This window comes from Neomonachus schauinslandi, chromosome 1 (assembly GCF_002201575.2).
Source record: "Neomonachus schauinslandi chromosome 1, ASM220157v2, whole genome shotgun sequence".
Lineage (NCBI taxonomy): Eukaryota > Metazoa > Chordata > Mammalia > Carnivora > Phocidae > Neomonachus > Neomonachus schauinslandi.
In genome coordinates, this window is record NC_058403.1 from 4,012,575 (window position 1) to 4,082,728 (window position 70,154).

The 70,154-nt window shown below is 54.1% G+C and overlaps 1 protein-coding gene across 2 annotated transcripts; it reads left to right on the top strand.

Moving 5' to 3' along the window:
• Window positions 1–4,629: 4,629 nt before the first annotated feature.
• Window positions 4,630–30,566, top strand: RIPK4 (receptor interacting serine/threonine kinase 4). 2 transcript variants are annotated; one of them, XM_021679265.2, is made up of 8 exons: window positions 4,630–4,836; window positions 14,527–14,818; window positions 19,780–19,928; window positions 21,468–21,517; window positions 23,775–23,933; window positions 24,621–24,724; window positions 26,001–26,262; window positions 28,066–30,566. In XM_021679265.2, the coding sequence occupies exons 1-8, from the start codon at window positions 4,655–4,657 to the stop codon at window positions 29,223–29,225; spliced, it is 2,358 nt and encodes a 785-aa protein (XP_021534940.1). In that variant the 5' UTR covers window positions 4,630–4,654; the 3' UTR covers window positions 29,226–30,566. The 2 variants fall into 2 exon arrangements, with proteins under 2 accessions (XP_021534940.1, XP_044775297.1); XM_044919362.1 differs by having other exon boundaries at window positions 26,004–26,262.
• Window positions 30,567–70,154: the final 39,588 nt, after the last annotated feature.

Below are 70,154 nucleotides of genomic sequence, written 5' to 3' on the forward strand. Positions count from 1 at the left end.
CAAGGTATGGAAGCAGCCCAAGTGTCCATCAGTAGACGAATGGATAAAGAACTGGTATATATGCACAATGAAATATTACTCAGCCGTAAAAAAGAATGAGATCTTGCCCATTTGTGACATGACAGACCTAGAGAGTATTAAGTCAGACACAGAAAGACAAATATCATATGATTTCACTTATATGTGGGATCTAAAAAAAAAACAACAAATGAACAAACAAGCAAACCGAAAGCAGAAAAAGGCCCCTAAACACAGAGAACAAACTGGTGGTTGTAGGGGTGGGGGAGGCATGGGGGGGGATGGACACAAATGGGGTGGAGGGAGTGGGAGGCAGGCTTCCAGGTACGGAGTGAGTGAGTCAGAGCGTGAAAGGCACCGCACAGGGAACAGAGCTAATGGGACTGAAATGGCGGGGTAAGGTGACAGACGGTGGTGGCACTTGTTCCGAGCGCAGCATGACATATAGAGATGCTGAATCACTGTGTTGTACACCTGAAACCAATATAACGTGTGTGTCACTATACTTTCAATGAAAAGAAAGGAAAATACTTGCTGGATAGGAGCTAGGAGTTAGAAGTCAGTCCCTCGCCCCTTCTCTCCCCCCAAACCCCGGGTGGCTGTGGAAATCCGGGCGGCAGAATCTTGCTCCGGGTGCCCTTCAGCACTTAGGAAGGCAGACTCGCAGCGGTGAACAAGTTATGCTCTTCAGCAAATAACATTCAAATCATGCAGGGAAATTCTCAGAAACAGCCGAGCAAGTTGCGGCAGGAGGAGAGCAAAGCCACCTTCCTGGGGCGGAGCCTGCACGGCGGGAGGGGGCTGGACCTGGGGGAGCCTCCCCGAGGGTGGGGGGAGGGGAGGGCAGGGGGCGGGCGAGGGCTGGGGGAGGGGAAAGGGGAGGACCCGGCGCGGCGCGGAGGAGGTGCCCAGGGCTCCGCTGCCCCTCCCCCGTGGGCGGTCCCGCAGGGGACCCTGGCGGCGCTGGGTCAGCCTGGGCCCTGGGCTCGGTGGCCCCACGCTCGCTCCGGGACTAAGGGAGCCGGTGGCCCAGGAGGGCCGTGTCAGGGCGGCGCGCCGCTCCGGGGACCTCGAGGAGGACCAGCTCACCGGGCAGACGCACACGGCCGAAGTGACACACACCCCGCACTGTTTATCCAGCACCCGGCCCCCTGGAACCCCGCGGCCATCCTGAGGCAGGGACCCCTCTCCCCGGGCTCCAGGGCCGGCCAAGTCACCCTGCCGCAGGAGGGACCCGCGCCTGCCGGCTCCCCGGCCGCCGGCTCGGTCGGTTCCCCGCGGCGGGACGCAGGGGCGGCGCGCAGAGAAAGGGACATCCCCGCCGAGCCGGGCACACCGGGGCCCCTGGGCTGGGGAGGCAGGGGGGCGTCGGTCGAGCTGCGCTGGCCAGGCGCCCGAGGAGGAGGACGCGGACTTGGCCCTTCTTCCGAGAAGGGGGACAGAGTCCCCGGGGGCTTGCCCTTCCCTCCGCGGTGCCCTGCCCTCCTCACCCGAGCTCCCGGACAGGTCGACTGTCACTTCGCTGAGCGTCTTGCCCTCGGGGCTCACCTCTCCCGCTTGCGTCCGCCTCGAGCCCCTGGGGGGTGCCCACCTGCTGCGCTGAGTTCCTCGCGCGCGGGGTCCACCCCGGGGCCGTGCACAGACGTGACCGCTAATCCTCACGATGGCCGCTTCCCGAGGCTGGGATGCAAAACTTGCGCTAGTATTTTTCTTTAAGTCAGTCCACTTTTATTTTTACCTAAAATATATTAAACGTGAAACTTCATGCCTTGATGAAAGGTTTTCATTGACATAAATTATTGACACTGTAGTGGGTTCAGTCATTTCAGAGAATATGAGTGCTTATAAAATTATGGATGAGGTTTCTCTGTTTATTAAGAAAATTGCTGCAGCTCATTAAGATGGAAAATTCAATACATTTTGCCTTATTTAATATTCTGACAACTTACTGTATTTTTTTTTTTTATTTGAGACAGAGAGAATGAGAGACAGAGAGCACGAGAGGGAGGAGGGTCAGAGGGAGAAGCAGACTCCCCGCTGAGCAGGGAGCCCGATGCGGGACTGGATCCCAGGACTCCAGGATCATGACCTGAGCCGAAGGCAGTCGCTTAACTGACTGAGCCACCCAGGCGCCCCACAACTTACTGTATTTTAAAGCTAACATTAAAGGTTTTAAATTTCAATTTATATATGCTTAATCTCATACATAAAATGACACGCAGTATTAATTTTTTTAAAGCTTACAAGTGATAAAACATCTACAGGTAAAAAATGACCATCTTTCTGTTTTGTGTCCTTTCAGTGATTTAAAGCGTTTCAACTAATTGATTTGCTGTGTTCATCTTAAATCTTTTCACCTGTCACTTGTACTTGCTATGTATTTATGTTAAATATTTGCACAAGAAAAACCCTGTAAATATTTTATACATACCTCAATATAATATCAAGTTTTTTTGTTTTTTGTTTTCTGTCAAAAAGGGTAGGATATCTTCTACATCTTAACTGTCTTTGGAGTTTCTTGGATGGCCCCAGAGTAGCCACAAAGGCTTATCACCTCACAGTATAAAATAAACAACAGGGAAAAAAATCACTGAATTATTGAAACTGTGAGTTACTTTTATACTTAGAAATGCCAGCCTTACCTACCTAGGGCCAGTGACCATTAACACAAACAACAGTTACTCTCCTGTAATCCCACAGGGTCTAGAGCCTGGGCTCTGTTCACAATTCCTGCAAGGGACTTTGTTTTCCTTTTACAGATTAAAAAACTGAACTTCAGAGTGGGTTGAGTGGACTGCGTGAGGAACACAGCCAAGTCTAAGGAAGAGCCGTGCCAGTCTATCCAACCCTGGCCTTGATCTTTGCCCCAATGCGCTTGCTGTTGGGGACTATCGTGGTGGCTGTGGGCTCTGCTTGTGGGCTCAGGAACCCAGTGCTGAGCCTGCAGCAGACACTCCATAAATATTTGTTGAGTGAAGCACCAGATGATTAAATAAATGAAATTGCTGTATTTTATTACTAGACCAGTGTGAGCTGTTAGTCACTTATGCTGCTGGGCCTCATACAGTAGGATTCTGGAGCATAGGAAGTCTGGAGAAAGGTGTCTCTATCTGAGTCCCGGAAACAGCGTCCGAAAGTGACTCATTTTCTAGTCGATTGATTGTTTTTCACCAGCAAAACCACTGTGTTTACTTTCAAGTTATCTTTGTATCTTTAAAATCCCAATTATTAAAATGTTCATGTAAATGTTACATTTGCTACAATCAATAACCATTTGTCACTCCAGTCTCCAGGAGATCAATTCTGAGTTCAAGATTATGTGGAGAAGGACCAGTCCGCCTGGTCTTCCTAAGAGGCCGACGGGGAGGGGTGGTTGGGGGGTGGGGTCTGGAAGTGAGCACTGGCCAAAGAGAAGCCCTGTGGGGGAGGGGACAGTAGGCCGTTTCCAAAGCAGCACTAGGGCTCCATTACTGGGGATAATATAAAATTATCATATGCCCAGTGGAAGGTAAAGCCTATAGAAGCTAGGTCTGAGGCTTCCACATGCCAGCTAGGATCAGCATCTCCTTCCTTGGGTAACACAAAAATACAGTTAGTGTCGTTAAAATGCTCCCTCCTTGATCCTCTCCCCCCATCCTACCTCCATTGTTAATCTCATTAGACCCAGAAGAAACCTTCCCTCAATGTACAGTCCCGCAGGAGTGAGTGGTTTTTAGGCGTGGAAGTTTGCAATCACACTTCTTGACCTCTGACTCAGATATCTTTCCAAGATCCAAGCTCATTCAAGGCTGGGAATCTTTTTCGCCCAAAGGTGGAAAACCATCTTTTCTCCCCAATTCGTTCTACGTGTACCAAAGATACTGTTGTTTAGAAAAGGATGGAGGTACCCTGCTGTCTTTAAACTGCACTTTAGATTTGATGTTGGGGTGATTAAAAAAAAAAAAGTTACTTCCAAAGTGTAGAAACGTGAGACACTAATTTCCAGGGAATTATGCTTAGTGAAAAAAAAAGCCAATTCCAAAAGATCCCACACGATGTCATTCCTGTGTGCAAACATAACCTATTTTGAAATAACACAATTTTAGAAATAGAGGTTAAGACTCGTGATGGCCAGGGTTTGGGGGTTCAGTTCTAAAAAGGGGCGCAGGAGGGGTCATTTCCTGATGGTTTATTCTAGATCTTGACAAGCAGCGGTAGGTACACGAACTTACACAGGTGATAACATTGTACAGAACTTAATGCACGCTAACGAGGACAAGTAAAATCGGGGAAATCTGAGTAAGATCCGTGCTTTGTATGAAAGTCAATCTCCTGGTTGCTGGATACTTTTTTCCTTTTTTGGCAAAGTTCTGCCAAGTGATAGCACCGGACAACTTAGCAGAGTCGCTTATTTCCTACAACCGCGCAGAAAATCAGATCGACTCTGCTCTAACACACGCACCCACCCTCAGGCCAGCCGCCGCGCGCGCCCGGCGGAGAACGCAGTGACCCTCCACGTCCCGCGGCGGGTCTGCGGGGCCCCGGCGCCCGGCGGGAGGCGGGGCCGGCGGGCGGCGGAAGTGACGTCAGCGGGCGGGGCGCACACCTGGGCACCTGGGCGGCCGCGGCGGCGCGGGGTGGCGGCGAGACGCGCGCGATGGAGGGCGAGAGCGGGAGCCCGTGGGCCCTGGGTCTGCTGCGCACCTTCGACGCGGGCGAGTTCGCGGGCTGGGAGAAGGTCGGCTCGGGCGGCTTCGGGCAGGTGTACAAGGTGCGCCATGTCCACTGGAAGACGTGGCTCGCCATCAAGTGCTCGCCCAGCCTGCACGTCGACGACAGGTCAGCCGCCCGGGCGGGGGCGCTGGGGCGGGCGACGCGGCCGGGATCCGGGTGCCTGGGATTCCGGGGGTTCTCGTCTCCACCTGGGTCGTCTCCGGAGCACTCGGAGGGACAACCAAGCGCCCGGCGAGGCTGTGAGCTCCCGGCGGTGTCCGCGCCGCTTGCCGGGCCCGAGGGACGCGGAGGCCAGGGTGGCGAGCTACCCACCGGTCTCATTGAGCACTCCGGGTCCCCGACTGCGGCTCCTGCAGGGGACTTCGAGGGGCCGCGTTTGGTGGAAACGTTGTGAGGCGCCCAGCGGTGTTACCTGGCTTCGCGTGAAGCCTCGGATTTTCTGGGCTTTGGACCCGCGCCCCTCGGAGGCGGGTCCCGCCCGCCGGGGACCCGCCTGGGCGCTGCGGTCTGCGCCCGGCTTAGAAAAATTGCCGTGTGGGGATCTGGGCTTTGTGAGTTAGTTAGACTCCGCTCGACTTACTTAGTAATTTACGTTGGAGCACAAATTGGTGTAAGACGGTAATTATTTCGGTCGGAAGTATTGGTCTGGCTTGGCCAGGCTTCCTCGGCGCTACGGGGCTCGGGCTTGGCCTTGGGGTCTGGCAGGCGGCCCAGCGGGTCGTGTTCCGCCCAGCGCCTCCTCGCCACACACTCTAGTTTTAGCTGACTTTATTTCGACACGCAGCCTCTGGGGAGGGGTCTTTACATTGACCTGCTTTGTGGTCGAGCCAGAGCGCCCTCCCTCCTGCACCCCAACCCCCACCCCCAGCTCCAGTCCAAAAGCCAACACAGAACCTGCCTGTCCCGGCCTAACAGGGGTGCTCAAGTTAATGACGATTGGAAAGGACGCAAAGCCACCCCTTAAACTCAGTCGCTGGATTGTGATCTACACATCATTTTCGGGGTGGGAGTGGGAGAGGGGGGTGTCGAGAAGCAGCTCTTTTTTTTTTTGATTCCACCTTTTACATTTGCGTTTTAGGAGTTTATAGGTAAGCTTCGGCTGAGCACATTTAAATGATCATTTGGTGAAAGTTTGCATTCTACCTGGAAGTTGTGTTGTATTCTGTGTGGAGATCTCCCTTACAGAGTCAGTCCCGGACACACAGACTAAAGAAAGCAACTCCCTTTAAACCAAACACGGCCCCTGCTGTCTCAAACACCTGGTTTTTAATCCTTGGCTGACGGAGTGTTGGCGCCTCCAAACCGGTGGGATGGTGGCAGTGCCCTTCTCAGGGGCGGGCTGAGTCCCCAGGCCTAGGATGGGAGGATTGCTGTGCTTCTGCTGCGGCCGCATGCAGTAGAAAATCGGCCCCGTGTGCTTGCCGCCTCGTATTTTCATCCCGGCCTGAGAGATGACACAGTACAGCTCTTGGAGGCTCCTTGCTGTAAGCCTCAAACCCCGCGTTTTGTGGAAACCTCCGTAGAGTGGTGACAGGTGTCATAAAAATAGCACCAACAAAGGTGAAGTGCTGTGCGCCCCGCCCCCCCCCCCCCCCCCCCCCTGCAGATCCTGGGAACTTCTCTGGCCGGGAGGGGCGCTGTGGTTATTTTGACAAAATCCAAACCGCTTTGAATACCAGCTAGTGGTTAGATCCCGAAAGGCAAGACCCTGGCCCTAGCGGCCTTTTTGGGCTCTTGGGGACATGTGTCGGATGGAATCTTCTGGTCAAAGTGAGCTTTATTCATCAACGTTTTTCACGCCCCTTCTTGTGTTGGAAGAGCAAACAAAGTAGGCAAGCTCGTCCCCGGGCTGTCGCATCAGCCTGCATCCACAGACTCTGTGATTTCCAGCCACCAGGCCCTTGTTTCTTGGGTGGCCCAGATGGAGGTAGGGTTTCTCCACTCGGAGGCAGATCACTGAGGATATCGCATAGCCTGGGTGAAAAGTGTTTTGTCCTTTAACTGGAAGCCTTTCCTGCCCTGCCCAAACCAGGCAGGTGGTGGCATGTCCCGGGCGGCCAGGCCGAGGTCAGCATCGCCCAACAGGAAGAGATTCACCTCTTGCACTTTGCGGGCCCGGTAGGGCAGGCTGGAGTTCTGCATTTGCAGTGGTGGCTGATTTCTCTGCTCTTGGTGGGGCCAGCTCCCCTCGGTTAAGGACTGACGTATTCAGCTCGGGGTTCTGGAAGGAATGTGTCAGCACCTCTGGTTGCACTGCAGGCCTGCAGAGTTCCGTCTAGACCTCGAAATGGTGGTTTTGCTACCTGTCCTGCCACATTTTGGCAGGTCGACCCCGACGGTGCTCTTTTGACGAGCTGCCTCCCGTCCCCACCCCGCTATTTGCAAGATGTTCCCTGAAGTGGGGAATAGGATTTTCGTGGAGTTCTGGGAGCAGCCCCCACCCCTGTTGCGGCCCTGGCCCCAGCCTTTATGCCCCGTCTTTGGCCAGATCCCCAGGACCCGCCCCAGGCCCCTCGGAGCTGCAGGCCACCCTCGGGCCTGTGAGCATGTGCAGGGGAGGTCAGGGACTGCACCCTCGAGGATCCCCGGGGGCAGGGGCCAGGGAAGCACCTGCCAAAGGAGCTTCCAAGGGGATCTTCAGGGATTTCACAAGTGATACCCTATAGATCTGTGTTTCCCACTCCCTATGGGCATGTCTGGTGGCTTTGGGGAGACGTGTGACCTCCCTGGCGAACCCTGGTGAGGGGGTCATGAGGGCCAGGGTGGAGTCTAGGGATGGGCCTGTTACCATTGCAGCAAGCACAGTGACCCCACAGGCCCCATTCCTCCAGCCCCCGCCCCTCCCTTGGGCTAAGACGAAGCCCTGAATAACAGAGCGCGTGGCCCCGGCAGCGACGCCATTGGCACCAGCTAGTCCGGACGAGCCCGAGCAAACCCCAGGTTTGCAGCTACAGAGCTGACAATCTGACAAGCCCGTTTCTTGTCGGTTTTAAAAATAGCAGTGTGGGAATCCTCGGAGGCTCCCTGGGAGCATATTCGGGTGGATGCGAGGTGAGAAGGCCTAGCCCAGAGGCACCAGCTAACACGTGATTAAACCACCCATTTTCCCTGCCGTCTTTCCCAAAGCTGGTTCCCGGTCCCCCCTCTCAGGAGCTCTTTGTTCCTGGCTCCCTTTCACCACACCCGACCCTTTCTCTCCCCCTGCAGTGTACTGCCCCTCACCACCACCATTTCATCCCATTCTTTCCCCTTTTCCACGGCAAATGCTCCAGAGAGGGAAGCCTTGGTGTCCCTCACCATTGGCCTGTCTTTGGAATTTCTGACTGAGCGTGAGGCTAGCCCGTGGCTTCTTAGAAAGTATCTTTAAGAGATGGTCTGTCTAATGATATTTCTGCTATTTTCCCCTGCCACGATGCTCTCGCTGGGAGGGAGAGAATACGCTTCAGCCAGCCCTAAGTGAGCAACAAATTGAATTAACGTAAGTGCTATTGAAAAAGAATATTGGACAAATTGAACCCCACCTTGGTCCTGTTAATGCTCAGGTATTTTCCATCTGGGACCAAGAGAGGAGGTCCTGGCATGTGGGGGGAGGTGCTTTGTCCATTCCTCCTGGGAAGCAGAATTAAAAAAGCCTTCCCCAAAGGCTGAAGAAAAGGAGCCCCTTTTGAAACAATCCCAGGAGAGAAATGTGACGCCCGTCCTGCCGAATTGTGCCTGATTTTAGATACTCTGTTCGCGCATCACAATTCTTAGGGTCCTTTAACTAAGACTGAGGTCAGTGGATTCAGGTGGCCTCAAGCTTGACTCCTAACAGCGAAGAAAGGGATTTGATGGTGCAGACTGTGACCCGTGAGCCATGGCCTAGGTGGAGGCTGGAGTTCCGTGCGCTGGGGGCCTCCGGGAGCTCTGGATCTGTAGTTTCTTCTCTGTTGTCTACCTAAACCAGAAACACAGCTTGGAGGGAAAGTATATTTAAACTAAATAATTGCTGTTGACAACAAAACAATTGGTGGTTTCTTTCTGGGTGAGGAGCACTCAGTCCTGTCTGGTGGCTCCCTGAGAGGGCTCATTCCAAGCTCATTGAATTGCAGATGCCGCCCAGGTTATCTGCCTGGGCTGGGGGAGGGTAGCTTCCCTAAGCCCATGGCTCCTGCTGGGGTGTAGGTGGGCGGCGGGGTCCCTGGGGCAATTAAAGAAAAGCTGAGAGGTTGGGGTCATTTGGATTTGGGCTGGGTGCTCACTAGATAGTGAACGGGTTGCAAAATTTTCGTACCAGCCCTTCTGAACAAAACCAATGCTAGCGCTTAGGGGGCCCCGGTCAACCCCACTCCCCAGGCCTGTGTGAGGCATCTCCTCTCTGTGTCCCCTCAAACCTCCACGAGAAGGTTTGTCCTGCAACCCCCCTTCCTTGCCCCAGGGAGGTGTGGTGATGGGTAGGGTCCTCTCTGCTTGAAGGCATGCTGATGGTGTCGTCCGAAGACCGTTTTCCAGGCTAGCTGGTTTTCCTGGATGAAATGTCCTTGCCTGTGTGGTCAGTTGCACAAAGCCTGCCTGGCATTCTTCCGGAGAGGGCACGGGGCTCTTAGAACACAAGCTGTGATCGGCATTTGGGAGCAAACCAGCACCGGGGGCCCTTTCTGAGTTTTTGAACTAAGGTACGTGCGGTGGGGTCTCTGTTGGGGGGTAAAGGGCCTAGGGATCAGGGGGAGCCGCGCACCTGCTGAACTCAGCTGTTGGGGAAGCAGGGGTGAGTGATGTGCTGCCAGCTGGCTGTTAAGTCGCTAATGAGCTCAACAATCAGAAGTCACCCTGGTTTTAGGTATTACACCCTTTGGGAAATGGAAGAAAACACTTTATTTGCAGAGTAGCTCAGAGCTTCCAGTAAATGAGAAATTCCACCTTGATGTAATTGACTTTGTTCTCAGAATCCGCTCGGGTTATCAGTCAGGCTTGGGTGGAGGGCTCATCTCTGGGTGTCTCACTCGGGAAGATGACCCTCCCTCGTCACTGTCTAGCCGGTAACACCCAAGCCTGTGGGCCAGGAGGGGAGCCTCGCACCGCTCTCCTGCTGCAGGTGGGTCTCTGTGCATCCCGGGGGGGGGGGGGGGGGGGGGGGGCAGGATACAGGCCCGTGCCACAAGGATGCGGTGCCCCATAGACACACACCGCGAGGGGAGGGCGGCAAGCCAGCCACTTTAAAAGAAAATAAAAGGAATAGGAACAGACAAGTTCTAACACTGATTCTTAACCAACTAGGAAACAGAAGTGGCTGCTGATTATTACGTCCTCTTGCTGCTTGGGTGCGAGTGCTGTTAGAAGTGGTAGTTAGTGGGAGTAGTGAGTGTTAGAAGGGGTAGTTGTCCTGGTTTAGTGCAGATAACTAGGTCTTCCGAGGAGGAGGACAGGAGAGATGGGCCCAGGGGTATCATTTTTCTGTCTTTAAATGACCAGCGTTTTCCCGACGCTTGATGCTGGCACCCACCCGCTCCCTCTCTTAGATGCCTGCAGACCCAGGGCACGGGGTTAGGGTCTGCCTCTGTGTGGGTGGGGCCGGCTGACCTGGCCCCCCCCCCCCCCCACGCAGCATTGCACTTTTGTGGGCATTTGGCTTTCCACTGATTGGCCATTTAGCCAGAGTGCTAAGAAAGCAAGCCATGCTGAACTCAGTTTTGTTTTATAGTAATGGCATCTTCATTCCTGATACGTGTTTCACTGGTTCCTAAGGCCACTGGGATTCTTTGCTCCTTGAGTGTGTTCCAAACCAAATTCTCCACTTTCTCCGGGGGTGCTCCCCCGAGCATAGATGAGAAGCCACCCACTGACTCCCGGGAGAGATCCAGGGCGTCCTTGCTAACTCTCTCCTCCACACCCATCAATCGTCCAGTCTCATTGATTCTCCAAAACATGCCCTGTGTTGTGTCTGCCCCGTTCTCTCTCTCTCAGGCAGAGCTTGGGTGCTACTGTCTTTGACGAACAGGGTAACCCGGGGCTCCTCCTTGCCAGCTGGCACTCCTCCCTGGGAAATGTTTTCTAGGTGTATGGGATGCCTGGCAGCATGTAGTCTCAGAGAGGAGGTCAGTCAGAAATGGACTCATTTGGTTGGTACAGTGTTGGACTCTCCCTCAGGCTAGCACATGAGAGCAGGTGCAGGTGTGGGGAGGGTGGGCAGGAGCCGGTGCATCCAGGCTCTGGAAGATCCCCTGCGGCGGGTTCTGGGCTGCTTGTGCTGGAACCTGCATTTTGGGGAGTCCCTGAGGCCACCCCAGCCTGCGGCATGCAAGGCAGTGTGCAGATGCTGGACCTGCTCAGTTCCCAACTGCAGTAGGGTGCATCTGCGTGTGGTTCTGGACCTTTCCTTTAGGAGTTTATTAGAAAGCATGTTCCCCAGCACGCACCTGGGACCTACTCTCCAGGAAAAACAGATTAGCTTTTTTTTATTGGATAAATTTGACATTGTGTAAATTTAAGGTGAATCCTGTGTAATGTTGATACCTTTATATAATGCAATATGGTTGCCCTTGGAACGGTATTTGTCATGTTACATACTTACTGTGTGGAATAAACTATGTTTAATCAACTGTATGTGGCTATTTTCACACTCGTGACAGGTTTGTACCCTTAAACGCCATCAGTCTTATCCCCCCACCCTCTTTCTCCTGGTCACCACCATTTTATTCTTTTTCAGATTCCACATATAAGTGATATCACATAGTACTTTCTCCATCTGGTTTACTTCACTGAACATAAGGTGCTCAAGGTCCATCTCTGTTGTTGCAAATGCCAGGATATCCTCCTTTCTCATGGCTGAGTAATTGTCCATTGTGTGTGAACCACACCTTTTTTTATCCATTTATCCGTTGATGGGCATTTGGGTTGTTTCCATATCTTGGCTATTGTGAATAATGCTGTGATAAACGTGGGTGTGCAGATCTCTTGTGGAAATCTTGTTTTCATTGCCTTTGGGTATCCTCCCAGATGCAGAATCGCTGCATTGTATGACAGTTCTACTTGAACTGTTTTGACGAACATTCATTTTGTTTTCCACAGTGGTTAAATGCATTTACATTCCCACCAAGAGTGTTTCAGGATTTCCCTTTCCTCCACATCCTCACCAGCACCTGTTTCACTTGCGTTCTTGATGCTAGCAGTTCTGACAGGTGTGAGGTGATAGCTCATTGTGGTTTTGATTTTCATTTCCCTGATGGTTAGTGATATTCAATATCTTTTCATGGGCCTGTTGGTCATTATGATGTCCTCTTTGGACAGATGTCTGTTTAGTTCTTCTGCCCATTTTTATTTTTTATTTTTTTAAGATTTTATTTATTTGAGAGAGAGAGAATGAGAGACAGAGAGCATGAGAGAAAGGAGGGTCAGAGGGAGAAGCAGACTCCTTGCTGAGCAGGGAGCCCGATGTGGGACTCGATCCCGGGACTCCAGGATCATGACCTGAGCCGAAGGCAGTCGCTTAACCAACTGAGCCACCCAGGCGCCCCTCTTCTGCCCATTTTTAAATCAGATTTTTTTCTTTAATTAAGTTGTGTTTATTTGTTATCTATTTCGGATATTAACCTCTTATCCATATATGTGGTTTGCAAAATTTTTCTCCCATTTTGTTCCTTGTTTCAAAAGCAGAAGCTTTTGAGTTGGATGTAGTCCCATTTTGCTGATTTTTGCTTTTGCTTGTATTTTGGTATCATGTCCAAAAGATCATTGCCAGGACAGATATTAATGAGCTTCTTCCAATGTTTTCTTCTAATTTTATTGTGGCAGGTCTTATTTTTAGGATTTTGATCCATGTTGAGTTAATTTTTGTGAGTGGTGTGAAATAGGGGTACAACATTATTCTGCATGTGTTTTTCCAGTTTTCTGAGCACCCTGTGTCAAGAAGATTATCTTGTCCTTATTGGGTGTTTGTGGCTCCCTTATTAAATATTAGTTGACCATAGAAACAGAGTAAAATTAAAATAAAGGCTGGGAGTACTTACACAGGAAATTCCAGACTATAGTGGTTTATTTTAAATTTGGCCGAGATGCGCTTAGCTTGGTCTATACTGGGGGTTCTCAGACTTGGCACTGTTCTCATTAGGGCTGGATAATTCTTTGCCTTGGGAGCTCTCTTATGCATTGTGGGATGTCGAGCAGCATCTCTGGCCTCTACCCACTGGATACCAGTGGCAGGCCTGAGCTGTGACGCCCAAAATGTCCCAGACCTTGTTCAGTGTCCCTGGGGGCAAAGCTGTCCGTACGTGAGCATCACTGATCAATACTCAGGGATCCTCTCCCCAAGGCACCCATGTACAGCTTCTTGGCAGATGCTCACATGAGACCCCCGACCGCAGTGGTTGGATGTGTGGGCCGAGGGGCTGAGATCCTCCTGCAGCACCGGTGGCCAAATGGGAGCGGGGCCTGGGCATCTTCATCTCAGCCAGCTTTCTGGGTACGTTCGACCTTGTCCCGTTTTGACAACCACTGATCTAGATGGCACATGATCAAGCCCCGTCCTCCTATGATTCAGCCCTTTTACCTGCATGCACTCTGGGACTTTTGCCCCATAACGCTAACACAGACCAGGATACGGGGACTCCAACCTGTGAGTCCCTGGCCGCACCAGACGAGACCTTAGACCGGGGGCTGGCACACTCTGTGGAGGGCTCGGGAGCAAACGTTTGGAGCTCTGCAGCCCATCGACTCCATGCCACAGCAGCTGGTCTCCATCTCGAGCAGGAAAACAGGCACAGCCGTGTGGCGTGAACGGGTGAGACTGTCTTCCCGTCAGAACCAAGGGCAGGCTGTGCACAGTGCTTGGGGGTCTCTGAAAAGGTTGGACATAGAACTGCCCCATGACCCAGCCGTCCTGCCCAAAGGGTTGAAAACAGGGACGGGGACAGGTATTTGTACACCAGCGTGTCCAGACATACAGCTTCATTCGTCTGATGACGGTACATAAAGTGTGACGTGGTCCTACGACGGAATATTATTCAGCCACGAGAAGAAATGAGGTTTGGACACACGCTACAACACAGCTGAACCATGAGCACATCATGCTGAGATGCTGAGTGGAAGAAGGCGAGACACTGTGTACTGCACTTCTGTGAGATGCGTAGACAAGTTCGTACAGGCAGGAGGTAGCCTGGGGTGAGCGGGGCCGGGAGGACGGGGCTCCTGCTGAATGGACCCAGAGTTCTTGTTGGGCCGATGAACAAGGTGTGGGCGTAGAGCGTGGGATGGGGCACAGCCCTGTGAGTTTACTTGATGCCTTCGAATTGTACACTTACGCATGGTTAAAATAAAAACCCTGTTATGTGTATTTTACTACAACTAAAACAACGGTTTTAGAAAAAGTTGGCTTCCCCGGCTGACATGCCTCTGACATAAGTGTGGGGCTGGATTCAGGGACACTGGGCCAGATGGAGTGTTGGCTTCACAAAGGAGGTGACTAGGGGTCTTCGGACGATGCTTTGTCTCACGGGAGCCTCTCTTCCCTCGTCCCAGGAGAAGGGATTGCCAGCATCAGCCGCCTCGCTCGGTGACCCCAGCGCACAGTGGCTCAGTGCTGCTCCTGGGTTTTCCAATGAGAATTAGCATTTCCTCCTCCTCATGCACAATCACCCACAGAGCACAGAAGCGTCTGGATAGCCGTAGGACTGATGACCTCGGGAGGCCCCGAATGGGATCATGCGACGTGCATGTGGGTCATTTTCTCCAGCCATGGAGCTGGTGGCCTCTGGGCCATGGTGCTATGTGTCAGTGGCTGGGTGAGGACCACGCACGTCTCACGTCTTCCAACTTTTTCAGGGAGCGTGGGGAGCTTCTGGAAGAAGCCAAGAAGATGGAGATGGCGAAGTTCCGCTACATCCTGCCCGTATACGGCATATGCCAGGAGCCTGTGGGCCTGGTCATGGAGTACATGGAGACGGGCTCGCTGGAGAAGCTGCTGGCCTCCGAGCCACTGCCGTGGGATCTGCGCTTCCGCATCATCCACGAGACGGCCGTGGGCATGAACTTCCTGCACTGCATGGCCCCGCCTCTCCTCCACCTGGACCTCAAGCCCGCAAACATCTTGCTGGACGCCCACTACCACGTCAAGGTAGGACTCGCCCGGCACCGTGTGCGGGGCCCAGGCGGCCGGGGCGATACAGGGTGGAGAGGGCATGGTGCTTGGGGGAAGGCACTTGAAGCAAAGGCCTCTGTCAGCATAAGGACTCCAGCGACTCCCAGTCTTGTCGTGGTCACCGTAAGCCCCACAGAATGTGTAGCTGGGAAATGGACCCTTATGCACCTGCTAGATCCTGGAGCAGGAGTCTAAATTCTGGGCACTCTGGAAAAAAGAGCTTACGGGGTTGCAGATTCGGGTCTTCCTGGATGTCTATTGAAATCCGGTTAGGAGTCAGACTGTGGGTGGGCTGTGGGTGGACTGTCTCCATGGGACCGCGGGCTCTGTGGTGACGGCTGCATCCCTTTCGGTGGTCTCAGGGATGGTGGTGGTGGGAGATGCGAGTGTTCCAAAATGGAGTCTCCACGGAAAGAGGCTCCGAAGGGGGCTCATTCTGTCCTCATCATGCGAGGCCTCTGAGGTCTGGTTTTGTTCTTCTTTTTGGATAAGTTTATAAACCACAGAAAAGCATGAGGGATAACAGAGCTAAAAACCAGGTACCAGCCACCTGGAATCACAGTTAATAACGTTGTCAGGTTTGTATTTCTTTGACTATGTCTCTCCTTTGGAGTGCCTGTGTGTCCCGGGTCCTGTGGTGGACACCAGGGCGGGACACGTGTCATGGGTTTTCTCCTTGTGGTGATGCACGCCCGCTCCGGAGGCCCGGGGCCGTGTGCTGGCCTATGGGATGCACCTGCCGCCGCGCTTTCCCCGCACCTGGCCCGAGAGTGAATGAGAAGAATCCCAGAGCAGTGGCCTGAATCCCTTCCTCTTCCCTGTGGGAACCGGTCAGGGAAGGGACTCACCTGTTCAGACACTTAGCTCTTCCTGGCTGGTCACACGGCACTTTCAGGGTCCCCTCCTTTGCTGGCCCGAGGGCCAGGAGGGACTGGAGTTCAGTCTGGCCCTGCCCCCGGTCTCTGTCCGGAAGGAGGGGTGGGACCAGGTGGCAGGCACCTGCAGGCAGCTCCCTGGGCCCCAACTTTGCCGCAGGCCCGGCCAACCCAAGGCCGACGGGGAGACCGCTTTCCACTGCGAACTGTCCCTTGAATGGATGTCGCCCAGAGATCAGATTGTAGCGGGCATATGGAAAATCAGATTGTAGCGGGCATATGGAAATGCTCTCCTGCCAGCAGATGGTCTGGTGTGAATGGGTGCCACGGGGGCTCCCAGGCTTTGCTGGAGCCCCGTTTCCTTCTGGCTGGCATGCTGGCTTCCCGTGTGGACCTTCTGCCCCTGCTGACATTACAGGGTTGTTTCAAGGAGTGTGCGGTCCCCGGGCACCTAGGGAAGCGTGCAGCTTCTGAGCTCGGGCTTGAACACACACAGGACTAAGGAGCAGTGGCAGACCGTGTGGTGTGCCAGAGGTCCTGCCCCCGACAAGGTGCCCTGGGTGGTGGCCTGCTTCCTGCTAAAGCTGCGGCGCGGGGGGTCACACCAGAGGCCAGGGTGGCCCGGCCATCGGTCATCCATCTGCGGGGTGCCGTGCGGGAGATGCGCACAGACCGAGCGTGCGGCGCGAAGGTGGAACAGGTATGGGGCCGCAGGTGCCCCGCAGGCTGCCTGTGGGGTGCGGGGAGGGGTTATTCACAGAACTCCAGCTGGGGGTGGGGGTGCCACGGGGCCGGGGTGCTGGGTCTTCAGAGAGGATCAGGCTTTGCTGCTGGCAGGAGGTGGGGGCACAGGCAGGAAGGTCATGGAAAATTGTAGGCTTCTTAGCGGGAGGGAAAGCAGGAGGCTAAGTTAGATTAGGGGAGGGGGTGCTGAAGGGCGGAAGTGGGGGTCTCCCGGGAGGCCACACCAGGTGTGCAGCGCTGTCACCTGGTGGGTGGGGTCACCGTCTGTGTTGTGAGGGTCAGAGGGGACGAAGTGCTGACAGCTCAGTGCCTGGCCTGCGGACGTGCTTGCTGAGGGCAATGCTCTTGGTACCATTGGGGTTGGTGGCCAGATGGTCATTGTTTGCTCCCCGGGGATGCTGACCTTCGTCCAGGGAGGCCTCCAGTGCTGGGTCCGCAGTAGACACCTGATACTTGCTGTTCCCTGCGTGACACGCTGGGGGCTTGCTTTCCTGGTAGGTCATCCTGCTTTGGCTCTGAGCTTCCTCCGTTTGAACGCTTTTTCCTCCCTCTCCTGTGTGCACGCTGGCTTGGCAGCCTGGCGCTGATGGCCGTTTTAGTAAACGGGTGAAGTTTCTGGAAGAGGCCAGTGCCAGTGGGTCCCAAGGAGCCTGGGGCGACGGGCGGAGCAGAAGCCAGGCGGGAGCGGGTGGAAGCCAGGCCCCGTCTCCGCTGGTGGGACGCGCAGTGACCCTGGGGCTTCCCCAGCGCCCTGAAAGGCCCCCAGGGAGGGGGGCCTGCTCTTCTGTGACCACCGCTCAGCCGCCAACAGACAGATGACATGTTTCCATCACACATTTCCTGACTCTGAGAAATATGGCGCGGAGGGCAGTGTTTGAGCTGCCATGTTGACTGGAAGCTCTGTATTGATCGATCGGCCCCCGGATTTCGGGGCAGTTTGCAGTCTGCGATTATCTGGAGCGATGAGACTTGAATCTGGGATCTTGAAATGAGATCATAAGTTGTCAGCCTCCCCCCTCCCCTTTGGGCCCCTCAAGACTGCCTTTCTGTACCCAGCAAGGATGATTGGAGCTCAACCAACTACCTACTTTGCAAAATGCATTAAAGAGACTTAATATTAAATTAATACTTGATGTTAGTATTAACTAAGTGAAATACCAAGGGAGCAAGCCCATTTCAAGTTGAAAACGAAATAGCTTAGTTTATTGTTTTTTTTTTTTTTTTTTTAAATAGGCTCCACATCCAACGTGGGGCTTGAACTCATGACCGAGGTCAAGAGTCACATGCTGCACCCACTCAGCCAGCCAAGTGCCCCCTGAAATGGTTTAGTTTAAAATCTCAGGCTCCTTCAGGTCCAGTTTGCCCAGACCAGACCATATCCAGAGGGACCCTGAGGGTCCTGTTCCCCTGTGGTCCGACAGGCCTTTCTCTCTAAGCCAGCACAGCCCTGATCAGCCCCTTCCTTGGTCTCGTCTGGCTGGGCCCAGAAGGTGAAGGGCCCATGTCCTGGGGGCACCTGTGAGCACTGAGCAGTACTGAGGCGGACACTGAATGTGAAAATGTGTTCGCAAATTATGGGGCGTTTGCTGTATACACGATAGACACTGGGATGGCCTGGGCCCCGGTGTCGAGGATCAGGGCAGACAGTCAGGCCCTGGGCAGGACAGGCGGGAAAGGGCCAGAGGAGAAATCCGGTGGGGAGGGGGTGGGGCGCGGAGGTCAGCGGCCACCAGAGAATTCGGATTTCTGATTTGCATTTTGATGCCATAGCTTTTACATGGAATTTATGCTTATTTTCTTACATCAAGGACGTTTTGAGGTGGCTGGCTGTACCTGCAAACAACTCGAAAGGCCTTGAGCCGGCAGAGCGGGGGGGGGGGGGGGGACGGGGTGAGGCCCCTATAACCCAGTCGGTCTCCGCTTACGAATTTAAAAGGTTGAAGCGGCTGAGAGTTTGAACTGAAACATTGGCACTCGTCCACTTGGAGAGGCACAATGCCCGGCTCTTTCGGCCCTGAGCTGCTTTGTGGATCTGCCGGGCAAGGCGGTGGGCGGGGAGTTTCTTGAAGGCCCACACGGCAGGCAGCGAGCAGCCAGGGGCCCAGGAACCGCCAGGCTGCACATGGAGAGCCAGGCCCCGTCCTGCCCCCGTTCTGTCCCATCCACTCTCCACAGGTGTGGTCAGGGAGCCCTTGCAGGACCGGGGGACCGGGCGTAAATTCTCCCTGTGTTCAGCGGTGCTGACTCCAGGCTGTGGGCTCCCCTCGAGGGCACGGCAAGCCCAGAAGTCAGGCCCGACTCAGCCCCATTCCCTATCCCTCCATCCATGCGTTTGAGGAGGGGCCCTGGAGTTCATTAGAAGGCTTCACAATAATTCATAAGCCTTGGAAGAGACTTTAAAGGGGCAGTTTTCCATGTGGGTCCCGAGTCCCTTTGTGCCAGTGAGTGTGACCTAAGCCCACACACAGCGCTTCAGCTGCCGTCCAAGGTTCCTGATTTACACAAGAGGGGGGAGCTGTGGGGAGATGGTGACGCCCCCCTCACTGTGGGGTCCGCTGAGCTTCCTGAGCTTTCCGGACACCTTGGCCCAAAGGAGAGGAGGAGACAGAGGTGGGGGGGGGCCTCTATAGCTGGGGTCCGGGCCTCCTTCAGGTGGGTGGGCCCCGCACAAGGAGGAGATGTGCGTCACACATTTTATGTGGATGCCTTGTGTTGGGTGAAGGAGCCAGCAGGTGTCCGTTGATGACACGCCGTTCCAGGTGGAGGCATGCCCCCTCGAGGTTGCATGGTGTGTGTTTTGTTTGCTTTAAGGGGCATCTGAAGGCATATTTCCCTTTAAAGAGCGTGCTGCCACCTGCCCACCTCCCCAGCAGGGCTGCAGCCTAACCAGTGGCCTCAGCAGCGGGCCTTGCTTGTCACATGTCATCTGAAAACCTGAAAACTCGAAGGATTGCTTTTCTCCTGTAGGCCGATTCGGGCTGTCCCCGGTGGCAGGCGTTAAGATTGTAATCTTCTTGAGTTCTGTCTCCCAGTGAATTCCTTCCTTAAAGCGTAATCTTTCCCCTGCCCGTCAGGCTCCCCCTGGCCGGGACTCGGTTCTTCCGAAGCTGGCTCTGCCTTCCTGTCTTCCCCAGAGGAGCACAAGGCTGGCCCTCCGGTGCGGGTTCCCGAACGCACCTGCACGGCCTCACTGGGACGGGGCCATGCGACACTGCAGAGGGGAGGGGTTGATAAAGCCCCCAGACAGCAGCCCTCGGTGCCTCCCCCTGCGCGGCCCCAGCAAAGCTTGCTGAGCCCTGTCTCATTGCTGTGTTGCAGATTTCCGATTTTGGGCTGGCCAAGTGCAACGGGCTGTCCCACTCCCATGACCTCAGCATGGATGGCCTGTTCGGCACCGTCGCCTACCTCCCTCCGGAGCGCATCCGGGAGAAGAGCCGGCTCTTCGACACCAAGCACGATGTGTACAGGTGTGTGACAGGTGTGCGTGCGGCCCAGCCGGGGCTCTGCACCTTGATTCTTCGTGCCCCGAGTGCCAGCTTTCCTAGGGGCTGCTCGGTGTGGTGAGAGGTGAGATACAAGGTTCGGTCCAAATGAAAGGGTTCGGGGTTTTTAGCTGGTAGGTCCAGGCTGCCCCAGGTGTGCGAGACCACCGTCCCCTGCCGGCCGGGTTGGTGCCAGTTAGAGACAGTTATGGAACCAGACCGGTGGCTCCTGCACTGTGAAAGCTCCGGGGTTTCCATAAAGTGGGGTTTTTATAGCTTGTCCGCCGCTCTCAGTGCTCTGTGTCTCCATGTGCGTGGATTTGGATGCCTAAGCCGGGCCCCTCTGGCCCAGCAGCTTATGCTCCTAATGTCACTTACCTTTGACAGAGGAGCACAGACTCGCCGGGGGCCGTCCACAAACCAGCGTCCGTGGGATTTAGGTACTCGAGAATAATCCCCACGTCACTGGAGCCATCCCTTTTCCAATTGCAAAGGTCTTACCCAGACCTGTTGGGAGTAGAAAAGAGGGAGGGAGGGAGGGTGCACCTAAGCCCCTCATTGTGGCTCTTGGCTTACGCATGGTGACTGTGACCCTGAGCCCCAGAGCACGAAGCTTCGCCTTTGTGACATCGCCCACGCCCGGAGTGCTGGCAGCCGGTTGGACAGTCAGCCTTGTGCGTGTGCTGTGCTGGGCTCTGAGCTGTCCATCCACTGTCAGTGGTACCGGGCAGCGGGGGGTGGGGGCAGTCCCAGCTTGTAGAATTTGGGGAGAATAAGGTTCTGTGTTTGTTTTGGAGTTGAGAGTTTCAGCTTTTGAACTTGCAGCCTTCAGTTACTTTTCCATGGAGAATTCTTGGCATCTCTATCAATAGCCACTCTCAGCTCAGTGCAGCATGCTGGTGCGGTGTTTGGGCTCCTGGTTTTGTTTTGTTTTTTAAAAATGTATTAGACTGTGCTTTTTTGGGAGGGTATATTCAGAGTAATTTTATACACTATAGAGATATAGAGAGAGAGAGCGAGAGAAAGTGTATGTATAATTTCTACCAACCAAGAAAGGGCCCCCGGAAGGTCAGCCGGCCCGGCTCTTGTGTTCTCTGCCCAGCCTTGTGTGACACCTCGGCGAGCAAGCTCCTCGCACCGCCCAGAGCCGGCGTCAGCGTCTTGCGCCCTGTGCCTGCCGGAACTTGGGGGGAATTAAGCAGACACAGGCCCTTCTGCCCATGAGCCGACGGTCCAGCCGCAGAGCGGCGTTCCTTTCCCTTTGCCCCCCCCCGCCCCGCGCGGTTTGAGCCGGCACGAGGCCGCGTGGCAGGGTCGTGTCTGTTGGGTGGCATCTGAGCTGCCACCCTGCTCCGCGGGGAGAGCGCCTGTGTACCAAGCCCGTGAAAAACATCTTGGTGTCCTCTCTCCCTCCCTCTCCCACTCCCTTGCTTTTGAAGACTCCGGAGTGGTTTCCTTCCAGCCTGCTGCCGTGTGGGTGGGCCTCTGGCTCACAGCTACTGACCTGGCTGATTTTCCTTCCAGCTTTGCCATTGTGATCTGGGGTGTGCTCACACAGAAGAAACCGTTTGCAGGTGAGTGGCCTTGTCCTTGGGCGCAGTGCGTCCGTCCGTCCTGGGACAGTGCGGTGTGCCGTGCGTGGTCCCGTCTCTGAGCTGTGCCTGCAGTCGCCTTCCTGCAGGGATGGGGGGCTTGCTCTGGGCCGTGAAGCCGGCGGGACCCTCCTGGGGGGGCCGTGGGGTTGCTGCTCCATCCCGCCCAGCACGTCCTCACAGAGCCACGGCCCACACGGCAGGCCTCTCTGTCCGGAGACGAGCAGTCCTGCAGCATAATTCACAGACAAGAAAAGGCTGCTGTCTGAAGGGGTCTGTTCAGTGCGTTTCTTTTTTTAGGTGCCTGGTGATTCTTCTGTGTGTGTGTGTGTATATGTGTGATGTAATATACGTGACATAAAACTTACCCTTTTATCCATTTGAAGTGTCTAATTCGGGGGCATCAAGTGCATTTGCTGGTGTATAGTCACCCCCACTGCGTACTCCCAGAACATTCCCACCCCCCCCGAAGGAAACCCCCTGCCCATGCAGCAGCCCCTCCCCATTCCCCCCCGCCCCGCCGCCCCCCAGCCCCTGACGACTGCCTAGCTGCTTTCTGTCTCTCTGGATTTGCCAGCTGTGGATATTTCCAGCCAAGTCTTTCTTTTTTAATTTAAATATGATAAAATACATATAAAATGTACCATCTTATCCGCCTTTAAGTGTGCGGTTTTGTGGTATGAGGCACATTCACCCTGCTGGGCAGCCAGTCTCCAGGATGGCTGGGTGGGTTTGGCACCGATGTGTCCCCAGCGCCCCCCTCGAGGGCTGCGACGTCTTGTCCCCCTTCAGGCGACTGCTGTTCCGATGTCTGTCCTCAAAGTGCTAATACCTTGACGTGTTATAGAAACCAAGGACTTTTAACCCTCATTGTTTTCCTCCACGGGCATATGTGGGTCACTCATGCTGTTTTGCAGTTTGACCAGAAAGATCTGAAAATTCAGAGCAGAGTCCGTGTGTGGCCCCAGGTCTGGGAGTCCCGTCCTACCTAGTGTGCGTGTGTGTGCCTATTGTCTGCCTCCCTGACTCCTCCACCTCCGTGGAGGCCGTGGTCTGAGATTGTCTGACAGACACGATGCCCAAGGCCAGGCGCATGACATGAACATCCAGAGCCAAGGCCTGAGTGTTTTATCGCTTGGGACGTAGGGGAGTTCAAGGTACGGGAGCAAATGGTGTTTCTTGAACCTTTTCCATCTGTTTGGCAGCAGAAAGTCTTCCAGGTGTTTACTTCACTTTCGTTTTACTCAGAGGGCCTGCTAGGCTTTGGAAGCGTGTGTTAGAGAAATAACGTGTAGCTGCCCGAGACAGCTATTGCACAAGATTCAACGGGAAGGCGGCATGGAGCGGCGGAGTAGGATCCTGGCAGGTGGCGGTGGGGACTTGGGGCCAGTCTTCCACACCTGCTGACATGGGTCTGCTGCCACGGCAGAGCTCCCGTGCTGTGGGCGAACTGGGAACTGCAGAGGGGTGGGGGGCGCCGGGAACAGGAAGCTCGGGGTCCAACCTGATGGACATTGTGGTTTTAGGCTGAGCAGAGAAAAAAGTCTGGCTCACTGAGGGTCACCTTGGGCCCCTTGGTCTGTGCCCAAGGTTATGATGATAGTAGTGAGTCCATCGTGCTCATGAAGGTCACAGAGGGGGACAGGTGGGGCCCCACATTATGAACTGCAGGCGAAAAGGCCCCCGTTTACGCACCCCAGACCTGAGCACGCTTTGAGGAGGCCGGGCGTCCTGGCCAGCGTCGCTGTGGCCAGCTCCCTGCACAGGCCCCCCAACCCCGCCGGGGCCTGCGCCTTGGTGTAGAAATCAGAGTTTGGGAAGAGTTGTGCGTCATCACAGGGAGATTTGGGTTCACTTGGAGGCTGGACCACGTGACTTCATGATTTATAAGTGTTGCCTCCCTTTGGCACGCACGGGCCACTTTGGAACATGTCTCATCAGTTTTCTCCTTTGAACCCCGCTTTCCTTTGAGTTGGATGCCCAGAAAGATCTGCCCTGTGATACAGCACCCTGGTTCCATTGGGTACATTGTAGGGAGTTTCTAAAACCTGGAAAAGGGAGCACAGACATGCCCTGGAAGATCCAGGATTAGAGAGCGCTCCGTGCTTTGCCAAGGAGGTGGAGTGGTCTCCCGGGTGACGTTTGGGGATGGCGTTGGTGACACACCGCCCTCCTCCGGAAGGTGAAACAGCCTCCAGCCCCGCGGAGCTGCCCTGACTCGCGTGCTTCTCCCTGGCAGATGAGAAGAACATCCTGCACATCATGGTGAAAGTGGTCAAGGGCCACCGCCCAGAGCTGCCGCCCGTGTGCCGAGCCCGGCCGCGAGCCTGCGGGACCCTCCTGCGCCTCATTCAGCGGTGCTGGCACGGGGACCCACGCGAAAGGCCCACCTTCCAGGGTGAGTGCGCAGGGCCCCGGGACCTGCCGCTTGACTGCTGTGCTGGTGACACGGGAGAGAGTAGACGGGCAGGAGTGGGACGGAGAGCAGACCCAGGTGCACGGACAGGCTGCCCACTGGCCCGGGGCCTGCCAGCGCCTGGGGCTGGCATGCCGGGGACAGTTGCAGCCTGCTGCCCAGAGTGTCCCGTGCTTGCTGCTGCGAGTTCGGATACGGCGGTGCATCTTTAGGGGGCTGATGGGACCACTCCCTTGAGGCTTTCTTTGCGTCTCTCTTGGGGTCTTGTGCCCCTGGAATGGATGCATCCTCGTGGTAGGAAAGTGATTCTGATGAAGTTAGGATTGGTCGTTACATTGAAAACACACTGGGGAGACTATAGGGGCCTCACCTGCCAGGAGCCGGCCACCCCACCACCGTGGGCACATGCGCTGGCGGCGAAACCAGAACGCCGTGGGTCCTCCTTGGAGTCGGGCAGACCCTGCTAGCGGTGGCTGACAGGAGGCCCCGGAGTGGCCCGCGACATCCGCTGGGCCAGCGGCCTGGGAAGCCGCGGTGCCGGCCAGCCCCCTGGGGTGCGGCGTCCCAGCTGCTGCCTCTTCGGTCCCCGCCCGAGGTCGCATATTTACGTAGTGAATGTGGAAGTCATTGTCCGAGTGACGTGCCCTGTTTTGTTGTCGCCCCAAAAAGAAATTACTTGTGAAACCGAGGACCTGTGTGAGAAGCCTGATGGTGACGTGAAGGAGACGGCACAGGATCTGGACGCGAAGCAGCCCCTGGAGCCCAAGAGCCCGGTAACAGCCACCTTCTTGGACATCATTTCTCGGGGGCCACTCTCCTTTCCGCAGGCTCCCCTGCCAGCCCGGACCGGCCCCTCGGGTCATCTGGCACGCGGAGCCCTGTCCCAGGCCAGTTGGCCTCGTGCTCGGGAGCCAGCCCTGGGGTCCCACATGCAGGAGCAGGAGGGCAGGTCGCATGGCCGGCCTGGCAACCCTGGGTGCCTTTCCTGCCCAACTGCATGCCGTCTCCACCTCCGGTCTGTGGTTCAGAATGGACAGTGTGGGCCCACACTTGACTTTGGAGGGCCAGTGGTCAGATGCTCTTTGAGCCAGGGGAACCGATGGCCCTCGTGGGAGGGGGTCTGGGCTCTGCTGATCTGGCTATCTCTGCTCCCCTGACTTGGACATCTGGCCACTTTGTAACTGCCGCTCATAAATGGTTTGCTCTAGGAGAACCACATAGTTCCGTGAGGTACGATGACTAACCCCAAAGGCTAGGGCTCAGTAGGCCCCGGGGGTGGCGAGGCCGCGGCAGACTCGTAACGGGAAGCCTGACGTGTTATCTGATATTGGGTGATGTATCCCAGGCCATCTGTGCAAGGCCGGGAGATAAGTATGCGTTCAAGGCGTGCCCACTGTCTGAACATAAAGGGGCATGTGTGTGAGCAAAGGTGCCTGGGGGAGGCGACCTGGCCACTGATAAGGAAGAGCAAGGCGCCCAGTTCAAGGGTGTGACTGCACCGAGCCACCAGGTCAGAGCAGATCTGCAGTTCCCAAGGACACGGAGGACTGGGGACAAGTGGGTTTGAATTGGGGCGAGTCCACAGCCGCCCTCGGGCTTAATCCCTCACTGGAAATCTGCCTTTCTGGAAGCCCGGTAGGGACACCTTCGAAAAGGCCCTGTCGGTGCATACGGATTGGATTGGCCCTGTTGTCGCGGTAGCTGGGCCCGCCCCTTGCACTTGCCCCCATGCCCCAGCCCCTGTCCCATGTCCTTCCTTTCTTACCAATGCTGGCCTGCCGGGGTGGACATGGCCCAGCGCTCAGGCTTCACATGCTCCCGGCGCCGTCATGTCCCACCCCGCTCGATGGGCTTCCCGTGTCTCTCCAGTCCGTCTTTGCTCACAGTGTGTCTGCGCCCGGTGGACTCTGGGCTCCCTGCTGCTGTGCATGTCACGAGGGGCCGAGCACCCTGTGTGGCTGCCTGGGCACCCAGTGCCCCCTCGCCCTCCTCCTGCACAGCCTGTGTCCTGGGTGGGGCTCATCCACCCCCCCTCTGCTTGGTTTGCAGAAGCCCGTGTGCACGCCTCTCAAGCGAGCATCCGCGCCAACCTTCGACAGCGACTACAGCCTCTCTGAGCTCCTGTCCCAGCTGGACTCCGGCACCTCTCAGACCCTCGACGGCCCGGAGGAGCTCAGCCGCAGTTGCTCTGAATCGAGGCTGCCGTCGACCAGCAGCGGCAAGAGGCTCTCGGGGGTGTCTTCTGTCGACTCTGCCTTCTCCTCCAGAGGGTCACTGTCCTTGTCATTTGAGCGGGAGCCTTCAACGGGCGGTAAGCGAGGACCCCATATCCTGGGAAGTGACGTGCTTAATGACGGGGCTGGGGGCAGGCAGTGTGTGTAGGAGTCCGTGTGCAGCTAACAGGACCGGGCACCCAGCTTCTGGACCCAGTCCTTCATTTCTGTATCCGGGAACTAATTGGTCTGGGGCGTCAGCGCATAGCTAGCTCACTGAGCACACATCCAGAGAGACGTGCTGGCTGAGTGGCGGGCTGAGTGGCTCTGTGGGGTGTCACTTCAGAGTAAGGGGAACGGGCCATGCCCCCCGCGGCTGTGCAGGAGGTCTAACCTGTGCCAACCCCAGGTGCCAACCTCTGACCTCAGGTTTGCAAAACCCTGGGTTCTGTCAAGTGATTCCAGCAGGTGAATCAAACCCCACACTCTCGAGATCTCTCTCGTAGAGGCCAGCCCTGTACCCCCTTTTTCTGAAACCCCTTTACTTTCTTATTTGTGAGCTCCCCATTTATTTTAGCCATGCATTACAATGGGTGAGTTGTCCCTAGAGGTTTTAACATATTGGTCCCGTCATCTACCCTCTGTTGGGATGGGGTCCTTCTCAGGTGATCTTACATTTTTATGTTAATTTTGATGGGTTTTCCTTCAGAAGGGGGTTTTCCTGCCCCTGGCCCAAATGCTGGTCCCTGGGCACAGGGCTGGTGCTTGCTGGAGCTCCCTTGCAGCCCTCCCTCCTTCCCCCCGCCCCCACCCTGGGAGGGTAAGATGCGGTCCTGTCCTGCGCCCAGGGTGCCGCAGCCCCACAAGGCAAATACGGATGACCACGCTCAGGGCGGTGGTGGCATAGGGGTGGCTGAGTGCCCGAGGGCCGTGGACAGAGTGCGGACCCCAGCAGGAGGGGACGTTTGTTTTTCCCGGGGCATCAGGGAATTCTTCCTGGAAGGGAGGGCTTTTCCTGCATGGTGTGAACCTCCTGGGATTTTTAGAATGGAATATTTGGGGCAAAAGAGGGCATTCTGGGTTGAGGAAATGTCTTACAAAGACAGCTCGCTGGGCAGGGCCCAGCTGGACAGCTTGACTGGGTGATGAGACTGAACAGGAAAGAGATTCCCCATCTCTGGGGGAGAAGTATGTCGTAGAACTCTCTCTGGGTCTGATACTCTCAGAGGATCAGTTCCTGGCTCCTCTCCAAAGCCTGTGTAAACACACTAACCCAGACTGGGCGGACTGGGTGGGTTGGATTTTCTTGAATTCCATCCTGTACCCCCCACCCCCAAGCAAGTCCCCTGGAGGGAGTTTCACGGAGGGAGGGGTTCTTGCTCCACGCGAATCAGAACCCAGACACTGTAGTAGGACTGACCTTTCCATCATGAATAACGGTCCTTCGGAAACGGGAGAATTCAGTCCCTTGAGAATTGTTTTAGGAAACCTTCACGATGTCTCCAGGACAAGATGCTGCATTTGGAGGCCGGGGCGGGGAGCAGCCAGTGGCCCGGGAAGGGCGCCCCTGGCCTGGGGACTGGGGGCGCCTGCCTGGCCTTTGCGTCTCTTTCCCGTTTCTCTTCTTGATGAAGGACCGTCGGCAATCACTGCCGTTTCTGAGCACACACGGCCGAGGTTTTCATCCTGATCTGATGACCCTACAGGACAGTAGGATGATTTCCCTTTGCCCGAGGTCTCCCCGCTACATCTGAAACCCAATAACACGGCACAGATGGCTCTTGAGTGATTTCAGGCACATGGTGACCCAGAGGCCGCGGGGGAGGTGTGGGCCACATCAGGGCTCCAGCCAGGCCCTGGGAGCGGCCCGCGGCCTGAGCCTCGCATCCCTCTCCCCACAGATCTCGGCACGACAGACGTCCAGAAGAAGAAGCTTGTGGATGCCGTCGTGAACGGCGACACCAGCAGACTGATGAAGATCCTGCAGCCCCAGGACGTCGACCTGGTGCTGGACGGGGGCGCCAGCCTGCTGCACCTGGCCGTGGAAGCCGGGCAGGAGGAGTGCGTCAAGTGGCTTCTCCTCAACAACGCCAACCCCAACCTGACCAACGGGAAGGGCTCCACCCCCCTCCACGTGGCCGTGGAGAAGAGGGTGCGGGGTGTCGTGGAGCTCTTGCTGGCTCGGAAGATCAGCGTCAACGCCACGGACGAGGACCAGTGGACGGCCCTGCACTTCGCGGCCCAGAATGGGGACGAGTGCAGCACTCGGCTGCTGTTGGAGAAGAACGCCTCCATCCACGAGGTGGACTGCGAGGGCCGCACGCCCATGCACGTGGCCTGCCAGCATGGCCAGGAGAGCATCGTGCGCATCCTGCTGCGCCGAGGCGTCGACGTGAGTCTGCAGGGGAAGGACGCCTGGGTGCCGCTGCACTATGCCGCCTGGCAGGGCCACCTGCCCATTGTCAAGCTGCTGGCCAAGCAGCCCGGGGTGAGCGTGAACGCGCAGACGCTGGATGGGAGGACGCCACTGCACCTGGCCGCCCAGCGAGGGCACTACCGCGTGGCCCGCATCCTCATCGACCTGCGCTCCGACGTCAACATGTGCAACCTGCTGTCGCAGACGCCCCTGCACGTCGCTGCGGAGACGGGCCACACGAGCACTGCTAGGCTGCTCCTCCACCGGGGTGCCAGCAAGGAGGCGGTGACGGTGGAGGGCTGCACTGCCCTGCACCTGGCTTCCCGGAACGGGCACCTGGCCACCGTCAAGCTGCTGGTGGAGGAGAAGGCGGACGTGCTGGCCCGGGGGCCCCGCAGCCAGACGGCGCTGCACCTGGCCGCCGCTGGCGGGCACTCGGAGGTCGTGGAGGAGTTGGTCAGCGCCGACGTGCTCAACCTGTCTGACGAGCAGGGGCTCAGCGCACTGCACCTGGCCGCCCAGGGCAGGCATGCCAAGACGGTGGAGACGCTGCTGAAACACGGGGCGCTGGTCAACCTGCAGAGCCTCAAGTTCCAGGGCGGCCACGGCCCCACTGCCACACTCCTCCGGCGAAGCAAGACCTAGCCTGCTGCGCCCGAGACCGGGGCCCCCGTGGGCTTCCTGTCCCATTGCTGTGTTCCACTGTGGGGACAGAAGGATGCTGTGCCGGCCGGTGCCGCTCGCCTTGTCTGTGGCCTGGCGGAACATTGACCGAGCGGGCCAGCGAGAGGCAGGTGGCTGCTGACTCCGGGTTCACGTGGGGCGTCTGCTCGGGCGTGTCACCCTCCGAAGGCAGTTGGTTAGAACGCGCTCGGCTGTCGACCCATTCACCGATCGGCACGCCCGCCGTCAGACGGACGATGGGTCGGAATCATTTCGTTGTGCTCCTTGCTCCTCGCGTGGGCCCCTGGGTGCTCGAGCCGTGGCTAGGAGTGAGTGCGTGCTGTCCTGAGCCGAGCCACCTGTGATGGCCTGGAGCGCAGCAGTCTGGGGAAGCAGGAGCGGGAGGAGCTGTGTCTTTTATCTTCCTACCCAGCGGTAGGCAAAAGAGCCTGTTTCAGAAAGTTTTAGTGGAATTCTTGTTTTGTAGAATATCTTTAATAGACGAACATGGTATTAACTGTTGCTTTAAACTTGTTAAAAACGTTCACGTGCTTGGGTTGTCTGGTCTGTGAAGAACTGAATGTAAAGTAATAAGGTTGGTTTTTAAAAGCAAGCCAACAGTCATCCGACCTGCTCTTTTATGTCCAAATTTGGCAGTCCTTGTGGGTGGCCGCCACGTACCCTGACGGTGCAATTTGCTCTTGCGCATTGCTGGTCGCCTCCAGTGTTCTTTGAGCTCTAGAGCGCCATTTTGGTTTTGGACTGCCATCAGTGTTACCAGCTAGATGGGCCACCTTGCTTGGTGGTTTTCTTCCAGCTCTGAAGTTGGTGAGGTGGTGGTTTGGACGGAGTGCTACCGTCTTGGGGCCTCGCGGGTTGTCTGAGCCGCAGACAAACGCCTACACCGCGTGGGAGCCTTGGCTTTTAGGGCGTAACTCCCGGGGGCGGCTCCAGGACACAGCGGTGCACTCTTGGATGCGAAAGACTGGTTTCTAGCCCCATGCCTTCCTTGGCTCCTGTGTCCCGCGTGGCAGCCCCCGAATGCTGTTCTTTGAGTAGGTTCGCTGCGGGACGCGGCCGTGTGCTCAGATGTGCCCTGTGGCCTGGTGTACAATACAGAGATTGATGTTAATGTACCGTGTATGTTAATATGAATCTGTGCGCAGGATACTTCTTTTCTATGACAGGAAATATCCACTCTGCTTAGAACTGGCTATGTTTTAATACGCCTTGCTCTTTCACGACGTTGAGCTACGGTTGTATATAGGATGTGTGGAAGACACATCGTTCTGTCTGATGTCAATAAAATGAAGCAGTCTTCTACTTTTTTGGTGTCGTTGAGACTACTTCTTCTTCTAAAAGAGCGTAAATAATTTGATTTCTGAAAACCAGAGATTTGAGGCAGTCATGTGCTTGGAGATGCCCTTCTAGAAGGGTACTCTGGGTGCACTGAATTAACCTGTGATGGGAGGGGACAAAGGAAGGGGGAGGGTGGCTCCAGACTTCCTGCCTCCTTAGCTAGGCCCTTCCCCAAGTGTGAACGAGCAGAGACATGATCTAACCTTAGTAGAGGAAGCTCCTCACACCAATGTTTTGATGTCTTTTTAAGCGTTTACAATTCTTATTTTTGTTAAACTTAATTTTGAAATAGTTTCAAGTTATAGGAAAGTTAGAACACATAGAACTCTGGTGTATCTGTTACCCAGAGTCCCCTGTTCATTTACATTTACCTCATTAGCCTGATCATTCTCTTTTCTTTCTCACCCACCCGTTCACCTACCCATGCACCTATTTATCCATCCATCCATCCATCCACCCGCCCATCCATCCATCCATCCAACCATCCATTGACTTGCCCCTCCATCTGTTCACCTTCCCATTTACCCATCCATCCATCCATCCATCCATTGACTTGCCCCTCCATCTGTTCACCTGCCCATTTACCCATCCATCCATCCATTGACTTGCCCACGCATCCATCCATCCATCCATCCATCCATCCATCCATCCATCCATCCATCCAACCATCCTATACGTGTCCTTCCATTCATCTGAGTAGGTTGCAGAGAGTGTGCCCCATCATCCCTAAATACTTCAATATGTATTTCCTAAAAATAAGGACCTTCTACTATATACCACAGGGTACCCATCAAAATCAGGAAATTAACATTGATACAATACCATCATCTAATCCACAAATCCCTTTCAAGTTTTGTTGACTGTCTCAAAAATATTCTTTATAGAAAAAACAACCAATGGGAGCAACCAGCGAATCTTTCTTCCCCCTTTCTGGTTCAGGACACCACCATACTTTGTTGTCCCGACTCCTGAGTCTTTAGTCCTCTGTTCCTCAGTCTTATCTTTTACAACTTTGCCTTTTGGGGGGCAGTACAATCAATTATTTTGTAGAATGTCCTCAATATAGGTTTATCTTAATTCTCACAATTTGCTTTTCTTATGTATTTTGGCACAAATACCACCGATGTGATACAAGGTATAAAGCATAGCTTTCCCTTCTCCCTTTTTAATATTTATTTGTATCAGTATGCAGTTAGGGGTTCCCACTTAATCAGTGGGCTTTACTCCATTATTGTCATTTATTTTCACGTTCAAAGTATCCCCAATTTGGCCAATTCCAGTGCCTTCGTGCTGGTTCTCATGTCCCTTTGATGCATCCCTGTCATTCTTTGAGCACTTCTCGCTTTCTGACACAAGGGGCGTTCAGACTGATCTTGTCCTTCCTCCACCCCAGCCTCAGATACCATCAGGTCTCCAAGGAAAGTGGTTTCTTTTAGTGAAGAATGGTATTTAGACACCAAGATCTGGGGCTTAGATGTGCTCACTGTTCCAGGGGTGTCATTCCCTCTAGGCTTCAGCAGACAGATCTGGAAAAGATTGATAAAACCGACATATATATGGATGCATACAGATCTCTATCATATTAGGAAGCATAGTTTCACATCAGTGCCTTCATTTACAATCCAACACCCCGAGGTTTCATCCCACGTGTCCATATTTGTGTCCACTTTCTCTGATGGTGAGGAGGTTAGTCCCTATCGTCCTGAACATAAGTGTACCTTTGCTCAGCCCCTGCGTGTGTGATAAATCTCCCCGCCACATTCGTTGGCTGCTGCCTCAGCCTATGTGCCTTCACATGGGCTGAGCAAGCCAGGGTTCGCTCATCCTTGTGCTCCGTAGTGCACCAGCCAAGTTCCCCACCCCTGCAGAATGAAGATTCCTTTAAAAAGCATTTTATACCCGGGGGGCACCTGGGTGGCTCAGTCGATTAAGCATCTGCCTTTGGCTCAGGTCATGTTCCCGGGGTCCTGGGATCGAGCCCCACATCGGGCTCCCTGCTCAGCATCAAGACTTACGAATCTTTTCTTACTAAGACTCTGCCACTCGGCTTAACTTTAATTTTTTTTTGCACGAGGTACCCACATCATTTCAGTTCCTGTCTTGAGGTAATGATAGTTTAACATTACATTTTTTCCCTCTTCACATCTCAGAAAATGGGCATTTTCCCCTCTTTTCCCTCTGATCCCTATCCCAGGCTTTTTTATTTAGGAGCATCTTTTAGTTTGAGGATTGCATGAACTTTTCTCTTAGACCCTCTGCTCTTTGACCCTTTGTTCCTGGGAGGAAACTAAAGTGAGTCTTGTATTTCATGTGTTCTGCTGTTGCTCTAGGGCTGAGGGTCCCTTAGGACACCCCCAGCTAGTCCCTCCTGGCCCGTACCCCTGAGCAGCATCAGAGAGGCATACCAGCCTTTCTTCAGCAGCTCTGGGATGTGGAGATGGTAGGTTCTAGAAAAGAAGTGGTTCATTCCTGGCTGGAGCAGGTACAGAGCAGCACCCTCATACACTGACATTTAGGTTCATAGACTCCCGCTCACAGTAGCCTGGGATGATGTCAGAACCAGGGGGGACACGGCACCAAACATTTTCTTGTTACTGACCAGGATATGCAGGTTGGGGACCACCTGGCAAGTAGTGGTAGCAAAGGTCTCAACCCCAGGCTCTGGTTCAGATCTGCCATGGCTCACACTCCACAGAGCTGGGCATGGAGGACCCAAGTCTGAGTACCACTTTCTTCCTATGCCCATCCCTGCACACTTCCAGCCAAATGAGAGATGCGGGCCCCTGGGCTCAGGTGCATCTCAACTTTACTGGCAGCACATCTGCTTTCCAGATGTGTACCTGAAGCCAGAGAGAGGTTGGATACCTGGCTTCCTTAGCAAACAACTGGTTCACCACTTGACTGCCCACTCCCAGCTCTGATTAGCTAAGAGTCACCATCTTTATCCAGGTCAGTGAACCTCAATCCAGTTCTCCAGGGACTCTGCCGGAGGCATCTCACGGTGCTCAGCTCTAGCTGCTTATTTCAAAAGCGCGGGTGTGGTGGGCAGCGTTATTAAGGCCTCCTGTTGACACTGCAGCAGAAGGGAATAGGTGTTTGTAGAAGTTGACGTTCAGAGGAGAGAGAATCCCTGCCCCTAAGCTCACATTTTGGTGGCCGTGTTCTTGGAAACAGAGACTCTTAACCCTGGATGAGTTTTCCTTCCCTCCCCCTCCTTCCTTCCTTCCCTCCCTACCCCCGCCCCCCCATCATTATTAATTATCATGTGAAGTCAGGAGTTCAGAATGCTGCCACATGGGCCCTGCGCTGGACACTCTCAGGGGAGAGCACCAGTCCTTCTGCTGTGTCTGTGTCCTAACATCTGAGACCAGGCAGATGCCGGGATCGATAGCGATCATTACATGAGGAGAGGCAGCGGATGGGCCATCTCTTCCATGAAATGGTGCTGGTCACTGATTTAGGCACACTACCTCATGAAATGCCAGTGTCAGGAATGGCTGGATCCAGATGTTCACAGTGTCACCTTTCCTTGATGTTGGCTTTGCTAATGAGCAGAAAATGGCCTGACATCTCCAAGCTTGAACAATCTTGGCCCAAGGATTCCAATAGTATTAAGAGCTTTTTCTCCCAGTGGTTTTCCTTTCCCAAACCCCAAGTTAAACATAATTCACAGACTCTTAGACACCCTTCCCCCACCACCCTCACGTTTTAACAGCTGTGAGAGAGTTGATGGCATCTTACAATCGAAATTGGCAGCATATTTTCTCCTTTGGAGGTGCTGAAGATAATGGTACATTTTACAATTCATGGTATCTCAGAAGTTTTGCAGTATGGTGGCCTCTGCGCCTGGCTGTCCCTTCCCTAAAGCCCATCATGGCAGCCAGGGGAAGAGAGTGTTCTGGTCAACCAAGCTGGGTCAGGCTGGTTGATCTCACCCATGAATGTGGGGTTGGTAGTTTCCTAAAGGAAAATCAGGATGTTCTTACTGGAAAAGGGGGACTAGGGGCTGGGTAGTGACAGCCACATGTGTCCTCCCATGGGGGACCCTCTGTGGAGAGCCCACAGAACACCTGGAGCCACCTGTGAGTGGCTTGGAGTTGTGTGGAGGGTGTTTCTTTGCATTTTCTCAGGAAAACAGATAGTAGGCTCCCTGATCCAGAGCGCCCCCTCTCAGCACCCCAGGAGAAGGGCCGCGCATGTTCTAGAAAGGTGTTGCTAGAAGCCCAACAGCAGAGATGCTGCCCAGTGGCTTTGAAGACGCAGCAGGTGGGGCAGAGAGACAATCTGGGGACCACCTGCTAGATGCATCAGAGGTGGGGGAGAAGACCCAGGTGCCAGTGCTCACTGGAGCCCCCACATGATGTCTAGAATGAGGAAGAGAGTTACCTTCAGCCACTGAGCTCTCTCAGGAAGTGGAGGCACAGAGCCAGCATCCCTGCTGAGGGGATGGGGTGGGGGCCGTGTTCCTAACCCCAGCGACACCTGAAAGACCGCCCACCTAATTGAAGGGATGAAGCCATGGAAAAAAGGGAAAGGCTTGTAGGAGCAGTCCCCTTGCTCAGGGTAGCCACTCTGCTAAGCGCAGGAGGGAAAGAACATTCTGGAGCCTCCCAGGTAGGTAGCTGCTGTGGGCCATGATGATGAAGAGACTAACAAAGAGTAAGTTGTCTCCCTGGCCAATGGAAAGTGCTAACATCTCTATTAAAAATGTTTGCACTAAAAGAAGGAAGCTCCGATTTTAAGAGTGTGTTTAGATGCTGGGCGAGGAAGAGAGAAGAATGCCCTGGGGACAGGAGGAAGCAGGCTGCGGGACAGGGGGTGCTCCCTGCTCATCGCTCCCCCACACAAGGGTAGGCACGGTTAAAACAATACATGTGGGGTTGTGTGTCGTTCTTCTCCAAGTGTGAGTGGTGCCGCCCCAGAGACTGGGAACCCAGGTGCTGGGAGGCCCCCCTGTTTTTATATGACAGCTTCGGGGTCAGACCCTGCCACTTGGAACAGGGCCTGGAGGTTGCATCAAGCCTCGGTCCCTCTGTGGCAACCAAGAAGAATGAGGTCTCCCTGCGGGCGACTTTCTTCCTCCTCCCCGCCTGGACCAGCTGTGCTACTGGAAAAACGAGACCAGGGGAGGCGGCACCCGGAGGGGACTGAGTGGGGTCGGCGGGGAGGTGGCCCTTGGGCAGAGAGTGGATCACAGGGGTGGCTGTGGCCTCGGGACCTCGTTTTTCTCTTTCTCGGGTGGCTGTGGGGCAAGAGGCTGGCACACGGTGAAAGGCCAGCCAACTCCCCGGGGGAGAATTTCCCCTGCCTCTGCCCCTCTTATGCCTCCCAGGAACAAAGCCAGGTGAGGAGGAGGGCCATGCTTTGTGAGGGCTGCCCTGCGTCCTTGGGAGGGCGCAGAGCAGCGGGGAGACCCCGCTTTCCCCTACCCCCGCCTACAGGGTAGTGGCAATTTAGTGGGGCGGGGAGAGGCGAGGGACGTGGGCTGATGCAGAGCCATGGAAGGCAGTGTGGCCCCCACACTCCGGCTCTGTGAGCCCAGAGAGGGGAGCTGGTCTTTCCAGGGTGGACGGGAAGGCGGCAGACAGAAGAGCAGAACCATTGCTTCTGAAGGAAGGATCTGGGGGAGGAATCTGGGGGTGCATCGATGGATGCATCTCAAGAAAGGAGCTTGCAAACACCACATGTGTTTTCAAGACCAAACAGACACATGTGTGTCTCGAGGAGCCCACCTGGTCCACCTGGGGAAGCGTATCCCAGCCTATGTCTGGACCGCTACGGGCCGGATGACACCGCGTGGAGACGGCATGAGGCAGGCTGCCGGCTGCGTTGTCTGGGAACTCTTCCCGCCCAGTCCACAAAGACAGAAGCCCAGAGCCTGAGAACGAGCATTTTGAAAATGTAGGGCCATCTGCCAGAGTCACGTCATGACCGCTGAATCTGGCAAGAATACTGTCAGTCTTCAGGGCTGAAGGCAGTAGCCTCTGGAGGGCGAGGAGAAGCATGGGGCCGAGGTGGGGACCACCGACCGTCTTTCCCAGAGCAGCGAGACCAGGCCTCTCCCCACCCTGCCCTGCACCCCCGCCGGCTCTCTCTAATACTATTGGAATCCTTGGGCCAAGACGGGACCAGCTTGAACTGGACGTGCCTGGGCCCAATGACTCTAGCACAGGAGGGGTGGGTCTGGGGAAGGGGCTCCGTGGAGGAGATCAGGTCGAGTCCATGTCCTTGAAGGTGAGGACCGGGCCAGCCCGCTCTCCAGCCCTCACCCCTGTCTCAGCACCCAGCTCCTTAGTGGGGAGGAGATCCACAGCTTGACAGGCAGAGGCCCCCCACCCCCATCATCTTGCGGAGACCCTCCCCCACTGATCAGCTCCCCCGGGCACACAGGGTCTCCAAACATCAGTTACTAAGTCCTGTCTGGAAAGGAAGCAGGGAGCCCACGAGACGCAGAGAATGCCCCTCACAGGAGGACAGAGACACCACCCCAACCCATCAACGAGCAGGGAACAAAGAGAAAGCGGGGACAAAGGATCAGGAGAAAAGTTTTTAAAATCTACAATTCTTTCAGAGAGAAAACAGGACATTTGAAATAAATGGCAAGCAGAACGAGAGTGTGTGTGTGTGCGCACGTGTGTGTGTAAACATCTAGAGAACAGAAATCGAAAATTTTGTAAATGTGATGAGAAGAATAAAACTCTTAAAAGAAGGAGGGTCAGAGACAATCCAGGTGGCCCAGCATCCCCATGACGGGAGCCCCAGCAACAGAGGGAGAAGGAAGCATCCCTGAGCTGAAGGACAGGGGCCCGCGGCACCCTGGAACAGCAGGATGGGGCTCAGAGGCCATCCTGAGAGCTCCCGGGGGAGTAATCCACAGCGTCAGACTTGTAGATAGCAAAAGGGAAGCCAGAGGACAGACAACAGCGCTGTGGACATTCTGAGAAAAGTGTTCTAATTTTCTCCTCAAATCTCAGCGTCCCGCCCACATCCCCATCTCCCTGGGTTACTCTCTGCACCTGCTGAGTGGAGCTGACTTGGCCACGAGGAGCCTGCATCTCATCTGTAGTTAGCCTGTCCACGCCCATGTTTCTCTGTCGCTGTGTGTTTCATTTCTGAAAGTTCTACTTCATTCTTTCCAAATCTGCCTTGCTTTTCTCAGCAGGGTCTTGTGTTCAGCTCCGTGTTTTACATCTATAATAACTGTACACGTGTTTGCTTAAAGCCATCATCTGAGCATCTTAACTACCTGAGATTCTCAGGAATTTCATCTCTCTCTTTGTCAGATCTGCCGGTGGATTGTCTTCCTTGCGCGTCATCATTTCGGATTGCGAGCTCATGTTCAGTGGGGCTGTGCCCATGGGAATCTGCTATGCTCGGGCTGAAGATTTGTGGTGGTCAGACTCGGGGTTGTCCTGCCAGTCTATGATCAACCCTATGCTGATTTCAGGGCTGGGAAGGGGCCAGGCCCAACACTACCAATTCTCAAGGGGGATTTTTTTTCCCCATCCATGGCTCAGGCTGGGACCCATATGCTTTTGGGTGTTCTCCCTTTGCTGGTAGGTGGGCATGTTCCCTTGTGTGCCCTTCAAGGGTATCACGCAAGCCCCCTGGTGCGGACATGCTGCTGGTCTTTATGTCTCTCTTCTCTTTTGGCCTCTGGAGATTTCACTCCCTTATGTTTAGCTGGGCATTTAAGAGGAGTCCCACATTTTATCCAACCTTCTTAGCTGTGTGGTAGGAAAGTTCTCATTTGAGCCCATACAGGCAAGGGGCGGGTCTCATCATATTGACCATCACAGTGATGTAGAAACAGTGAATTTTGATTTCATTGTAAGTGGTGGCATGACTCACTAAGTGGCTGTGGGCGTGGGCAGGGTTGTTGTAAACAAGCTAAATCTTCATCTTCCATAGTCGGAAATTAATACCTAAAATATCAGACGGAAGAAGCAAACCAATGGCAGGGTAAGCGTGTGATGGGCAAGCGCTAGAAGAGAGGGTGGCAAGATTTGGCTGTGGCCGCCTGCATGGGAGAGTTGGCCCAGGGTGGGCCAGCCATGAGCAGGGGACACCTTCTCCCTGTGGGGTCCTGCTGTACTGGAGTCAAGGGGACCTGCTTTCACTTTTTAGGGCAGCTGCCGTGACTTTCACCATCCACGCAACAAACTTTCTTCTGCATCTCCCAGTGCCAGTGACTGGGGCAGGTGTGGAGCATTTCAGGGCTCTCATGCCGTAGAAGGGAGGGTGCATACCAGTGATGTCCCCATTGATGTGCATTCCAATTGACCCCAAGACCTGCCCCATTGATTTAGACCTGGTCGCCTGGCTTTGTAATTAATCCACAGCGGCTTTCCCCCTCCATGCAGATAAACCTCAAAGGCTCACGGTGGCTTCTTGGGAAGGCAGCATGACCAGGGAACTTTCCTTCTCGTCCCTTTAGCCCCGAGTGGGAATCACAGATGTTTACTTGGCTCTGAGTAACTGGGTGGGGCTTCCCTCATGAGCTAGTTCCTCCTGCTCTCCTCCCTCCACCCAGACTCCGGATTAACCTCCCAAGGAAGTAAAGACCTTTGCCTCGGACCGTGGGATCCTGCTCTCAGGCCCCATCCAGGGCTCCTCCACTTGCCCTGGTGTGTGGGCAAACCCGGCTATTTCACGTGGCCTTGGTGGGCAGTGGACGGCCATGGGGCCCCACCTTTGACAACAGTGCCCGTGGCCCGCCTGGTGGGTGTTAGCCCAACCTACTCAGGCGAGTAAAACACACCTTCATTGCCTTGCACGGGGATGCTTATCATGATGGCGGCTGCCACAGAAAGAGAGAGCACGGCACTCGGTCAGGACACTTCAGTCCCTGTCCTGGCCCTACCAGTCCTGACCTAGTGCCCTTGGTCAAGTCGTGATGCCTGAAAACAGAGCAGATCGCAAGTTTTGTGAACGGTGAAACACCACTGGTGGTATGTACCTCAAAAGAATTGTAAATAGGGACTCAAGTAAGTTCACGTACATCGTGCTCATGGCACCAAAGGGGGAAACAACCAAATGCCCATTGGTGGATGAAGGGATAGACCAAAGTGCTCTATCCAGACGCCGGCATATTAGCAGCTTTAAAAAGAGCAGACTCCTGATGAAAGGTCACATATTATACAATTCGATGTACATGAAATGTCCAGAACGGGCAGATCCGTGAGACAGATGGGTGGTTGGCAGGCCCCAGAGGAGGGGGAAGGAGGAGAAATGGCTGGATGGGTCAAGGGGGTCACGTTGGAGGATGGAGATGCGGCAGCTCGAAGAGCCGTGGTTGCGCAATGTTGTGAATGTGCTGCTACCGAGTTTCAATTGGTAAAGGCTACTTGTATGTTGTGTGAATTTCACCTCAATAAATTAAACCAATGTATGTTGGCTCCTCAAGGGAAGTAAGTCCGAGGACAGCCAGAACCCGAAGGACCACAAGCCGACGGCCGTGGTTCACGTCCCTCTTGCGAACAAGGTGGATGGTGAAGCGGCTCACCGGGAACCGAGCCCGGGTGCTCCCATTTCTTGCATCGACTTTCTTCTTGTTTTATGATTTGCCCAGTTGCTTTTATAGGTGCATTAAAGTCATGGAACCCAGCGATGCAGGATGAAGAAGCCAGACTAAAGCGTTCACTCATTCATGCATTTCCTCTGTCCTTGGATAGATGTTTATCGCACAGGACCATGTTCCTGCCAAGCACCGTGGTCATTCCCTCTCCTCTGGTTTATAAAGAGCCCACTGCCTTCCCCGTCCCTCTGTTCACCTTCTGAAGGACAGTGGGTGATAGACAGAGCCAGCCTCGGGGAGAGCGAAGGGAGGAAGCCCAGAGATCCCCAGCCTGGGGAGTGAGCCTTCGTGTGGCTACTGGGGGATGGTCGTGGAGACCGGCATGCTGGGGTGTGTCAGGGCTGGGCCACTGGGACTCACCGGGATGCTGGTGGGAAATAGGCATAGTGGAAACACAGGGAGCAGCCTGGGGTCACCCCCAGAGTGAATTCTGGACCCTTTTTGGAGCGAGATGGGCAGTGGCTTAGGACACCATCCCCTCCTGTGGCCCCAGCATGTGAATGAGGTGCTAATGAGGCGTGAGCCTCCTGGCCCTTTCTGGACTCTCCCCAGCAGGTCGACAAGCTCTTGGGGCCCAGACTCTCTGGGTTCCCACCAAGGTGGCTGTTCAGCTCTCCCCATCCCCACCCTGTGCTCTTGCTGTCTCCTCCCTGGCTGCAAGCGCTCCTCCCCAGGCAAACTCCATGATGGGACTTTTGTCTTTGTGGGAAAGGGGCAGCTCAGGCAGTGGGCTCCAAACCACAGCTTTTGTGGGAGTGCTTCTAACAACAAAACAAAAATACTCCCAAGAAGGCAGAGGAGATAGGCGCAAAGCCCCCGGGGGTGTGAAGTGCTGTGTGGCCCCAAGGGGCTTGGTGATTATTAGCAGTGACAGTCATAGTCACCACACTCTGGCCGTGGAGATGTTGAGGATGGAGAGGTGGGGCTGGCATATTCGGGGCGGGGGGGTCTTCCAGGTCATTTGGCCCAAATCTGACCTTTTCAAAAGGCTGAAAGGTCATCCCTGGCCAAGCCTGGGGAGCCGGGTGTCTGATGTTTGTCACCAACACTGCCAAGGGCTTGGCCTTCTTCCTGGTCGTGGAGGAAGGAGCAGCTCAGCTGGCCTGATACTCCCTGTTTGTCAGGGCTTTCCAGAGAGACACAAGAAGAGGAGATGAATGTATAAATATCAAGAAGTTTAGTTTAAGGCATCGGCTCACACAATTATGGTGGCTGGCATGTCCCCAAGCTACAGGGTGAGCCAGCAGGCTGGAGACCCAAGCAAGAGCCAATGCTGCAGTTCAGGTCTGAAGGTCATCTGCTGGCAGCATGCCCTCTGCTTCAGGGGAAGTCAGTTTTTTGTTCTATTAAGTCCTTCAACTGATTGGATGAGGCCCTCCCACATTATGGAGGGCGATCTGCTTGACTCAAAGTCCATCAGTTTAAACGTTAATCTCATTCTAAAGCACCCTCACAGTAACATCCAGCACAATGTTTGACCAAATGTTTGGGCACTCTGGCCCAGCCAAGCTGACACACAAAATTAACGGTCACATTCCCCTGACCCTTACAAGCAGCCCTGGATGCTGAGGGTGGCCCGGGATTGCTAAATATTCAACCCAGGCTCCTACTGGGCGCCCCCTGCCACTGGATGAGTGTCACAGTCCTCGCTTGGCACCCAGGTGAGCTCAGGGGACCGAGGAGACTGGTTTCCCCCAGGACACGGGGTGGCCTGGTGGCCCCACTTGGTGCTGGGCCACATTTCCCATCTGTAGAGGAGCATCAAGAGGGAGGGGTTGACCGATAACCACACAGCTGCTGGGGGTGCAAGTCACCAGAACCACTTCTACTTATCTGGGCACATTTTTCTCTCGTTTATCAAAGCCGGCGGTGGCCTGTTGGGACCTGCCACAGGAAGCTGGCACTCGACCTGCCCCAGCAAGGCCTTCCTGGGGCGGGCCGGCCTCAACCTCCTGGTGGCCTCCCCACTGTCCTCACGGCCATTCTCTCTTCACTGCCCACCCAGGGGAAGGGCTCCCTCGGGGCCACCGCCCCTTGGAGGGAAGCTTCCATGGGCCTGCCGGAGTCCAGGCATCACAGCCAGGAGCCAGCTTGCCGGGACCTTGTTCGTTAAAACTGAAGCCGATGCCTGGGGAACTGGGTGTCTGAGGCTTGTCACCAACACTGGGGGACGAGGAGGGGGTGGGCCTCCTGTCTGTCCCCACCGAGGAGCCTGAGTGTGCTTCAGGGACCGGGTGCAGTGGTGGGAGCCTCGGCCTTGGCTGCTCACACACGGAGAGAACTGTGGTCAAGGGCATGAGGTCTGGGTGTCGGGGAGACCTGGGGCCGACTCCCAGGCGCGTGCAGTGCCCAGCACACAGGACCCCTCGAGGGCTGTCAGCTGTGAGGTTAGGCTCCCCCGCCTCCCTTTCCCCCACACCTGCCTTTTCTTTCCCCGCCTCTACGGTGGGTGCCAGTGTCCTCCCCCTGCCCAGGCTAGGACTGCTGCAGTCTCCCTCCTGCCTCTCTGGCGCTTATCTTCTTCTAGAACTAGCCCTCTGCTTTCCGCCAGGCCTCAGCCTGCAGTCTAGAGCAGTTCCTGGGATGCCACCAGGGAGTGTCACGTCCTCCAGGGGATGAGGGAGACCTCAGCAGACTCAGGGCCCTGTGCTCCAGCCCAGCTGGGCTTCCAGCCTCCAGCCCCCGGGGAGGGGGCACGCCTGCTCCCGATGGGGTATCTTCCTCCCTGCCTCCCCCCTTTGCTCTTGCAATTCCCTCTTGGGGCGCCCTTCACTGCCTCTCTGCCACAAACGAAGCAAGGCTGCCTGCCCCTCAGGCCCCCTCCCATGTCCTCCAAGAAATGGCCCCAGCCCCTGTGTCCAGGCAGAAGGCGCCCTCTTCTCTCAGATTAGCAGCATGCTGCCAGCACTTCTCTGTGGCGTGGAATTTCCTTCCGCTTCGTTCTTGCTGTGCTTACTTTCAGAAGGAAAGAAAGGAGAAAAAGAGAAAGGAAGAAAAGAAGCAAAGAAGGGATGGAGGCAGAGGGGAGGGAAGGGGAGAGGAGGGGGAGGGGGAGGAAGGGGGGGAAAGTAAGGGGCTCAGACCACTTGCACGGCCATTTCATTCCACACATTTTAGGGCATTGATGTTATTCCATCATCACAGCGGGTCTGCCTGGCTCCCAGCTCTGCTCCCAGGCGGGTGCCCTTCAGCGTCTGGGGAAGGGAGTGATCTCTCTGGGGAGGCCCAGGCTGGACCCTGCAGAGCAGCCTGCTTCTGGGTGGCATGGAGATGGGGAGGTGGGGAGGGAAGCCCACAGAGGCTCGAGCCCCAGCTGCCAAGTGTGCCAGCCTAGAGGCCCCTGGCTATAAGAACGTACACCCACCCCCATCCTCTATGATGCCTCTGACTTGGCCAGTTCAATGTAGGCTTTTAGGGAAACTGAGAAGAACAATTCTGAGCTCCAGAACCCTCCAGAAAGGAGACCAACATGTATCACGAAGAAGGGTGCTTGGTTGGAAAACAGATTCAGACTGGCTGTGAGCCACGGCGGGGATGCTAGACCTGCATTCACAGAAGGAAGTGCCCCAAAGGGACAGGATCGCTGGCGTCTCCCCAACATCAAGGCTGGGCACATCCGGGGCTGTAACCCTCTGGGGTGCACAGCTTCACCTCAGACCCTTCTCCCAGTGGAATAGAGCCTGGCTGATCTGCATGTGAGAAATGCAGATGAGAGTGTGGGGAGCTAGCCTGGGAGGGACCTGGTTCCCCCACTTTGGAGGTGATAAGACTAAGGCCAGAGAAGGGTGGGGCCCAAGCCCAAGATTCCAGAGCTGTTTCGTGGCAGACCTGGGGCAGAGCTCAGGCCACCTGCCCCCTGGCACCCCTCACTCTCAGATGGCGTCGTGCAATGTGTGGACACGGGTCTGTCTTGTGCGGCCCATGGGAATGTGTGAGCGGCGGGTGGCCAGACACACCATCCTTACAAAGGGCAGGCCCATCCCCAAGCATTGCGGGCTTGTTAAAGCTCCTTGCAGCCTTAGCAAATAAGAACACAGGACAAGAAAGAATACAGGGTGCCCAGTTACATCTGAACTTCAGATAAACAATGGATCATTTTTTAGTGTAAGTGTGTCCCAAATATTGAATAAGACAATATTAAAAAGTCATGAATTAATACAGTTTATTAATTTTTATTAAAACTTAAAACTCTCATTTTTACTAACATTTTATTTGAAATTTGTACTAAAAATTATTCATAATTTGAAGCATATCTCAAATATTGCATGGGACTTATAAAAGTTTATAAATAGTTTATGAATATTTAAAATTTATACTTGTACTTTTTTATGAACGCTTATGCTAAAATATTTTTTATCTGAAATTCACATGGCTTGTATTGTATCTGGCAATCTTACTTATATAACATGTTCCTAACAACGCTTGGTTATTTGAAAAGTATAAAACTTTTCTTTCAAATGCTCCAGAATTTGGATTTCTCCCGAGGAAGTTTATTCTGTAGGCTTCGCTGTAACCCCCACATACCACACCTCTGTTAGCAAAGAGGTAACATTACCTACATTACAAAGAATATGTTCTTTGTTATTTGCAAAAGTGGACATAAAATGAGGGGATCAGGATTCTCTTCACAATGTTAAGTCCCACGGTGCCTGGGTTGCTCAGTTAAACGTCCGCCTTCAGCTCAGGTCATGATCCCGGGGTCCTGGGATCGAGCCCCGCGTCGGGCTTCCTGCTCAGCGGGGAGTCTGCTTCTCCCTCTCCCTCTGCGCCTCCCCCCACTCGCATGTGTGCATGCTCTCTCTCTCTCTCTCTCGCTCTCTCAAACAAATAAGTAAATAAAATCTTTTAAAAAAATGGTAAGTCCCTTAGTGGCTTGTTCCTGTCTTTGGCCACCACGGGCCAAGGGCTTTGGGGGTGCTGTCTATGTGAGGGGGTCCAAAGAGATGGGGCCCCAGTGTGTAGAGGCCACCAGCCCCGCGGCAAGCACTGGAAGCACTGGGACAGGGACACCAGGGGCCAAGCCCGACCACATGGCCGACAGGCTGAGAGAGGTCAGGAGGGGGTCAGGATGGGGCAGACCACACGAGGGTGTCAGCAGGACTCCACGGGTTCTGGGTGCCAAGTGTGAAGGACAACATCAGCTTGCAGTGAGCAGTCAGCTCCTGCTAGCCACTGGTCAGGGGCGTCTGCTTTGGGTCCTGCGGGAACTTCGGTCTCTTCCTTCCTGTTAGCACGAATCGGCTCCTGAGGTTAAGTCAGGACACGGCCAGGACGGTCCCTCTGGGAGTCTCAAGGGCTCCAGGCATCCTTCCATCTCACTCCTCTGGGCCTGTCCCCCAACAGGGAACTAAGTAAGGGAACTGGACTCTCACTCCCAGGTCTGAGGCCTCCAGGAGTCCTTCAGCAGCCTCTTTGCCCCATGAAGGCCCCCTCCCCTCTAACCAGTCCCCAGCCCCACCACTGGTCACCGTCCTAGACCTCCATCCTAGCCCCTGGGGGTGCAGCAGCCTGGCTCCCACACCCGTCCTTCCTCCTGGTACATCCTGCCCGGCCCGCAGCCCTGCCTGTCTTCCTCCTGGACCGGCATGGCCACTTTCTCCAGGAAGCCTCCCCACCCCACACCCAGGTGTGTCATGTCCCCACCTTGGACCCTGTAGGAGGATGCACTTCGTCACCTGATCGTACTTTCCCACATGTGTGCACTGAAGGAACCAACGAGGGCGTCTTCCTGGACATCTCTCCCCCAAAGCACTGAAGAATCCCATAAAGGGGGCACCTGCCATCAGGAGACAAGTCTTTCTTTCTGGCAGGTGCCGGACAGATGTACTAAGTGGCAGGAGCTTGGGGGTGGCAAGGAGAAGGAGAGGGTGGTGGCCCGGGGTGGGTGCTGGGCAGGAGCTAGGGCAAGGGATTTTCATGCAGATTGCTCTGAGTAGGCGTTCGGATAATAACTTTCACGTTCATTGAGAAGTGGGAAGGAAGGATGGCGTGTGTGCGTGCAAGTGTAGGTGCGTGTTTGGGGCTTCCTGAAATTCTAACCCTCGGAACTCGAAGCACAAACCAGATTTATTTGGAATTGACTTTTTACCCTGCGTGGTGTCTTGTCTCCATGGGACGTGGAGTGTAGGCCGGAGTAGCAGCTACCTTTCTACCATCTTACGATGTGCGCGGTGCTGGAGCGAGCCCAGCCCACTGAGCCTTCTCGGGACTGACCTGAGGGGCGAGGCTGAGTGGAAGGCGGGCTGGGCAGAGTTCTGAGATGGGCCCCTGCGGCTTCTGCCCCTGGTGCACACACCTTCTCCAGCTATGCCAACAACAAACTAACCTTGGTGCTGCTGTGAGGGGCTTTGCAGGTGTAATTAAGGTCTCAATCAGTGGGCCCTACGATGAGATTACCCAGGTGGCCTGACGTAATCACGTGAGCCCTCTGGGTCTGGGTCCGGGGTCAGAAGAAGAGAAGTCAGAGATTTGAAGTGTGAGACGGATCAACACGAGGGGGGCATTCCCACTGCTGGCCATGAAGATGGAGGGACTGGGGGCATGGAATGTGGGTGGCCGCCAGGAGCCGAGAGTGGCCCTCAGCGTGGCCAGCAAGGACACGGGGACCTCAGTCCTGCAACTGCAGGGTCTGGGTGAGCTTGGAGGTGGATTCTCCTCCAGAGCTGGCAGATGACAGCCTGGCCAGGCTGATGCCAAACTGTGCCCGCATGGCCGGGGGAGGGGAGAGGAGCCACACTGGGCTGCAGAGCTGCGTGCAAGTGGGGGGTGCCGTCCTGAGCTGCTGGTTGGTGCTGGTCTGTCACGCAGCAACACAAGGTCTCTGATCTCGGCGTCCTTCGGGACCAAACTGAGCAGTTGCTCAAAACTCAGGACACAAACATGCTCACCATCAGCTCTCCCAGTCCTCGTTTGCTTCATAATAATAAATACCTATTTATTTAGCACCAGATTCTGGACCTACATTATCTCTAACCTGTCCACATCCGGGGAGTTTAGTGTTGTTGTTCTGGTTTACGCGCCAGGAAGCTCAGAGAGGGACGTGTTTGACTCCAGACCACACCTCCAGCTCAGAGGACCCCTTCAAACCCAGGAGTCCAGCCTCCAAAGCCCCAACGTTGTCCCACACCCTGCTGCCTCCAGACCACCTGATCATTTTCAAAATCATTGCTGCTTTCTCCAAAGAAGTTATAAAGATGGCCAATAAGCACGTGAGAAGATGCAGAATGTCATTAGTCGTACGGGGAAACACAAGTCAAAACCATAAGGAGGTATCACTGTGCACACGTCCAAAGGGCTAGAACACCAGCAGGGATGAGGGAGGGGGGCTCAGATACTGCTGGGGATTTGGAAGTCATTATCCCCGGTTGGGGGCTGGGGTGGGAGCAGGGAGAGGGGATGTTATTCTGTCCACCACCCGAGAGTAGAGATATTGTCCTTGGAAGAGCCTCGAAAAATGTGTGTTGAATGAAAGAAGTGATCGGATGAGGCTAAGTCTGGGCTCCGCTGTCTGTCCAGGATAGGAACTTCTGCTTCCAGAGCAGGTGCTGGGTGGTAAGAAGGGACAACGTATTCATAAGCATCTCTGCCCGCCCGCCAGCCTGCTGCACCTGCTGCCCGGAGCTTGCGGGGCAGGGGGGAGGGGTCTGACACAGAACCTGGGCTCCACCGGCCCTGCTGCCTTGTTTTGATTGCAGGGGGGTGGGGGGGTGAGACTGGGTGCAGGCTTCCCCCTGAGCCCCACCCTGCCCATCTTGGGGTGCTGAGCCAGCACTCTGCTTCTGTCCCCAGGGGCACCCGGCCACTTTGCCTGGAGGGTGCCCTGCCGAGGTGCACTCAGGAGCCAGAGAGAAAGGAGAAAAAGGCCCCACGCAGTGCAGGAAGGCGGCCCTTAGGGAAAGAAGTAGTGCCTAGGCTACGGAGGGTGAATGATAACAATCAGGCCACTAAAGAGGTCCGGGGAATCTGTCTCCCCACTCCCGGCCTCCAGGACTGAACCTCGAACCCCACTGAAAGGTCTGTCTCCACGGCGGGTGTCCTGGTCTCCATGGCAACCAGGAAGCAGCAGCAGGTTTTGGCTGGCAGGACCGGGTCGTGAGGAAATCTCTAGGAGCAACCGTGGTACGCAGGTGTAGGGCCAGGTCTCAGCCCAGTTCTACCCAGAACGACCAAGTGCAGAGAGCAGGTCAGGAGGAAGCTTTGCCCATCGGCAGGGTGGCTCTGGTCAGTGTGGTGGCTAGGTTGTTTTGGGGTGTAAATAATAGAATTCCTCTCAGAGGCTGAAGCAATGGGTTTGTCTCAGGTAGTATGGAAGGAGGGCATTGCATTGGTGAGATTTTCTTGGCTTTCCCCACAGTGGCAAGATGGCTGCAGGGGCTCCAGGCATCACATCCTTCAGGACAACATCTAATGCAGGAAGGAGGAGCTGGTGGCAAAGGGGCTTCTCTTCTCACAACTCTTTGTTACCTTTTCTAGAAGCCCTCAGCACCTTCACCTTCCTGCTCAGGGGCCAGCTAGTCACAGAGGCTCTGCTGGACATTCAAGCCCTGTAGAGAAACAGAAGCAGGGTCCGGGGCTTCCTGAAGCCTCCAGTCTCCGCAGCGAACATCCTGTGTCCTCCCCCCGCCCCCACCAGATGCACAGACTCACACACATGTGCACACACCCACATATTCATTTTATCTCTCTCTCTCACATGTACCCTCTCCCCATCCCCTCCCTTCTTTCCCTCCTCCTGCTCCTTCTCACCTCTTTCTCCCCCGTCACAGGCACCCCAACCCTCTCTCCACTCCCCATTTCTCAGACACCACCCCCAGCCCAGGAACCAGCGCAGCAGAGGAGACAGAATGATCTGTCTGCTCTGAAGGGGGAGGGTCACTGTGGGGCAGGAAGGGGAGGTGGCAGGGAGACATTGGCTGAAAAAAATTAGAAAAGTATAAACAAGGAACTAAAAGCGACCTCTAAGCCCAGAAGCCAGAGATACGGGCTGTCGACAGTTTAGTGTTTCTGTCCAGTTTTTTCCCCTCAAGTATCGTTCAGTTAGTGTCCCCCTAGGAAGTCACAAGTGTCAGCAGTTCTCAGCAGGGGGTCCCCACCCCAGCCCCGCGTGGGAGGGGTGCAGGGCCTTGAGAAGCTGGGCTGGAGCCCTCCCTGTGGAGGGTCCTAGAGGGGATGCCAGAGTGGCCAGGGGGGCTTCTGGCCATGGACACGGTCAGGTGCCAGATTTGCGTCTGTCCTGGGTGACCCTGACCGCCCTATGAGGTGGCCTTGGGAAGGTGTGAGCAGACAGACCCAGGGTGGGGGATGGGGGGTGAGGGAGGTGCTATGGCCCCCCCCCCCCCCCCCGCCCCAGACTGGTCCCACAGCCAGGCACTGCACGAGCCCAGGAACCCAGAGCGGCTATGAGCACCACCTGATCTCTGATCTCTGTGGGTGCCAGGGCGCAGCAGGCCCCCGAGGCTCCGCACGAGGGTTAATCATTCACGTGGCCCTGGGACCCACAGCTGCCAAAGTCCACTCCTCCCCGCCCCCAAGTCCACAGAAGCTGCCCTTTGGGACTCTGGAGCCAAGGAGGAGGGAGCACTTGTTACTGTAAGCATTCACCTATCTTCTATGAAGTGGATGTTGGTTGGAAAAAGTTAGAAACTACAGAAAAGTATAAACAGGGAAATGAAAATGACCTGCAAGCCCACTAACTGGAGATAAGCGCTCTTAACATGCCACGAGTTTCTGTCCAGGGTCCCCGCCAGGAAATCAGAAGCCTCTCTACATGCTCAACACACGATGTGTTTCATGTGGGGGGTCGGCTGATTGCCAGATAAAATTTAGAACATCTAGGTATATGTGAATTCTAGATAAACAACAAATAATGTTTTAGTATAAGTATATCCCATTCAATATTTGTTTATCTGAAACTCAAGTTCAAGTTTAACAGAGCATCCCTTTCCCCCCATAAATCTGAGCACCCTAGGTGGAGAGGCATCCCAGAGATCACCATCCCCAGGGGCACACACGTAGAGCGCACACACATCCATGCACGTGTGCACACATGCAGAGCACACACATGTGCACACACAGCACACATGCATGCGCACACACAGAGTACACACATGCGCATGCACACGTGCACAGAGCACACCCATAGAGTGCACACGTGCACGCACAGTAGAGCACACATGCACGTGTGCACACAGAGCACACACATGCACACGTGCGCACGCACACAGGCATTGGTGTGGAGCATTCCCTCTGCGGGTCCTGGCAGGGCGTCGACAGGGCACATAGAGCCCGGTCAAGGCTCAGTCTGGAGCTATGAGGAAAAGGACGGTCCGGCATGTGGAACCGGCCCCGCCCGGTATGGGCTCCGTGGGCTTTGGTGAGATGCCCACCCCTCTGAGCCCCAGTGTCTTCTTGTGAAAATCAGGCTAGCAAATGTGAACTTTGCAGGGATTCTGGGAGTATGAGTGAAATTCTGGGTGAAGGGTCTTGGGCACATAGCAGGTGCACCACGAGTGGGTATTTTTGTTGCCATGGGCCGCGTGGGTGCCCGTTCAGGAGAGCTGGGCAGGAAGCTCCTCTCATCGAAGGTTGGGGCTCAGCCCATGACTCTGGGGCACAGGCCCAGGGTCCTCTGTGGCCTCGGGGAGGGGTGTACTCCACTTGGCCGAGTCACCTAGGGCGCTGGTGAGCAGGGGTGCTGCAGGGGCACCTGGGGGGAGGGGGCGGGCAAGAGGCCCTCACCGACTGGTCAAGATGGTGAGGGACACCGAGGCACAGCGGGAAGGAGGGCCAGTGCAGATGCAGATGGTGGACAGGGAAGACCCGGGACGACACTCCTCAGACCCAGTGAGAGCAGCAGGGTGGGGAGTTTCAGCCACACTGGGGACGGTGTCCAAACACCCACGTCATGCCCACTTCCAGGGTATGGGCTCAGAACAAAGCTAAGGATCAGGGTGCAGAGAGGCTCAGGGCCCCCCCTGTGGAGCCCACCTGGCTTTCAGGTGCCACCTGCCAATGTGAGAATCAACCCTCTCGACTACGGGAGGCAGGGATGGATGCAGGGCCGCTCGCTGTCCACCCTCCCCTGACAGTTCTGAGGGGCCCTCTTCCCTGTAGATCCTGCCCTCGTCACCCACCCCCTGTTGTCCTTGAATTGGTTTTACTCCTGTTTCCCCTCCCTCACTTCTGGCTTGGCTTCCCCGGGTCCCCTCCTGACTCAACCCCTGCTCGCGGGTCCTCGGCCCAGGCGCTGCTTGGGGGAACCAGGCACGGACAGCTGTCTCTGGCCGGCCTGCAGGCTCCTCGCAGGGGGCAGTGGGGAGCCTGTGAGGCGCCTGCGAGAAGCAGAGGCCTCGGGGCGGAGGGGGGCTGCGAGGAGAGAGCTGAAAACAGAAGCGATCAGACAAATAAGGCGGGAAGGCAGGATTCTCCACGGCTGGATCGGCAGTGACCCCGACCCTGTGGAGCCCAGCTTCGGGAACAGGTCGGGCAGGTGTCACCCGTTGATGCTCAGATGTCAGCATTTATGAAATTGCCGAGCGTCCAGCGGGCCGGGACCTTCGTCAGTTCACGACTGCTCCGGAAGAGAAGATGTTCAAAGTGGAACCCTGAGTTTTGAGTTACGTACGTAAGTGCAGGAAGGACGGCGGGACCCATCTGGGTCTGTTTGCACGAGCTTTCTCCAGGTCAACTTTTAGGGTTCAGGCTCTGTGACCTCAGACAGGCCAACAGCTCAGAACCCTGGGACCCAACAGGCGGCTTCGTGGACTATAGAACGTGGAACGACCCACGTGCTCTGCAGTCAGAGTCAGGAACTTGCCGCCTTTAACCTTGACCCCAGAGAAGGTCGCCGGCGGTGTGGCGTGCTGTGCCCACGAAGCCCACCAGTGGCGACCGTATTCCTGGGTCAGTGACCTGCGGCCCCACCTAGAACCTGACCCACTCAGGGAGATGGCTGGACCGAGTTTCCACCACGCTCAGCGCTTCGGCTCTGGTGGTCAAGATTTCGGAGCGCCAAGGTTTGCTGGAGCCACCAGAAGCTGGGGGAGGCAAGGAAGGGTCCCCCAAGCCTTCAGAGAGAACACAATCCTGCTGACACCGGGATGTAATTCCCAGTCTCCAGAGCTGTGAGAGAATAAATTTCTGTTGTTTTCAGCCCCCAGTTGGTGGTGCTTCATGAAAACAGCCCCAGGGCACTAACACGGAGTGAATCCAGCAGGTGCGGGGAAGTAAGTGTGTCTTCAAATACCGCCTCGGACGAGGAGTCGCATTGCACCCGATGATCTGTTCCAGTTTATTAAATAGTTCTGTGCCGATCAACATTTTGAGAAACTGAGTATATTTTCAGGACTCAAAAAGTTTGCTTGCTAAGAACTTGTCTTGCAGAATAACCTTTTTGGAGATCAAAAGGCTTTGCTCAGAAACAACAAACCCGTGCGTTTAAATGTGATGGCATTAAAAAAAACCCAAAAAACAAAAAACATTAGGTTATCTCCTCTCCCAGGACTTGGTTGCAACCATAGTCTTGCCCGACCTTGCTTTGGGAGCCACCGTGTGAGTTCCAGCGCCCACCATCCAGTTTTGAAAGTTTCCCTCTGCCCACGGGAAGCTGCTTGGGGGAGAGCGAGAACAGCACAACGATCTCATTGTTCGCTTCTGCTGAGGCCTGCTGTGGAAAATATGCTGGTATTGATTCTGGCTGCAGGGCGGGACTATTTTTAGCAGTTGGACTGGCCGGCAGGAGGCCCCGGGGGGCAGGCTCCGTGGAGGGCAAGGGGGAGGGGCAGGGCCTCCCCCTGGAAGCTCTCCAGTGAGGAAGGAGCACCCACACTGCGCCTGGCACTGTCCTCTGCAGCTGAAATTCCGCGTGAGTGTTCCCTTCTGTGCGCTGAGTCATCTCCCTCAATGTGCTTGGGAAACACCTGGAAGGCTGTTGAAATGGGAGTGGACACGGTGGTTTGGACCCAGCCCTGCTCTGATTCCGCAGGCCAGATGGCCCAAACCTGGGAAAGATGGGTCTGGCCTATCTGGGGCTGGGCTCTGACCCCCGAGGAGGCCTGAAGGCAGGGGCTGAGGGGCCGGAGGAGGCCCGCTGCAGTCCTGGCTTTACCACATCTCACTACTCCTTCAGCGGGTCTTGTGCAACAGACACCCAGTGCTTAGCCCATGCGTGCATGGCCAGCCAGCGTTCGCCTTTGTGAGGGTGGCCACGGTCCCATGGGAGGGGCAGGCCCTGTCCCCAGGCCTGGCCTCAGCATCCCTCCCCTTGTGGGAGCTGTCCTTTCCCAGTGGCCTGCCCTGCCTCCTCGTTTGCGGGGCTGGAGGGGAGGCAGTGCGTGAAAGCCTGGAGGAGTCGGCTGTCTTCAAAGAAACCTAAGTGCCAAGCCCAATGACCACTTCCCAGAGTCACCTGCAGGGAGGACGTGGGCCCACACCGCCCCAAGGCCACAGACTATCTCACTGCGGGGCTCCATATCATCCACTTGAGGTTCGTCAAAGCCTGTCACTTGGAAAAGGGTTCAGAGAATAAATCCTCTTGATTAAATGGTCGGCAGGACTTCTCAGTCGGCGGCAGGACTGCTCAGAGCCTTGGCTGTGCTCAGGTGCTCGGGGACTCGACGAGCAGGGGTCCGGGTGTGGCATTTCCCGGGTGTTTCTGACTTCAACTTATTTTTAAAAGTCAGGTTTACTGAGACATAATTCACATACAAGAAGACTCCTCTTCAGTGTCGGGTTCTATGAGTTTTGACGGAGGCTCGTCCTGTAGAATCACTCCTGTAATCGAGACACAGAACATAGCTGTCAGCCCAGGGTCCCCCCACCTCCCTTTGCTGTCAGTCTCCTCCTCCTACCCCAGTCCCTGGCAACCACCGATTGGTTCCCAGTCTCTACCGTTTTGCCTTTTCCAGAATGGCATCTCAACAGAGTCCTATAGTGTCTGGCCTCTTTTATTCAACCACATGCCTCTGAGCTTCATCCATGTTGTTGCGTGTATCTGTAGCTTCTTTCTTTCTGCTGAATAATATCTGTCGTTGGAGTGACCGTAGTCTGTTTATTCGGCTACCAGTTGATGGATATTTGGGCTGTCTCCAGTTTGGGGTTGTTTATGAATATAGCTGCCATAAACATTTGTCTTCAAGTTTTGGTGTAAATACTAGTTTGTATGTCTCAGCTAAATACCTAGGATTAGAATTTCTGGGTCACTTGGTTAAATATATGTTTAACTTTGTAAGAAACTGCCAACCTGTTTTCCAAAGGGGCTGCGCCATTTTGCATTCTTATCAGCAATTTATTCATTTGCTCTGCATCCTCACTGGCTCTTGGTTTTGTGAGATTATTATTCCTATTATTATTATTTTAGCCACTCCAGTGGGTGTGTAATACTATCTCACTGTGGTTTTAATTTGACTTTCTCTAATGATTAATGATCGAGTACCTTTTCATGGGCTTCTTTGCTGTCCATTCATCTTTTTCAGCAACACTTGTTTGGCTTTTTGGGTTTGTTTTTTTTTTTTTTGCTGTAGTATCCCATGGGAAATGCTTTACTCACCCAGTCTCTTCACTTTAAAAATGAAGAGGAAGGGGGCGCCTGGGTGGCTCAGTCGTTAAGCGTCTGCCTTTGGCTCAGGTCATGATCCCAGGGTCCTGGGACCTTCGGCTCAGGTCATGATCTCAGGGTCCTGGGATCGAGCCCCGCATCAGGCTCCCTGCTCAGTGGGGAGTCTGCTTCTCCCTCTCCCTCTGCCCCTCCCCCCCTGCTCTTTCTCTCTCTCTCAAATAAATAAATAAAATCTTTTTTAAAAAATAATGTTATAAAAATGAAGAGGAAAGTCAGGACCAGAGAGGTTAGGAGACATGCTAGATGTTGCTCAGCGGCACAGCTGTGACAAGAACTCGCTCTCAGTCCTGGCAGGAGGCTCTCTTCCCCGAACAGAGAGGAAGAATAAAACCCAGAGTGACAGAGTGAGACTGCGGTTTCTCCTCAACTCGAAAGATGCAGTATCCCCACTTACAAGGAAACAGTTTGGCTCCATGGCCCTGGATCTTTCCTGGGACATCAGGTTAAACACCGTAGATTGAATATGTACTTTGATTTTTGATCCTTCAGAAGAAATCCTCTAAAACACTGGCACTGGAAAAGTAAGAGGTGAGGTCACCTCGCCAGAAAAAAGGGAAGGGAGAGGAGGCAACAGGGGAGGGCTGTTCACGAAAATTCCCATAGTCAGGACTACCAGCCTGTGGCGGACACTAGTAACCTCCTCAAACCCCTTCTCTCGTCTTCCTTGCAGACAGAATCCCAATTTCAGTGGGGGCCCTAGTGTTCCAGTTAACTTGTTTTCCCCGCACTCTTTGTGCCTAAGGATGTCCACGTGACTCCGTGTAAACAGAAGTCTGCTGGAGACCCCAGGAAAATCCTGTTCCTGACATTGGGGCCACTCCTTCTTCCTTGTTGTCTCTTTCTTCCTTTCTTCCGTCTCTTTCTCTTGACTTGGAATGTGGACACGAGGCTCGGGTGGAGGGGCTATCTTGTGGCCATGAAACCACCCTGAGGATGGGAGTCACCTGAGAAGCATGGTAGAGCAGAAAGATAGAAGGAACTCGGGACGGTGCTAACATCATGGGGCTGCTGTCAAAGCCATGGATCGCTTATTTCCTGAAAGAGAATTAAAATGCTGTTTGATTGAGCCATTGGGTGGAGTTCTGTTACATGCAGCCAGTTGTAAGCCCTAAGTGATGAACTAGCACAGCAGACCCATGAAAACTGAAGCAAAACTGCTTGCCAAAATGGTCACTGACCTACGCAAGCAACTTGCATTGCAGAACTCCAGAATGGCTAAGGAATTGGAGGCACCAGGGCTCTTTGAGAGTGGAAGTGAGGAGTTGGCTGAATACTGTAGAATTGAAGCACTAGAAGTATGCTGTAAGAAACATTTAGGCCCTAAGATTTCCTCCCTTACTGCACAGAGCCAGACAACTGCCCAACTGGCACTAAAGAGAGCTCAGGGAAATTAAACCAGACACACTTTAAACCTGGGGCCTCAAGAAAGAGCAGAAAGAAGAGAAAGTTGTCAAGGGAACAATACAAGAACATTTCCCAGAACTGTAGGACATGAGTTTCCTGATTGAAAGAGCTAACTAAGTTTTCTAAACAATAAATGCAAAAAACCCGCGTCATTTTAAAAGTTCAAAATGCTGGGCGCCTGAGTGGCTCAGTTGGTTAAGCGACTGCCTTCAGCTCAGGTCATGATCTTGGAGTCCCTGGATCGAGTCCCGCATCGGGCTCCCTGCTCGGCAGGGAGTCTGCTTCTCCCTCTGACCCTCCCCACTCTCATGTGCTCTCTCTCATTCTCTCTCTCTCAAATAAATAAATAAAATCTTAAAAAAAAAAAAAAGCTCAAAATGCTGGGGATTTAGAAAGAAGGACTGTAAATATTTATAGAAAAGAAATAATAGAATAAATTCAAAAGATCAGAATTTCTCAAGAGCAATACTGGAAAGCAGAGGATAATGGAGCAATGTCTACAAAATTCTAAATAAGAAATGTTTCACCTGGAATTCTTTATCTATACAAACAATCAAACAAAGCTGTTTGAGGATAGATGAGATTTACAAGTTGTATCTTGCATGCATCCTTTTTCAGGAGGTTATTGGAGCATGTTCTCCACTTGAGCAAGAAAATAAAGAAGAAAGACAAAGGTTAGAGGACACACTGTAGCTAACATGGAAAACTAAAAAGAGGTTCTCACTGAAGCTGAAGGGAGTTCTTAGGAGGAGAGCTGTGCCACAAGCGGAGAGATCAACCAGTCCAGATACATACAGGAGGGCAGAGATCCCCAGAAGAGATATCTCCATGGGAAAAACAAAAAGCAACAAAACGAAAATGAATGATTACCTGATGAGTGTGACTTTGCTGAGAGGAGCTTTTCAGCTTTATCAAATAACTTTGGGGAATAATTGGTAAGTAGTATATAAAAAATAAAGCATATGAAAAAAATGAAGCAATAGGGAAGTCCAGGAAAAACCAAAAAGTGGCACAAGAAAGAAAAGGCCATCTGAGTGTCCTAACTGGCTGATTCGCAAAAATATTTATGGAGTCATAGTAATGTCAGCCCTAATTGCTGATTTGGCTAAAGATTGTGATATAAATAAATTATGGAGACGGTGGGCAGGGTGAAAGAGGTTGAGAGTGTGTGTGGAGTTGTGGTCAAACTGAAAAACCAAGGATTCATAGGCTAAGTATGTTAGTTAAAAATGCAAAGGTAAAGATTTAAAAAAACAACTGTTGAGAAGACTTGAAAGGAGCGACTCGAGGGGGAGGGAATGGGAGGTGGGAAGGTGCACCATGACAACCACTTCATCACAAACTTTGCAGCACGATTTGACTTTTAAGACAATTAAATTTTACAAGGAAGGAATAATAATGTGGTTAAAGTTGTGTACTCTCCCCTCTGGAGAAAATCAGCACAAGTACAGCTGGGCCCTCCCTCTGAGTTGGCTTTAGGAACCCAAGGCCAGTGGTATGGTCCTTGAGACAGGCACTGTAGGGGGTCCGAGGTTCTCCTCTTTGTTGTGTCCAGGGGCACCAATGGCGAAGGCTGCAAGCACAGGCATACGTGACCGAGTTGGAATCCTCTCTGGCTTTTGGCAGATTTATAGGTCAGTACGGGTGGATTTATTGTTACGCCGCCAGCCGCTGGTTAACAAGTGTTAACCAACGGCTGGGGTCCCAACATGTCCTTCTAGCAACACAAACAGTGGGGAAAATGGAAACTGTCCATCCAATACTATTCTTCCTTCCCTCACTGTCTTCTTCAGAGTCTTCTTCTTTTTTCTCCGGGTGGAACCCCAAAGCTGGTGTTTAAAGTAACAAAGGAGCTTGGGGGCTTTCTCCAGCCAGACAGTGGGTTTCCTGCTTGTCATTTCTTGTCCTGTTCAGACACTCCAATGTGTCTCCTTTGGACACTGGATGGGGGAGTCTCCTGCAGCAGGGTCCCTCGGGTTCCTGCTGCCCTAGGGACAATGCAGAAGGGAAGGTGGCCTGCTCTTTGGCAGGCTCATCCCTCTGCTCAGACTAGAAGACCACATCTGATTGCGTGTCCAATGCCGAGAAGTCCGAGCTGAGCTGTTTACCCTCTACATCAGTTTCGTGTGGCTGTCCTAACAACTTACATAAATTTGGTGGCTTAAACAACAGAAACGTAATATTTCACAGTGCTGGCAGCTGAAAGTCTGAAATCAAGGTGCTGGCAGGGCCATACTCCTTTTGAAGGCTCTGGGGGAGGATCCTTCTGTGTTTCTCTACTAGTTTTTGGCGGCTGCAGGCAATCCTTGGCGTTCCTTGGCTTGCAATTGGCTTACCACATTCCCTGCCTCAGTCTTCACGTGGCCTTCTCCTCTTGGAGTCTCTTACATCGTCCTCCTCTGTGTGTATCTGTGTCCAAATTCCCCTTATCTTCCAGCCGCACCAGTCATGAGGGTTCATGGACCACCGCATCTAGAACGACCTCATCTTAACTGGGTTACATCTGCAAAGACCCTGCTTCCAATAAGGTCACATTCCTGGGTCCTGGGAGGGGGGCGGCTAGGAGATGGATATATCTTTTGCCGGGATACATTTCAACACCCTTCTTGTCCACTTAGAACTTTCCCACCCTGAAAAATTCCATCTTCAAATGGAAATGACGCATTTGTCGCTGTCCCTCTTCCCTTGTCCCCAAAGGTCTTTTAAAAGTCCTTTAGATCCCCTCTCTCTCCAGCCCACGCTTCCCTTGCTCACACCCCTGCACCCCGTGCACTCCATATGTGCTTAGTGGTGGCAGCCTCTCGAGGGCACACTCACCCGGGGCAGAGCAGACCCCCGAGAACCCGACCTAGCCAACTTGTTGCAGACAAGCACTCCCAGAGCCATTATTTGGGGTGGGGGTCTCCTGCTGGGTCACGTGGCATTGCCACTCTCAGAATGCCTGGAGGTTCTCCCCGGGAGCTCTCCTACCAGAGCTAGCCTAAGAGCTACGCAGATAACCACTGTGCTCATCGCTAAAGAGTTTCACTTTTTTTTTTAAAGGTGTGCCTTTTCACTTACAACACCATCATCTGGCTGCATCACCCACTTCTCTTGGCTCTGAGCAGTTTTGTCTACTTCCAAAATCCATTGCACCCTCAAAGGGCAGAGGTCAAACCAATGTGCTAGATAGAGACCGAGACGAGGCCACAGAGGGACTTTCCGGCTTCCTGACCGATGTTGGGCAGGTCACCTTAGCACCCTCACCTGGAGAGTGGGGGGCTGATAGTGCTTTCCCAGTTGGGTGACCGTAGGGATTAAATTATCACAAGCAAGATGCTCAGGCGCAATGCACGACACATAACAGGAATGCGGCAAATAGTAACTCTAGTTCTTAATTAAATGTACCTTTCCAGTAAGCGGTGACTGCCCGAGGCCAAGGTGGCCTGTGAGCTCCGCGGTGTGTGTTTGGGCTCAGTTCATGAGCCGAAGGGCACGCCAGGGGCTGTCCCGGGGTCAGGCTGCCCCTCCCCAGGCCTGTGACAATGGTGATCCAAACAAGTCGACACTGGGGGCCAGGCTCAGCCCGGGCTTTCCAGGAGGTGCCCAGAGGTTCCAGGGACCTCTGCCACGGGGTCCAACAGAAGAGCTCGGAATTGGAACTGCAGGCCTGGACTGAGACACGGGAGCAGCTAGGTGACACTTGGGGCTTAACCTCCCCTCCTCCAACCCCCTCCTCCTCCCTCTTCCTCCCTCCCCCTCCCTCCTCCCACGCCTGGGCGCTGGGGCGTCAGCGGCGGGGGTGCTGTGGGGGCAGCCTCAAGGCCATCCTCCCCACCTTCGTCCTCCCTGTGGCCATCCTGCCTCTTGGCTCTCTGCTCCAGGAGATGAGTTGGTGGCACGTAGATGGACATTCACTCAGGGGTCAGGGTTTGGTGGATGATCCCTCCCATTTTTTTTTATTGTGGTAAAACATATGTAACATAAAATTTACCATCTTAATCTTTTCTCAGTGTCCAGGTCAGTGGTGTTAAGCACACTCACCCTGTTGTGCAACCATCCCCACCGTCCACCTCCAGAATGTTCCATCTTCCCAAACTGAAACTCTGCCCCCTTTAAATACTAACTCTCCCCCTCCCACCACCCCTGGCACCCCCATTCTACCTTCTCTGTGGATCTGACTCCTCTAGCACCTCATGTCAGGGGAATTACATAGTATTTGTCCCTTTGTGTCTGGCTGATGTCACTGAGCGTGACGTCCTAGAGGTTCATCCATGCTGGAGCAGGTTGTCCTTCAATTGTTGTCCTTCGATGTCAGAATGTCCTTCGTTTTTAAGACTGAGTACTCCTCCATTGCCTCTATGTTCTACACTTTGCTTATCCACGCATCCCTCGAGGGACACTCGGATTTCTTCCTTTCTCTGGGTCTTGTGAATGACGCTGCTCTGAACATAGGCGTGCACACACCTCCTCGAGACCCTGCCTTCAATTCTTTTGCGTTTATGCCCAGACTGGATTGCTGATCATACGGCAGTCTATGTTTAATTGTTTAAGGAGTTGCGAATGTTGCCTTTTAAAGCAGGGATTTAGGAACGCAGTGTCAAAAGTAAGACACTTAGGGCAGAATGAAAACCGTGTCTGGATCTCGTCAACCCTACAGAAGGGTGGAATTCTGGCTCTTTGATCACGGCCAAACGATTTCTCTTTTCTGAGCCTCGACTTCCTGATCTGTGAAATGAGAGCAATGCCATCCACCTTGTGTTGTGTGGGGTTTTGAAAATATTGAGCTTTATTAGGAAAGTGCCAAAGGCTAGTGGCTCAGAGCTGGGGTCAAAAAGCCACCCCCTTCCACCTGCGTTTGTGCCATAGAGAGGCAGGAATGGTTTTTACGTGTTTTGAGGATTGTAAAAAAAAAAAAAGAAGAAGAAGAATAGGCAGCAGGGTCCATATGTGACCTGCAAAGCCTAAAATATTTATTCCCTAACCCTTTATAGGAAAAAGTTGGAGACGCCCCATTTAGAGAATGGTCTCTGATTTCAGGGCTCAGGTTCAGCCTTTGCTGCGTCATGAGCCTCAAGACCTTGACCAGGTTATTCCATCCGTGCCTCGGTCTCCTCATCTGTAAAGTGGGGCTAGCACCCCCTCCCCCCTCCGGCTTGCTGTCTACCCCCATCACATCTCTGCTCAACACAGCCACACTGAGCTCCTTCTAGCTCGTTCTATATGCATGTCTCCTGTTTTCTGTGCGGTCAGTCTTCCTAGCTAGGACGCGGGGCTCACAGGGCAAGGACTTTTGTGTGCTCTGCTTGCTGATGTGTCCCTGGTGCATGGAACAGCACTTTGCAGAGAGCAGGTACTCGGCAAATATTTGCTGAATGAATTCTGACCCCATCGGTAGGGTTTTGGGAGAATGAAATGAGTTAACACACCGAGCACGGGGAGACAGTGCTGGAGGGGTGAGCGCCCAGCGCGGAGTCCGTGCCAAAGTGGCACGAGACCCCCGGGGCACATCGGGGGTGCCTTCCCACAAGGCAGGTTCTAAGGGGTGTCTTCTTCGGGCCCCGCCTCGGCCCAGCACCACTTGGTAGCGAAAACAGGAAGCAGTACAAAAGTCCGGCGTGCCTCCTGGAGGTTGACACATGGGGTGTGGCGCCAGCAGGCTGCGGACCAGCCCAGTGATCCAAGGCAAACACGGTCAGCTTCCTGGGGACCTGCCCAACTAGTCCCCACACCTTCCTGAGCATTACCCAGGAGCTGGCCGAAGGTGGTGAGATGGCAGGTCCTGTTGCTACAGTGTGCTCGGGGAGTCGGCGCCTCCCTGTGCGGCAGCCCGTCTCTGCTGAGTTGACAAAGTGTCCCTCCGCTGTGTCACGTGGCCCCGGAGCCAACCGACCCCAGCTCACTGGTGGAGGCACAGAGGCCCTCACTCAGGCTCGATGCCGCCATGCAGCATTGCCAGGACTGGGTCCCAGGAGGGTGTGCAGGCAGAAGATGCGCACGAGAAGGGGACAGCAGACTCACAGAATCACTGACTTTCTGGAGAAGTAGGGAAGACAGAGCATCTCTCCTGCCACGCCACTAGCCGACAGCGGTGCTTCTCAAGAGAGGTGGTGGCTGGGGGCAGGAAGTGGGTGGGGGGCTCGCTCTGCTCTGATGACCTGCTGCTGAACACCCGGAGAGAGATGCGCTCTGACTCGTGGGAGGCCCCCTGACTCTGTCCCTAGAGATGGTTCCTGGGGACGCTGGGCTTTCAATGTCAAACCCAACAAACACTGAGACCTTTATGAATCTCCAAGGCCTTTCATCTTGGCTACTCGGGGATTGACCCAACCTCACAAATGTGCTGACCTGATTTTTGTCACACGGCCCCAGTTCATTTTCTGCGGTTCTCCCCAGGGCAGGCCGTGTTCCCGGCACGGAGGCAGCCAGGCCGGGTGGCCCACAGGGCAGGGAGGGAGGAGGGTGGAGGAGCAAAAACACATGGCTTTGTTGACAGATAAGTAAACTGACGTCATGGAATAAGTGTTTCCCTCAACAGGAAATGCAAGAGGAGTGACATGCTTGAGGTTTGGGAATGATCGCTGGTGAGCAGTCCGCTAAGACAGGCTAACAGATCAGCCCCTGGGCTCCAGGGCGGCAAAGGAGGCAGGTCAGGGAGGCCCACTGTCTGGGGCAGAGAAACCTTCTGGCACCTTCTCTGCTGGCTCGGGGAAGCGGTGAGGTTGCCGGGATGAGGAGCCAGAAAAGGAACAACTTCCCAGTGCCGAGAGCACCATCTTCACATCACAACACGGCCACATTTAGACGATGCAAACATACTGTGACCCCAGACTTTCCCTTCAGCCACCTGCTGCAGCAAGTCAAATGGAATTAGGATCTTTGGTGCAGACGAGGCCTTCTAGACATGCAAGGTGAGCTGCGAGTAGAAAGCGGGGCCCGCTGGTGGGGGCTCCTTGCTGGCCCCAGACTGCACGGCCTCACTTCCAGGCTGTCCACGGAGGATGCAGCAAACTGCTCTAAGAAGTGAGTGTTTCTTGAGTGCATGGTGGAGGCCCAGCGCCCACCCAGTCCTGCAGGTGCCTTGCCTCAGTGGGCCTTCTCCGATCCCCTGAGCCTCGACCTTCTGCGGCCCAACATAGAGAAGAGGAAGCAAAGGACGGAGAAGAAGCTTGTTCGTATGAGCAGAGAGGGGACCCCAAATTCACTCTGTCTGACACAGAAGTCACTACATGTGCTGTTGGGAGAAGTTGAAATATAGGTGATTTCTAATTTGCTTTTGGATTCTGAGCCCCGGCTACTGCCGCACCGAAAGGTGGTGTGGCCGTGCTCACAGCGGGACAGGTCCTGGAGCTCTGCCCTCAGCCCAGCCTTGGCACATCTCAGAGCAATGGCCTCGTTATTCTGCTTAGAGGGTCAGGGGGCACTGACGGCGGGCATGTCACACCCATCACAACGCACATGGTCATGGCCAACCGGCTCGGGGAACTGGTCAACCACAGGAACCCGGGCCCCCCTTGGAAGAGGCCCGGCCGGTGGCCTCTGTAGCCTGGGGAATGTGAGCTAACGTGCAAGTGACCAGAAGGTCAGGCATGACCAGCTGTACATGCAGACACTCCCTCTGCAGGAGCCCAAGGCCAGAGCCAGGCTCTGACGGTGGGCAAGTTCCTTAAACTTCAGCTCATGCCTCAGCTCCCTCACTGGGTGGCCGTGAAGCTTGAGGGAATTAGTGTGTGCAAAGGCCCCGAGCAGAGCCTGGCCCACAGGAACCACTGAGTACCCGCTGGCTGTGTTTAAGATTGCTGTTGTTTTTCCTGCCACACGGGAGCCAGCAAGCTGTTAAAAACATAGCTAATCATGTCACCTTCTGCTTTTAAATCCATGAAGGATTATTCTCTAAATGGTGCTGCAAAAGGGTCCGGTTAGATCCTCTCTGATAACTTAGACCAAAATAGTCTGCCCAGGGATGTTAAGAGAGAAGTGAGGGCACCTGGGTGGCTCAGTTGGTTAAGCGACTGCCTTCGGCTCAGGTCATGATCCTAGAGTCCCTGGATCGAGTCCCGCATCGGGCCCTCTGCTCAGAGGGGGGTCTGCTTCTCCCTCTGACCCTCTTCCCTCTCGTGCTGTCTCTCATTCTCTCTCTCAGATAAATAAATAAAATCTTTAAAAAAAAAAGAGAGAGAGGGAAGTGAAAGAATCACAGTGATTTCCCCCTAAAAGGGAGATAAACTATTTAAAGCATCTCGGTTCTAGGAAGGAGTTGTTGGCATAGAATTAATGGAAGGAATCATCAACAAAAAGATGAGTATGTGTGTCTACATAAAATGAAAATCTCCTGGGATAAAAATGATGCAATGCCAAAATAAGTGGAAAATGTTGCAAAAATATCATCATAAATATGACAAGCAAAGGGTTGAACTCTTTAATATATAGCAGAACTCTTACCAATTAATATGAAAAACACACTCCACTAAAAACAACAACAACAACAAAAACATGGTCAAAAAGCATACAATTTGAACATAAAACATTAAGGTCTCAGAACTCTGAAAACGCTGATCACACGGGTCACATTTCTAGAGGACCCCAGCCCCAGACACCAAGCTCAGGGTTTTGCACATATGTATTGATTCGATCCTCACAAGGGCTCTGTGAGGCGGGCCCAGCCCGACCCCCGGTTTGTTAATGCACACAGAGGCCAGCATTTCCCCCAGGCCCCCGGGTTCTAATCAGCAGAGCCAAGATTTGAGTCCATCTTGGACTCTGAAGCCTTGAGCCACTATGCTATATAAATGAATTTTTAAAACAAGCCTATTTTTAAAGACATAATCTCACAGAGAGTCAAAAGCACATCAAAACACAGAAGTCTTCAGCTATGGGACCAACCTATGGTTTTGAAACAATGATGTCTAGGCAAGCCTACACACTGGTGCCTAAGCACAAATTGTACAATCTGTTTGGAAAGCAATTCCGAAACATGTAGGAAGAGCCTTAAAAAATGTTTTTCCTAGGGCCGCCTGGGTAGCTCAGTCGGTTAAGCTGCAAACTCTTGGTTTCGGCTCAGGTCATGATCTCAGGGTCATGAGATGAAGCCCCACATGCAGCTCTGCCCTGCGCGTGGAGTTGGCTGGAGATTCTCTTTTTCCCTCTCCCTCTGCCCCTACCCCTTACCCCCCCAGCACTTGTACACTTGCACACGCTCTCTAAATAAATAAATAAATCCTTTAAAATAATGTTCTTCCTCTTTGACCTAGAGATTTTATTTCTAGAAATCGTATCGTAAAGAAGTGGAGATATGATCAAAGATCGTGAATTGAGAAGACTTATCACAGCATCACTTAAGTACAAATGTTGGAAACAACCCAAATGCTCCCAAACCAAGAACTGAGGGAACAAATTATGGTGCATCTGTAGGGGAATATTATGCATCCATTAAAAAGCACGTTTTCGCGGGACCCGGGAAGACCCAGCAGAATCGTAGGAGCGGACAGAGTGTGCTGTGAGATTCAGAAAAGAAGATGGTTAAACTGGGTTATAGGGAATAAGGGGGGAATTTCCCAAGCAAAGGTGGAGGTAAGAATGCTCCAGGCAGAATAGGTGAGCGAGGACCAGAGGTCTGAGAAAGCCCAGTGTCCTGGGGTTTGCATGGTGGCTCTTCAGGATACCAGCCTCCCAGGGCAGTGGCGGGCGGTGGGCATGGAAGAGTCGGTTAGGACAGCTCGGGAACCAGCCAGCTTTTTCAGCAATAAGGAAACAAGAGTTTTTGAAAACCTCTCACAGTCCCCCCCCCCCCATAAATTCTGCAGGTAGACAATCTGAAAACTATAGCAGGTAATAAACAGGAGGAAACAACGTTGCTTTCATCTCTCACACACATGGTGAAAGTGCTTATCACCGCAACATTCTGTTCTAAGACATAGATGGATAGGCAGAAATTTCACAAAAGAAATACCTGGAGTTTTTAATATAACATCAATAATTCTTTATGATTCTGTCTCCCCCCTAGAGTGTGAACAACTCAAAATTAGGAGCTGTGTCATGCTCAGCTTGTGCTCAACTTGGGATTCCAAGCATTGGGCGTGATTCCTGTGGGTGGACGGGTGCGTGGGTAGGTGGGTAGGACTTTCTTCTGTGACGTTGTATTTATAAAATCCCAGTCACCACCACCACCACCACCCCCGTGAACAGCCCTGCCACCCACCGATGAGCCGCTTGCAAAAGGCCTGTTTCTTCATCCTGGAAATGGTGAGACCCTGCATTACAAACAGATGTGGGGACCCACTCAGGACCCCAGAGTTGGCATAAAGATTATTCTAAGCTAAGACATTTGAGATTCAACAGAGGCAGAACAAAGCCTCCTTGGAGCCTCCCTTAGCTGACTAAAAGCAGCAACTTCTGAGAAATGAGGCTGTCCTATATCCCCTCTCTGGGTATTTACAGCCCTGAAGAAGACAGAAAGACCATTCATACCTGTTAAAACAAACATTATCATAAATTCTCTCCTGTCTGTTCTCCTAAAAACTCCTTTGTCTTTCCTAAAGAAACCTATTTGTTTTCCGCACAGAGAAAGAAGCCCACAGAAGCTGTTTCTTCCCTTCCCTTATCCCTCCGAAGTTAGATGTGTCCATCTCTGACTGTAAGCCTGTAATCAGTCGGCTATGGCTTGTGTAGGCTCCCACGTGCATATGCAGGAAATCTTTCCCTCCTGTTGATGGCTTTAGTCAGTTTAATCTGCAGGCCCCAAAACAAGAACCTAAGAGGGTAGAAAAAAAGTTTTTCCTTCCCTACACAGACAACGGCCAAGACCATACGTGGCGAGAGAATGAGCCACACCCTCAGCAGCAATCAGCCCAGAATGGTCAGACTTGGTCGGTGAGTGCCAGCTTCCCTAACTTTGGTCCTCACTTCTAATTTAGGACCAATCAGAGAAAGTCAAATATGCTCCCCTAAGCAATCATGTAGGATGCCCTGCTTCGGGGAGCCTCCTCCAGCTTCCCCATGATGACAGCCTCCACCCAGGTCACACCTGAAGCTTTCCTTGCTTTCTACCATAAGTGTTCCCAGTCCCCTGTCTGCCTTTGAGTCTCTGCTGAACTCATGTGAGGGTGACTGACTCCCCTTATAGAGAAAGCACTGAATATGCAGCCTTTTTGCGTTCTCATTCGGGTGGTCTTCATTTTTCCCATGATGGGGACAATAATTGCTTCATGCATGTCAGGCTCGGACAGTAACTGCTACCCTGCTTTGGGGCGAAGAGCCTTCTCAAAGGCACCTGTCCACCCCCTGGACCCGCTGGACAAACAGGGGAAGGTTTGGCAGATGTATATATTCTCGTAAACGCTCTTTCCACCAGGGACTGCTCAACAGAGAAACAGTGAGGAGTGAGGGCAAGAAAACGCTGCATCTGGGAGTTGAAAGATGCTAGCAATTTTGCAGGAAGGTACAGGGTAGCCTTTACATGCTTGGACTCAGGATTCAGAGCTGGGTTCAAATCCTAGCCGTGCCAATCAATACCTTTTGCAGGATACTCCCCTTGTTGCTAAAACACACCTGGGATGAGTGCCTGCCTCCTGATCTGTGTGGACTTGAAGGAGAGTGCAGGCAAAGGACTGGCCCAGCACCAGGAGGGCCACACACATGCAGGCAGCTGCTACTCCCTGTTCCCGGGTCGGGGGGAGCCCCTTATCCTCCATCCTCCCTGGGCCAGCCCATGGCTCCAGGCTAGGGCTGAGCCTGGGAAAGGCATTTCCAAAGCAGCATCCAAAGGCCTGGTGGGCGCAGGGTGTGAAAATCAGGATGCTTAACTGCCCACATCAGCCGGAAGAGAGAGGCTGCCCGCTCTTGCTGGAGGGACAGGATAAGGGAGGAGGTGTGATAGGGTCCTCGGAAAGCTCAAGACTCCTGAGCAGAGCCTCACCTCTGCCCTGCACGTGCCGGGAGAGCTCAAGGGGGAAGGTCCCTGAGGACAAGTGAGCCTCCTGTTGGTTTAGACCTCAGGCCTGGGCCCCCGGTCTGGCGGGGAGCAGAACTTTTCTGGATCTCAGCCTTGCCTTCCATGAGAGCGGGGATAATCACTGCCTTACCGCCCTGCAGTGAGCTGGTGGGTGTAGAGTGATGGAAAATCGTTGTCGTGTGAAATGACATCTGGGTGTGAAATGCTTTTTTTCTTTTTAAAGATTTATTTATTTATTTAAGAGACAGCGGGGGCGGGGGCGGTGCAGAGGGGCAGAGGGACAGAATCCAAGCAGACTCTGAGCTGAGTGTGGAGCCCGACTCGGGGCTCCATCTTGCGATCCGTAAGATCATGACCTGAGCTGAAATCAAGTCAGATGCCTTACCGAAAGGGCCACCCACACCCTGGGTATGAAATCCTTGTTGAAGTCTAAACAGGTTGCCTTTGCTCTCTAGAGATGTGGGCAAGGCGTCTCAGAGAAGAAGGGGTGCAGAGGGTCCTGTGCCAGGTTTGAGGGGATCCCATTGGCCCCACCTCCCCTGCTTTTAGCAAAACTCCTCTTTGGAGAGACAAGTGGGCGCCCCCCAGCTATTATCTGAATTTTTATCCTGCCAGAAGCCACGGAGCAGGTGCTGTGATGCTCACACCACAGTACAGGGTAGGTCCCCAGGTGTGAGGGTTTAGGTTACCTTGTCTACAACTTCATCATCAGCCAAGGGGAAAGATGGTTTCAAACCCAGGTGGAGAGGATCCACGGTCTTGCCTTCGGATGAAACTTGACCTCTAGCAGGACATGACCACTGTATTTGGTTCCTGTGGTGACTGTAAAAAATACCACACATCCAGTGGCTTAAAACAGCACAGATGTATCCTCCTACCATTCTAGAGGTCCAAAATGAGTGTGAAAGGGGCCACATCAATGTGTTGGCAGGGCTGGCTCCTTCCAGAGGCTCTGGGAGAAGTCTCGCCTCTCCCAGCTTCCAGAGGCTCTTGGCTGCACCTCTCTGACCACTGTGAATGTTGTTACATTGCCTCTTCCCCTAACTTGGCCCTCCTGCTTCCCTCCCTCCTACAAGGATCCTGGAGATGACATTGGGTCTGCCTGGATTATCCAGGAAAACCTCCCCATCTAAGGTCTTTAATTTAATCTGGTCTGTAATGTCCCTGTTGCCATGTAAAGAAACATATTCATAGGTCTGGGGATAAGGGCATGGACATTTGGGGGGGGTCATTATTCTCTCTACTACACACACAAAGTAGGGGGAAAAGTAACAGAACTGTCTTTGGGACGTAACTAAAAGAATGAAGGTGCCACCCGTGGGCCACGGCATCTGCTCACACCGGCGGGTCTCAGGAGCAGCTCTTTAGAAGTGGGAACTTAGGCCAGAAGAGTTTCACGCCTGCATCATCTGTTGAAAGATAACACCCAAGTCTGATTGCAGGAACAAACTTTTTCTTAGAACCAAATCCACGCACAAATGTGTCACCCCCGGGGCATCAGAAAGTACACATCTCTCTACATTTTCCACCTGCAGCCGCCAAGGGCCCGGCGTGGGTCGGAGCGCACAGAGGGCGGGCATCTCCGCAGGTGTGATGCAGCATCCTCCAGGTCTCTGGCTTTCTGAACATCCAACCTGGCTCAGGTGCAGAATTTGGAGGATGTTTGCTGGAATCTGTTGGTGGTCTTCTTCTGGGACCTGCCGTCCTTGGTACACCTGTGACAGGGCTATCCTGAGATTGTTGCAGGCTGGAGGTATCTCTCCAAGAAACGTTCTTGTGGGCCACGGGGAGCAGCTGCTTCAAGCTTTTTAAGAAATATGTGGTTCTTGGTGGACACAGATGCTGCCATGGTTCACTGGTCATTGGGGGTGTTTTTCTAATAAGGAGGGTGCATTTGCCCTGAGCTGTTCACATTCTGAGGTAGAAGTAAGGGGACACCACCTTCCAACCTGGGTTGGTGCACATCTCTGGCCAGGAAACAGAGTGGAGACCGGTCCCTCCGTTCCCTCCATGGGGTACATTGTGAGG

Excerpts from the sequence above, each read along its gene's own strand:
- RIPK4 (XM_021679265.2), top strand. The coding sequence starts at position 4,655 with ATGGAGGGCGAGAGCGGGAGCCCGTGGGCCCTGGGTCTGCTGCGCACC. Across the intron at positions 4,837-14,526 it reads AGCCTGCACGTCGACGACAG|GGAGCGTGGGGAGCTTCTGG; the intron begins GTCAGCCGCCCG and ends CAACTTTTTCAG. Across the intron at positions 23,934-24,620 it reads CGAAAGGCCCACCTTCCAGG|AAATTACTTGTGAAACCGAG; the intron begins GTGAGTGCGCAG and ends CGCCCCAAAAAG.